General features: G+C 40.0%; 2 protein-coding genes across 2 annotated transcripts; both read left to right on the top strand.

Annotated features, from left to right (window-relative positions):
• The first annotated feature begins 4,345 nt into the window (after window positions 1-4,345).
• Window positions 4,346-19,388, top strand: LOC119786886 (cysteine protease ATG4D-like). Its single transcript, XM_038290451.1, has 11 exons — window positions 4,346-4,513; window positions 7,838-8,088; window positions 8,180-8,263; window positions 8,337-8,510; window positions 10,126-10,426; window positions 10,507-10,571; window positions 13,124-13,251; window positions 15,520-15,598; window positions 15,700-15,776; window positions 18,417-18,536; window positions 18,639-19,388. The coding sequence occupies exons 2-11, from the start codon at window positions 7,896-7,898 to the stop codon at window positions 18,807-18,809; spliced, it is 1,392 nt and encodes a 463-aa protein (XP_038146379.1). The 5' UTR covers window positions 4,346-4,513; window positions 7,838-7,895; the 3' UTR covers window positions 18,810-19,388.
• A 5,133-nt stretch (window positions 19,389-24,521) lies between these two features.
• Window positions 24,522-54,714, top strand: smarca4a (SWI/SNF related, matrix associated, actin dependent regulator of chromatin, subfamily a, member 4a). The gene is made up of 33 exons (XM_038290390.1): window positions 24,522-24,743; window positions 24,850-24,982; window positions 26,553-26,984; window positions 27,129-27,227; window positions 28,014-28,269; window positions 28,930-29,056; window positions 34,296-34,469; window positions 34,687-34,860; window positions 34,949-35,116; window positions 35,196-35,246; window positions 35,345-35,475; window positions 40,215-40,281; window positions 40,358-40,470; window positions 40,552-40,699; window positions 40,787-40,950; window positions 41,068-41,134; window positions 41,224-41,334; window positions 41,759-42,001; window positions 42,087-42,200; window positions 42,311-42,418; window positions 42,527-42,613; window positions 44,034-44,080; window positions 44,169-44,335; window positions 48,213-48,376; window positions 48,475-48,702; window positions 48,883-48,960; window positions 49,050-49,268; window positions 49,351-49,610; window positions 50,746-50,851; window positions 50,922-51,023; window positions 51,108-51,240; window positions 51,321-51,460; window positions 54,682-54,714. The coding sequence occupies exons 1-33, from the start codon at window positions 24,522-24,524 to the stop codon at window positions 54,712-54,714; spliced, it is 4,866 nt and encodes a 1,621-aa protein (XP_038146318.1).
• Window positions 54,715-57,623: the final 2,909 nt, after the last annotated feature.

Genomic DNA, 57,623 nt, shown 5'->3' with positions numbered 1-57,623 from the left:
AGTTTTGTAGAATAAATAATCCGCAGACGAGTTATTAATCCGGAAAAGCTGAATCTCCGCTGCAGCGGAGGAGAGATCGCTTGAGTTATATTTTCCCCCTAGTAAATAGAGCAGATAGACATTATTGTGTAAATATTCTTGCTTTCCCCTTCTACAGCAAAACTACAACTGATGCCAAGAAGACAAAAATGTAGGTAATAAAGAGGATTCCAGAAAATAAGGGTGCATTGCCTCCCTCTTGTGGTGACAATGAAGAACTACAACTGTGATTAGTAAGACTCAAGAATATTTAGTAATCATTAAACCAAAATCAAAACGTAAGGCTAACATATTTAAAGACATTGCTTCGTAAGCATTATTATCAAATATATCTATAATATAGCAAATACATTTGCAATGAAATATATATTTATTACCATTTACATTTACAAAATGAACTCAATTTAGTAAGAGAAAGAAAATAAACACAGTAAAAAAAGTTTTTACATTTGTTGATGCAGAGGAATATAATAAAGCTCACTTATATGCACCTTTAAATATTTATCTATATAAACCAAAATTTTGTAAAACAAAGGCTTTAATATACTCATTTTAAATGAACATATTCTACCAAGAATTTCCCTCATTGCCCTCTTGTGGTAAGAATGTGCAACTACAACTGTTTCCAAAGAAGACTAAGTTTAATTAATAGAGGATTTCAGAAAATAGCGACACATATTAAAAGCAAAATATGTTATATGAATTACAATATATTACAAATATTGAATTTGAGATAAATGTTTTATAAAATAAAACCTACAATTAACTTATTATAAACAAATACTACCAAGAACAGTGCATAGTCTCCCTCTTGTGGTGAAGTTGAAGAACTACAACTATGATTAGTAAGAATCAAAAATATCTAGTCATCATTAAACCAAAATCATAACATAAGCCTTATGTATTTAAGGAGAATGTTTCGTAAGCATTTTTTTAGCAAATATATCAATAGTTAATAAATAACTTATAGTCGCCCTCTTGTGGTATCATTGAGATATACAGCTGCTTGAGGAGACTACCAGGGTGACCCATTAATCTAAATATCCAATTCTAGTGTACATTTACATATTATAAAGCAATAGAAATGGGGGAAAATACAATTGTAGCCTAAACAATAAAGGCTTCAGGTAACTAATTTCAAATAATTCAATTCAGTTTATTTATATAGCGCAAATTCACAAAACATATAATCTCAATAAACTTTACAGAGACAATTCTACCAGATCATGCTGTCAAATTTATTCAGCATTTTCTATCTAAGGAAAACCAGCTGATTATTTCGACTCAGTGACTTGAAAACATTGAAAGCAATCCCTCAGCAGTAGCAATAGTCTAGCAATAGAATACAACATAATTTTATACTAGAATCTGTGCAGGTCATAATGAAATATAAAGACTATTAAGGGATTCTAGAGAGAAATGCGCCACCCAGTGTTAGAAAGCTTGGTCTCAGTCGCAGGTTATTGGCCTTCAACAGGACGATGACCCAAAAGACACAGTTAAAAACATCCGAGAATGGTAAAAAGGAAAACATTTCACTATACAGTGGCCTTCTATGAGCCCTGAGCAGTGGTGTCAAAAGTACACTCTTTTGTTACTTAAATAGAACTATAGATACTGTAGTTTTAGAAACTGACCTCTTTACTCCAGTAAAAGTGAAAAAGTATGTGCTCCAAAAACTACTTAAAGTATAAAAGTATAAAGTAACCTTTAAAAAAAAAGCCAGATCCCACTGCATGAATTGAAAGCTAAATTTTTTCGACTGTTTAAAAAAAGAAAATTGAGATAGGGCCAAGGATGAGGGAGGTCTTGTTGGTCTCCGTCTCCATCTCCTGATAAGCTCTCGCCTGTGTCTGACCTTTCAGACATTTCAACATCTTTTTCTGAATCCAACATTGTAGCATGGCATAGACAATTCACATTTGCAGTTTGAAGAACACCTGCTTGCTTCTGATGATTTCCTTTAGCTAACCAATGAGTGTTTGCGTTATATGACGCATCCAGTTACACTAGTTTTCACTAGATGCGTATGGTGCTAAGGATCTGCATTGGATGACGCACATAACATGAAATAAATATTTATAAACATTAAACCAAAGCCAAGAGTATTGAGTAACGTTTGTTTTAAAATGTAAGGAACAGAAAGTACAGATACATGTGTAAAAATGTAATGAGTAGAAGTCAGAAATAGAAAGAAACATAAGTAATGGAGTAAAGTATAGATACCTAAAAAGTGTACTTAAGTACAGTAACAAAGTATTTGTACTTCGTTGGTTGACACCTCTGGCCTTGAGCTAAATCCTATTGAGCATCTTTGAAGAAGCTGAAACATGCTGTCTAGAAAAGGCCCCCTACCAACCTGAGTCAACTGGAGCAGTTTGCTCATGAAGGATGGGCAACAATGTCTGCTGAAAGGTGTAGAAGTCTCATTGAGCAACAAGATATTAAGTTAAGAGTACCATCATTTTTGTCTAGACCCATTTATTATGTTATGTTGATTAAAAGCATTGTCTGACTTTTATTTGTTCATTTTTACAGAATTTTCAGTTATTACTTTTGTCAGATTCAAATTATTTCTGTGAACATTTTTATTTTATTAAAGTATTTTGTCAATTCAGTCCAATTACATGGACAGATGTACATTTTAAATATACATAATAAAGGATTTTTCCACTGAATTCAGTTTGTCTAGGTCACAACAATTAAAACTGTAAAGATATGGAAGTAAAATAAATTATAATATCTTATCCACATGAATCATGGTTGAGGAAACTGTGACAAAACAGCTTAGAGTGCAAAACTCATTTACAGTAACAAAAATGTCTTTTGTCACATTAAAGTCACATATTTTATTATATGTTGTAGTTGGATTATTTCAACCTGGATCACAGAGAAACGCAGCAATTATAAAAGTTTTATTCAGTTCTATTCATTTACACAGGTAACATAGTCAGATTGGTCCAAAATGTTTTATCTAAGGGAAACCAGCTGATTAAGTGGACTCATTGGTAGAATCCCAAACCCTTAAAAGCTTCCCCTAAGCACTAACCCTCTGTTTGCGTATTCAAAATATTTAAATAAACAATAATATTATTACATGAATTCCATTATCTGACATGCTTGTCGCAAGGGGTGCTGGTGCCTATCTGCAGCAGTCAATGGGCAAGAGGCAGGGTGCTGTTGACTGAATAAGCTATACACAATGATCAGGATAGTATGCTATGTGGAGTAATATTACTTCAGCCTCATCACTTGTTTGCATCTGTTGTAATGGCTTCCTGCTAACATGAGATGACCCACTGCTATCATATACCGACCTAAGCTATCAAAACCTGCTTTCAATTAGTGCTTTTCAAGTGCTTATTGTGTATAGCATATGTTTAGTTACATTTCTTTAACTTTATTGCTTGGGCTGCCTGCTAAAGTAACAAACAGCAGACAGGCTGGTTGAGGGTTGCGCCCTCTCTCACCCCTGGTCTGTGTGTAACTGGATCTGAATTTGAGCTGATGATTGGATTAATCTGAATTTAATTCATATTTCCATATCCATGGATGTAAACATTTGAGGTGAAGTAAATACCTCTAAATACTGAGAAAATTGTTTTATTAGGCAAGATAAGTTTATTTATAAAGCACATTTTAGTAGAAAGGCAATCCAAGGTTCTGTACATAACAGAAAAAGACACAAGGAAAATACTGGTCAAAAAGAAATAAAACAAAAGAAGAGTTGGACTACAAATTTAAACAAATAATGTTTACAGAGCACATTCAAAGGCCACTATAAACAGATACCTTTGATATTCCGATTTAAAGCAACTGAGAGTTTCAGCATTTTTACAGTATCAATGGAACATGAAAACTAAAAGCTGCTTCTCCATGTTTGGTTGGCAGAGAGTAGGCTAGAAACAGGGATCTGAGATTATTGATCCACTGATAATTCTGTATGGAGTGAATTTTCTGCCAAAACGTTGCATTTTAAAAAAGCATGTTGCACACACACATAAAGCATATTTTACACAAACAAATCTTATCAAATAAAAATGTTGCACTCAATTAAATCTCATTGTTCACAAATAAAACTTGTGGGACTTTGCGGAGAGTTTGTAACGCATGAAATACATTTGATATTTTATTTATTTGTTCGGTTGTTTTTAATTAATTTATAAATGTAATAGTGTCTGTCACAGTGCAGTCGGCGGTTCCAAACCTTTCTTGTTACATTGGCTCATCAGCGCGAGGCTCCCTCCCGCTGACCTGAGGCTGACCAATCAGAGACCAGCGAACACGTGACCGTCATAAACAGGAAGTGAGTGGAAACCAGTCAGTGGAGAGAGTCCGCTCCGCTTTGCCATTTCACCACTCGGGGGTCCCGAGTTTGGAGTCAAGCACCGTCCTAACAGCCCCGCCTGGTACTCCACCAATTTCTTCAGAAACTGTCGCTGTTTAACGGAAGAGAAATGGGATTAAACAGCAGGTAAATGCATTTTACTGACACTGTAGTTAAATGGAAATAGCTGAAAGTTATTGATAGTATCCCATTAGAATCCGTGTATCATTCGTTCTTTCTATTTTCAATTGCCAATCAAAAAACAAAAAATAAAAAATTGACTGGTTATTTTGTTTTTTGTTTTTTATGGTTAAACCAAAAACGAAAAAAGGATTTGTTTTTCATATATCAATTCTAAGCTCAGATCAAGAATACGAAATGGAAAAACGGACAGCAACGCATAATTTGATTTTAATATTTAATCGGTACAGTTTACGTGACCCGGAAATAGCTCTTTGCGCAGCAGTTGGGGTAATGAAGTGGTTACCATGGCGACGCTAGAACCATACACTATGTTGATCGAGAAGCTGTTTGTTGTTGCTAGTTAAAAGTACAGTGCACAGAAAAGTTTCAAGACAAAAGTTATACCTGGAAAATCCTGCTGATTTTCTCCGTTGTCATGTCCTCCTCCTTAAGAGTCACACGCTTGGATCCTCGAAATAACACGTAACTGTCCATGGCTGATAGGTCCGACTGCCTTATCTGGTGCAGCTTGATCGAACGTGGTGGGGGTAAGCCAATTGTTTTTTTAGCTAACGCTCCACCAAACTTCCGGGTCACGTAAACTGTACCGATTAAATATTAAAATCAAATTATGCGTTGCTGTCCGTTTTTCCATTTCGTATTCTTGATCTGAGCTTAAAATTGATATATGAAAAACAAATCCTTTTTTCGTTTTTGGTTTAACCATAAAGAACAAAAAACAAAATAACCAGTCAATTTTTTATTTTTTGTTTTTTGATTGACAATTGAAAATAGAAAGAACGAATGATACACCCCTTTATGTTTCGATCAGGCTTTAAACTATCTAATTAAAGTTTACGAAAAATAATCACATTTGAACAATATTTTATATAAAACTATAATTTTTAAATTTTATTTTATGTTTTATTGTATGTATGTATATATATATATATACATTTTTTAAGTAATAAAATAAATGCAAAATCAAATAAAAAGAAATCATTCTAAATGCCAAAATGTAAAATATTTGTATCAATAAATAACCAGATAATATATTATTCTAGTTTTACCTGCTTATTCTGATTTCTGATTTTTCTTTTAACCATAATGCACCAGTTCATGAGAAATCCCAAAAATGTGTTGTTTTGTTTGTTATTTATTTCTATACTGAAACTAACACAAACCAAGGATCTAACTTTTTTTTTTTTCTTTTTTCTTTTTTTTTTTTTTAAGGCTCCAAAAAAAATAAAAAATCGACTGCTTGTACTTTTATTGTTTTCGGGGGAGTTAAGAGACAGTTCTTTTCTTTGGTATCACCACTGCTATCACAGAGATCTATTGTCTGAACCAGAAGCTCCTAAAAATACTTAACTTATTAAAGACCAGGCATGCTATAAAACAATATTACTGAGAGTTTTTAGCATTGCATTTGATGAATGGCACAAAAAAAGCATATTGCCAGTTAGGGCTGATTATTGGCATGGGTTTTACAATACGATACTCTTCACAATACTTGGGTCATGATAAAATATTATCACTACATCACAATATCACCATATGTAACGATATTTTTCCTGCTATCAAAATTAAATGTATAGATAAAAAAGTATCCTCTGTATCTGTTCATCAGATGATATTGATCGTTCAGTTATTTTAGGCAAGGCAAGGCAAATTTATTTGTATAGTACAATTCAGTACAAAGACAATGCAAAGTGCTTTACATGATTGAAATATAGGACAATAAAACAGAATCAAAGCAAGTAGGAAAAATAAATAAAATAAAATAAAAAAGCAGAAGCAAAAAAGAATATTAAAAACAGTTGGACTAAAGAAAAATAAAAAAGGTTGAACTAATGATGTTTCAGTTGAACTGTTTAACTAGAACAGTCGAAGGCAATCCTAAACAAATGTGTTTTTAGTCTTGATTTAAAGGAACTCAGGCTTTCCGCACTTTTACAGTTTTCTGGAAGTTTGTTCCAGATAAGTGGAACATAGGAACTAAATGCTGCTTCTCCATGTTTAGTTCTGGTTCTAGGTATGCAGAGCAGGCTGGATCCAGAAGACCTGAGTGGTCTGGAGGGTTGATACACTGATAGCAAGTCTGTGATGTATTTAGGTGCTAAACCATTCAGAGATTTATAGAATAACAGAAGTATTTTAAAGTCTATTCTCTGAGATACAGGGAGCCAGTGTAAGGACTTTAGAACTGGGGTGATGTGCTCTACTTTCTTAGTCTTAGTGAGGACACAGGCAGCAGCGTTCTGGATCAGCTGCAGCTGTCTGATCCACTTTTTAGGCAGACCTGTGAAAACACTGTTGCAGTAACCAATTCGACTAAAAATAAACGCATGGATTAACTTTTCCAGATCATGCTGAGACATTAGTCCTTTAATCCTGGAAATGTTGTTCAGGTGAGAGAAAGCCGACCTTGTAATTGTCTTGTAGTATCCATATTGCTTGGGGTTTGAGTCAGTCCACTTCTTCCACTCTGACTGCCTCTGCTACAGATATTGCGCTGAGTTACACAGCATTATCTGCCAGAGTGGGGGTACAAAGGTAGCCCATTTTCCCTCACTTTTAGGTGAAAAAAACGTTGCTTTAAAAAATGATACTAGGAACGAAAAGATCGATATTATATCAGGCAGCCAAAAATCTTGATATATTGCCAAAACTATTTGTTTCCACACTCCTATTGTCAGTAAAAAGGAACATAGTAAATAGTTTTGTTCCTAAACGAGAAAAAAAACCTTGATTTTGTAAGATTTCTCCTTGCAGGGACTTATCTCATGAGCATTTTGAAAGTCCTGACCTTTAGGTTGAAAATCAGCAGACTGAGGTATACAGCTCAATATAAAGTATTTACAGTTCAGTAGTGCCTGCATTGTTTATTTCCACAATTTGTACAATTAATGCAATTCAAATCAACATTAAACCAAATTAAATCCGAATCTGCATCCGGCACCACAGCTGACCGACCCTCTGCATGTTCATTCCTTCATGCAGTAGAGAGCATGCAAAGTGATTCCCTTCAAGCAGACTAGAAAGTGACACAGCAGTTACAGTTAAATTGACATACCTGACATTCCATTAGTCACAGGGCGCAGTCACATGTCTGCCATTCTGTTTATTATCTCAGACAATAAGGTTAAAATTAGATTGCCGGTTACAGAGAAAGAAGGATGTTTTGTGTTTTTAATAAACTGTAAAGTTCCTTATGAAGTGCTTCTTGTGTCAAATGCTTACAAAAACAAGTGTTTTTTTGTTGTTTTTGTTGTTGTGCCCTGCTAGGCTGATGCGGAGAGATGGAGCAGTTCTTCTCATGCAGCCATGGTGATCTGCATTAGTCATGGACCCCACCACGTCCTCCACCTACATTTATGGCAGGTCTGTTGCTGACGACCAATTGGGTGACTGGGATCTGCTCCCCTCTGTGTCAGCTGGTGCGCTAAGGCAAGAGGTGTGCAGCAAGGATCAGGGGGCAGAGGAAAAAGGCAAATTCAAATCCCGCCTGGTCTCAGCATGGAACAGCATGAAATACGGTCGGTCCTGCTGTTCTCTGCACATATTCGTGATTTGTTGTTTTTGTTTGTGTTTTCCCTTCTTGTGTAACCCCTTTCTCTAATTGATCAGGCTGGCCCCTGAAGCAGAAATCTAAATTCAACAAGATCTCCCCTCTTATCATGCTGGGAAAGACCTACAATCTCAAAGATGATGGTGAGATTTCGACAAAGATTGACCTTAGGATAATATTTCTAAAGATCTGAATTCGTTCTCTTAACCCTTTCAGGGGACAAAGAGCGTTTCCGTCGCACCTTTGCATCCTTCCTGTGGCTGACATACAGACGGGGCTTCCCCCAGCTGCCTGGCTCCTCTCTGACCACTGATAGCGGTTGGGGGTGTGTTCTGCGTACAGGCCAGATGCTGCTGGCTCAAGGCCTGCTGATACACCTGATGCCACCAGGTGACAACGCAAACATGAAAATATCCTTTCAATGAGCTGATTAGATTAAATTGCTGCTGAGTCAGACACAGATTTTCTATTATTTCTATCATTTATGATCTGATGTTTTTTTTTTTTTTTAGCGCCAGGACTTTAACACATTACTTTACTTTAATAAAAAATAATGAACTAATTTTATTGCATGTTTATATATATACTAAAATCCCAACTGGGAACCATTTTACTCCCTGTTTCTTGTACACCCATGAATCTGAAGCACAAGCGATATCACAGAGTCGTGTGGAGGTCTTTAACAGGGGCTCCGTGACCCCCTAGGGGGTCCACAGAGGTATCGCATGGGGGTCACGAAAGTTTTGGTTGATTAGACTTTTTCTTTTAGATTCCCCCCACAATTTATTCTACTGATTGAAATGTCTTTAAATACACAGGAGTTCAACAAACTGTAGTAAACCGATAAAAAGAGGCAAAAGATGTCTTTCAGTCATCAATGCACACATTGCTGGGCACCATTTCATTCACAACACCTATCCTATCAACGATGAATCCGAATCAAAATTATAAATACTTCAATAAACCCAGGATTATTAAAATATTGGATGGAGTCATGCAACTTTCGTTACATGACACCATCTGTAATAGAATGACTGTAGGACCAGTTTGATATAACACAATTTCATATAAAATATATATAATTAAGCGGTCCCCGCTCCATCTCGCCATCAGTTTGGTGGTCCTTGGCCTTGAAAACGCTTAAGACCCCTGCTTTACGATATTCAAGCATATTGGCTCAATCCGAGTACCTCAAATCTGAATGGACACAAAAGCTACGGCAGAGGTGCCTCCACGGTCCCCATAATAAATGAGAATGAGAATAATAAATCAGAATAGAGCTGGCAGTTAGGAGGGGGTTACCAGGAACATGGATTATTTATGTCACTAACTGAATGACAAACAGAAGCCTCAGTGACAAATGTTACTAACTGCTGCACACTGAATAGCAATTATTAAGCAATACTTTATGCAGAGCTGAACAGTCTTAGTTCAGTCAGGTTTAAAGCAAATGTAGCACTCTCACAGGCAATATTGTAGGCCTTGTATATTGTATGCCTACATTTAGTTTTTACCATATTTAGTGGAAGGAATTGTGCTATCATACATTTTCATTGGATGTTTACACTTTTGTAGAAGTAGTTTTTCAAAGTATATATATTTTTATATATCCAAGCACTAATAAGTTTGGACATGTTAAGTTGGTGAATGTATAGAAAGGGGATTACTTTACTTAAATCATTATGATGTATAAAACTCTGCTGTAGTATATGTTCCTGGAGGTAAGGCTTTTCTTTTGGAGGGTACTATTACTAATCTCATAAGAGGACTTAGTTTATTTTATAGCTGTGATTAGATTGAGATCATGACATGACTATAATGGCATTATATGATGTAATCTGTGCCAGCTAGTTTGGCTCTATGAAATAAATTAACTGGTTTCTGATTGATTTGCAATGAAATCTTCACTACAAAAACTTAAGCTTTAAAGATTATAAAACTGGCAGAAGACTTTTCTCACCGACTGAAACTGATTGATGTCTTCATCCCTTTTATCTCTTTGGAGGTTGGACTTGGTCTGTGAGATACTGTGCCGTCAAAGACGACTTGGACCTGCTTCACCCCGCTGACGGCGCAGAGGGTGGGTGGATGGCAGAAGAAGGGGGAGGAAATAAGAGGGTGAGGAAGCTGAGCGTTGGTTCCCTCCTGGACAGACCCATGGAGGCCACCCACAGAAGGGTGGTGTCCTGGTTTGCAGACAACCCTGTGGCCCCGTTTGGCATTCACAAGCTGGTAGAGTTGGGTAAAAGCTCAGGGAAGAAAGCCGGCGACTGGTATGGTCCATCCATTGTGGCACACATCCTGAAGTGAGCTGTGAATTACTGACAATTTATGGAATCTAAAGAAGATTTCTCAAATTGTAACAATGAGTTTGATCCTATTACAGGAAAGCTGTAGCTGCATCACTGGACCTCCCCAATCTGGTTGTTTATGTGGCACAAGACTGTACTGGTAAGTGTTTTAGGGTTTTTTTCTGACAAATATAAACAAAAAAGAGGTTTATTGATTGAGATGGCATGAAACCATCAGGAAATTAAGCCACAATGTCCGGTTGGTTGACCGCACCCATTTTGTTTGTTTGTATCTGGAAGTCCGACAGGATTTTGGGAGGTGGCTCCCATTGTGACCTGGGGATCTCCGATTTGTTTTCTGCACAGATGTTTCAATTCACTATAACAGACACTTGGTTATTACGTTCAGTGTATTCCTTTCCTGTCGGTATCTTACACCCTGCTGTGAGTTGGTGGATTGTGTCTGGGGCCTCTTTACATAGCCTGTACCTGGGATCTTGCCTGGTATGGTAGATCTGGGCCTCTATTTCTCTGATGCTCGAGGCCTGCTCCTGTGCTGCTATGATCAGTGCTTCTGTACTTTCCTTTAGCCCAGCCGTCTTGAGATTGATAGGATTTTGTCATATTAACCACTTCAGCTTTCTGTCAGTGGTAGATCCTTTACACGGGCTTTTCCTCCCCATTATGGTACCTCTAGTTCCTTCATTTCCAGCTTCCAGTGTATGAGACATTCACTGAGCGCTTCATCCCTTTGGGCCATCTTCCTGATGTATTCTTGGACCTAGGATGTTTCTTCTTCAATGGTGGCTTTAATGCTCACCAGGCCTCTGCCTCCTTCCTTTAGCTTAGTGTGTAGTCTGTGGAGCTGGATTTGGGGTGAAATCCACCATGCATGGTGAGAAACATCAGTGGCCTGAATTTCCTCCTTAAGCCAACTTGTTATCCCAGCAGGGTATCTGATTACTGGCAAGGCATAGCTGTTGATGGCCTGGACCTTGTTCTTACCATTCACCTGACTTCTCAGAACTTGCCTTACCCATTGGAGGTATTTGGCTGTTTTCATTGCATTCCAAGGTACTTGTAGCTCTTTTCTTCATCTGCTCCCTTATGGAGTGTGATCCCCTCTGTGTGGATTACTTTCCCTGTTCTTCTCACCATCTGGCCACATTTCTCTACCTCGAATGACATTCCAATACCCCTACTGTAGATCCTGGTGATGTGCAAGTCAATGTGTTGTCACTCTTAGCATACAGCTTGTTGTCATTCATGATCAGGAGGTTGCTGATAGTGGCCTCATTTCTTTATTCAGGTCCCCATTTGATTATTTGGCTGAGGGAGTTCAGGCCTATGCAGGGGGGAACAATGCATTTGATGGAGATTTTTGCGAGGGCCTTGGAGTTGGCCTCAAGTTTGGTTTTCCACAGCCCCATGGAGTGTGCGATGGATATCCAACACTGATGACAAAGGACTCTGTTCCATTTCTGGTCAAATAGGCATTGGCTCGTAACCAAGCATCGAGATTCCACGGCACAGGCCCCGACCCAGTTCAAGAACAATGGTTCTTCAGGTGGAAAAGGGGCAATAGAGGGCTGTTGATCTCGTACAGCTTCAGGCATTCCAGAATCCCGTGTGTGGCATTGAGTCGTAGGCTTTCTTGTAATCAACCCAGGCTGTGCACAGGTTTGTTTGTCTGATTTTAGAGTCTCGGGCAACTGTTCTGTCAACCAGTAGTTGGTGTTTGGCTCCTCTTGTGTTTTTACCAGTGCCTTTCTGTTCCTCTGTCATGTCTTGATCCATGTGCCTGTTTATCTTTGCTTCTATGATGTCTGACAGGGGCTTCCATGTGGTGGAAGGACAGCTTATTGGCTGATAGTTGCCTCGGACTGTGCCCTTCTCGGGATCTTATACTATCAGGACTGTTCGGCCCTTTCAGGGTGTGTTTTGCTCTTCAATATCCAGGTCATTTGTGTAGCTAGGCATTTATGGAGAGAAGTCAGTTTGTTCAGTCAGGAGTTGTGGATCATGTCTGGTCCTGGCCCGGTCCAGTTCTTCATACCCGAGAGTCTTTGCTGGAGGTCTGACATTGTGATGCCAACAAGATCTTGTTCAGGGAGGTTTGTATATTCGGGTCTTAGTTGTTTTAGCCACTGTTCATCATTGTTATGTGATGTTTCTTTCTTCAAAATACGTTTCCTGTACTGTTTCCAGCCTTTTTCTGTCATATCTGCTTTTTGTACATGTGTGTTTTGGAGTTTGCATCCCACGTTTTTGTTGCTTCTTGCTCATTGTTTGCTGTGAATTTGCACCTGTCAGCCTCCATCAGGATTAAGATAAGTGTGCAAAGTTACGCAATGCTTTATCATTTGCTTTATGCTGTTTTAAAATATGTATTTTTTAGTCATTCTGAAGGGGTAACGGCTTCTGTTTTGCTGTGTGCGGAATGATCAACTACATTTGATGGAAACCCTTGATTGTGATGTCCTTTTTCAACAGTGAATCAAATGCATGATTGGTTGATATGATTACATTGCAAAAATTGATTGATTTTCTAGATATGATGCCTTTTAGTCGGATCAATGGATATTTTTCAGATTTCCACCTCTGGTCAATTGGTTGGCTTATTGCCGATGGTAACCATGGCTGGTCACTGAGTAACCCCTTTGAATGCAGCATGCTGTAGTATGAATTTATGTTTTTCTTTCATTTTTTTAGTATACCTCCAGGATGTAAGGGGGCTTTGTGAACGGCCCCTCCCTCACTGCTGGAAATCCGTCATCGTCCTGGTTCCTGTACGACTTGGAGGACAAGAGCTCAATCCCTCCTACATCTCCTGTGTCAAAGTATTGAAACGTTTGAAATGTTGTTGTTGATAAAACATGATGCACCAATATTTTGACTTGAGCTCAGAATCCTAAAATTTCGAATTGATAAGCTCTGCTTGGGTAACAGGTTGAAACAGGGGAGCTCTGGAAACTTGAACAATTCAAGTTCTTAAATTAGCTTTTGCTGAGTTGAATAGGAAAAGGGAAAAAGAGATGTGAATTAGTGCATTCACTGCGACAATCATGTACCGTATTTTCACGACTATAAGGCGCACTTAAACGTCTTTTTTTTTCCTCAAAATGTGCGGTGCGCCCTTTGGTGCGGTGCGCCTTATGTGTGTTGTAACTGCGACTTTTGAGACCACCTCATTCCTCATTGAGGAGATGATGAAAGAGTGGCTGAATGTAAGGAGACCAGGTGTTTTTTTTCCACTCATCACCATCGCTGTTAATATGTAACTCCATGCGTGCCCATCTCACAGCTGATGTGAAAAACATGGGGAAACAAATTAACGCTGTGCTCGCTGTTATTCAACCGCTCGACATCGGTGTGAACCGGACCCAGCAGGTGCAGCAGAAGCAGCGAGTTTACATGCAAAGTCAACGGTTGACGCGCGTATAGGTGCAGCAAAAGGTCCCGCAGCGCGTTTTGAGCAGCAGGCGCAGCGAGATGGAAAAATGGAAGTTTTGCTGCTGGACGTACCGCATCAACCAATCAGAGAAGCTGATCTGGGAGCTGACAGCGAGACAGACACAGCGCTCTGATGACATATGATATTAACGCAAATGAAAAAGGCTGGATGGATGAGGAGATGATGAAAGCATAGCTGAGGGAGGTGTAGCCTATGTGAGGAGACCAGGTGCTTTTTTCCACGCATCACCATCGCTGCGTGCCCATCTCACAGCCGATGTGAAAAAAAGGTGAATCAAATGAACGCTGTGCTCGCCGTTATCCTGGGGGTCTGACAAAGGAACTTCAACCGCTCGACATCGGTGTGAAGCGGCCGTTCAAAGTAAGGCTGCGAGCGGCGTGGAAGCGATGGATGACAGACGGAGACCACAGTTTCAGGATAAGTGGAAGGCAGCGCCGGGCAAGTTACGCCACCGTTTGCGGATGGATTGTAGATGCTTGGACTAACGTGTCTGCTGGCTCTGTTGTTCGAGCTTTCGCAAAAGCCGGCATTATTTCTGAGGAGCCGCGCTGCACGGAAAGTGACTCTGACAGCGAAGAAGGGGAAATTGGCATGTCTGATTTAGCGCAGCTGTTTAATTCAGAAACAGAGGATGATGACTTTGATGGGTTTGATTAATACTTTGTAATAAATACATGAATAAAGCACAATCATACTCAGTTTTGCTCCCGCTCTATTTTTCTACCTGAAAACTTAATTCAACAGCAGCCTCTGGGCGGGTCTCCTCCTCTTCACCGCGGTGGCTGGCAGGTGTTTTTTCATCTAAATAATCTAAATCTTGCAGCTATATTTGCTGTGATCAGTGGGAATAAAGTAGTTTTAATATGTTTTTAAGTGAGAAAGGCCACCTGAAAACTTAATAATTGCAGTCAGTTCATCCAGATTATCTATTTCTGTCGGAGGCGCTCAGACCCCCACATACCAGCAGTGCACCGACAGTAGAAATCCTTTCATCAGCAGCCTCTAGGCTGGGCAGCCTCAGGGTTCACGCGGTGGCTGGCAGATGTTTTTCATCTAAAAAATTTAAACTGCAGGCACCTGGATACCGGTAATAAAAGCGAACATATTCCGTCGGCAGGTTTCAGGATTTTAAGTTAATTTAGGAGTGATCACAGCGCTGTGTCATCTGCGATGTGTCTGTCTCATGGCCAGCTCCCAGGTTTGATTAATAGTTTGTAATAAATACATGAATAAAGCACAATCATACTCAGTTTTGGGCCCGCTGTATTTTTAAATACGCAGTAGAGGTATTTAAAGGTAGTAGAGGACATGTACCTGTATATAAAAAACGCGCCCTATAGTCCGGTGCGCCTTATGTGTGTGTTAAATACAGAAATGGGACACATAACTGAGACTGCGCCTTTTAGTACGGTGCGCCTTATGGTCGTTAAAATACAGTAATTATTTCCTTCTCCGCCCTGACACATTTTATGCTTCAGTTTTTAGTGCTTTGAAAAAAAACAAGGTTTTGAGATCCAGGCCTTTTAGAAAACTGATATCATCTATAAAAATCCTGTTGAGTCTCATGATGTCTTCACTTATCTTCTACGTGTTTATTTTTTTTTGTGTTTTTTTTGTGTTTTACTTTCTAAAGAAACTCTTGATGCTGCAGTGCTGCATTGGGATCATCGGTGGCAAACCAAAGCACTCTCTGTTCTTCGTCGGCTTCCAGGGTATGCTAGGTGACATTATGGCTAATCTTTCTGGTAGATTTTACCACAAAAAAAAAAACACTTTATTTTTTTCTCCTCCCTCCATCGCTGCTCTGATCAAGATGACCAGCTGCTGTACTTGGACCCTCACTACTGTCAGCCGACTGTGAACATAAGAAAGGACAACTTTGCTCTAGAGGTAGCATTTTACTTCCTTTCCTTTTTTCTCTGTCACATCTTCCTGTAAGACCTGCTGAGTTAATAACGTATTAAAATATAGTAAAAACAAATTATAACTGACATCGGTATGACAAAAATCAGTGCCACGTTTTTTTTTTGTTTTTTTTTCAATGTTTTACTGTTACATTTGATTTTCTGAGGTTCAGAGATAGAAAGAGATTAGTGGTTAGAATAGGTCAGGTTTATAGATTAAGCTTTAAAGCTCGCTTCCTCTGTTTCAGTGGAATTACAGCAGTCTGGTTGAGCTAAATTATTCACATAGTTTGAACTTTTTTCACAATTTATCTCCCCAAAAGCCCCATTTAACTGCTTTTTTAGAGGAACGTGATAGACCAACAGAAGGAATTGTGTAAATGTGCAAAAGTCTACAGCTCAAAAAACAGACTTTTATGAAAGAGCAGCAAAAATGAAAGCCTTAACAATTCATTTGTGTAACGGTTTGAAAAACAAGCCATGTGTATCCTTTAATAAATAAATAGAAATATGAAATGCATACATTTACCATGAAATAAGGAAATGTAAACTTCAGCAATAAATCCACCATTAAATGTCCCATTATATAATTAAATGTACCATTCATTATTTATTTAATACATCACTATACTATTGAATGAACCATTAAATTATGGTATAAAAGTAAATAATTAAATGTGCCATTAGATAATGAAGTATTAATTTCAAATCACATCATGAAATGATTTTTATCTTAAATAGTCATGCACTTAAACATTTTTTTTATTTCATGGAATCTCTGCAGCAGACTCATCTTTAAAAAATTTCAACTGTCATGTAAATGACTTTATTTGGAACGAAATTACTATTAATATTATTATTAACTGTCATAATTCAAAAGGTATATTCAATTATTTAATGAATTTAATTAATTGAATTTCTTGATTTAATGGTGGATTTTATATTTTTAATGTTGTATTAAATAGATAATGGTACATAAATATTTAATCGAACATTCAATAAAATGTATATTTCGTTTCATATCTAATTATTTTGTTATTCATTCAAAAAAGTAATTTTTTTAAGGGATATTTAATGGTGCATGTATTTATTTGATTTAAATTTGTGCATTTGATGAAACATTTATTTATTTTTGTCCCTTTTAACTAACTGCAATGTAACACGGGGGTGGAAGCATCATGCTGTGGGCTTTTTTTTTCTTCAAAAGGGACATGGAACTATTTGAGGTAAATGGGGAGGCAGATGGAATTAAATTTAAATATGTTTGTGGCAGAATACTTGGAGAAAATGAAGTTCAAAAGCAAAACAAACCAGTGTTATAATGGTTCAATCACAGTTCAGGCCTGATTTTAATAAGTACCTGTGGTAGGATTAAAAAATAGATTTTCAGACATTGCACATTTTCTCTATTTTGATCAAACTCAAACTGTTTTGCAAAGAATGGGGGAAAATTACCATAAAATATCTCTAAAGCTGCGAGGATAACCCCCAACGGGGACTTTAAGCTTTACTTCCACTGAATTGTTGCTCACCAAAATCCACATATATATTTTCTTCCTTTTGTTCAGAAATACTTTTGAAAGCCATGTGCTGCTTTTCTTTCACTTCACAATCATTCTCTGGCTACTTTGTTTCAGTCTGAAATAAACACAATGTTCTTGAATCTAACCAGAGGAAGTGGCAAAAGTTCAAGGAGCACAAACCATTTTGCACATCAGTGTTAAAGCTACAATGTGTAACGGTAACGGTCAAACTGCAGCTACATGAAACAGCAGCATAGCTGGCCGACTTATCCCAGTTATGGAGTTCTCTCTCCCGCTGCTCTCACACTGATTCCCTGCTGCTTCTGTCTGAGCTAAGGAGCTGGGTCTCACCTTACCTCTTTTATCCGGGTGATTTGCCCCTCGTTTTGGGCACTTTGACCAAAACAAACATGGACAGAAGAAAGATGCAAGTCCGCTCAGAATAAATCGGTCATCTTCATTATAATCAGGTGGTTTCGCGGCTGGTGTAAGTCTAGTTTACATGGATATATTTTAAAATAATATTTTATCAGTCCTTGCAGGATTGTATATAGGTCTATAACTTTCCACATTCCCGTTTGAGCTTAATGGTGATCTCTAAAGCCACTAGTTTGTCACCTCTGCACTTCCGTAGAGCAGAATATGTCTGCCTCCACCGATGCAAACCCACTCCTATGCAATTATAAATAGCAGTTTCTAAGGAGAGGCAAACATAAAAATTGAGACTTTCAGTTCTTAGTTAATAAATAACATATATTCTTGGTCAACAGGGAGAATACTTCCTTTTGTAGGGGATTGTAGCCTAGTGGTTAGGGCGTTGCGCTTAAAATCTAGAGGTTCTGATTTCGAGCCCCACTCCCACTGACTGACACTCTTATCCCCACACTGCTCCTTGGTGCCGCAGCTCACTGCTCGCCAAAGGTATGGGTTAAATTTAGAGAGTTCATTCTGTGGCTCTGTACTTGTGACAGTGTAATGAATTAAAAAAAAAAAAAAAATCTAATCTATTGCATCTATGTCAGTAAATCCCTGTAATGATTACACACTGCCTCTTTAATGCTAACCCTTTTTCATGATAACTTATCTGTCTTCCTTTTTTGCAGTCATTTCACTGTAAAAATCCCAGGAAAATGTCCTTTTCTCGCATGGACCCCAGCTGCACCATAGGTTTTTATGCTAAGGGCCCAAGTGAGTTTGAGTGCATGTGCGCAGCTGTCAATGAGGTATGACGTTCAGATCGTCTTGCTATTTTCTCAGAGCTAACATTTCTTTTAAACTGATTGAGCACCGATCGATCTGTTCAGAACCTTTCCTTTTCTTCACAGGCCGTCTCCACATCTGCAGAGACTTACCCCATGTTCATATTCTCTGAGGAGAAACAGCGGGATATGGAAGAGGAAATGATCCCGCACACACACAATCTCGCTTACATCCAGAGAGACAATGAACTGAATGATGAAGAAAACAACAGCATGGACGAGTTTGTTCTAATATGAGCAGTTAAAGGACAAGATCATGCTTTGTTCCCCGGATGTTTGTGTGGCAGCTGTGGAGCAGGAAGACGACTTGATTCACAACCTGCTTTACATCAGGCTGCAGGACTGGCTCAGAGGGTGACAGGAACATGAACTGGTTAGGTTTCAGTCTGCTGTATTTTAACTGTTTCGAATGTCTTAAAACTTGTATTTACTTCGAATAAAGAATATTTAAACAATCTCCTGTTCAGATGAAGAAGTTTAAGAACCAAAAAATAATAATAAAATATCCTGTAATTTCATTATGTTTCAGTATTTTAGTATTACCAAAGTAAAGAAGTACAGTTTCTGTGCAATAGATTTAGTTTTGAAGCTAGTCTGGATAAATAAGCTGCCCTTTATACGGACTGGAAATGTAGATTCCTGTTTTACAGCCTAGTTTGAATTAAAACGGGGTAATTAAACAAGTTGACGCATGATTAATTTTGCACCACCTACCTGTAAACAAAATGTATGTTATATATTTACATAAACCTTTGAACATCAGTTTATTTTTGCGTACCAAAGTGTTTTAATAAAAAACTTCACTAAATAATCACACTAAGGCCTAACTCAATCTATTGTGAGACTACTTTCAGAATTCAGCATATGTTTTGTTAACACAGGTTCCGGTCTATGTGCCACCAGGGTCTTACAAATATGACAGATTTACAACGTCTGAATAAACCATGATAACTATGAGATCCTGTATGTACGTTAGTTCAAATGGAGTCATGAAAATGTATTTCCTTACAGTAAAATATGAGTAAATTCCTTTATTTACCGGTAAATCAGTACATACTAACTAAGGCATATTGAGGACTAGAAATTCATTCCTTCCATCCATCCAGGACTGGAAATTGAATTGCAAACTCTGTACCTGAAACCTGTATAAAAAAGAAAACCCTACAAAGGGGTAAAATGCACAGGAAGAAAAACCATAACTAAGCCAATCTTTCTTGAAATGGGTGTTTTTTCCCTTTCAAGAAAGACTGTTTTCCAGTGGAATACAATGATTTACATTTAGATTCAAACAGAACATCTGTTATTTCAAGTGTAAAATATTGAATTATTTAAAAAATAGGAATTGCATCTACAGATCATCTTATTTACCTACATAGGTGGATAATTCAGATCCAAAAAGTAGAAAGTCTTTGTTTTACTTTCTGGAGTTGTCTACCTTTGCAATTTCACTAATTTTAAGAAATATTTGTTTTTAGATCAGATTTAGATCTTTTTTTGCAGTGTAAGACTAGTACTTGAGTTTCATTTAAACAGCGAAAACACAACTGAAGCTACTCATGGATGTTTTACCCACTGAACATATTCTGACCAGAAATGAATGGTAAATAAATAGCAGCAGGTTATGAAAATGTCTGTAGTCGTAGGGGTCTCTATACAATTTACTTATATCATGTAGTGCATTTATTTCATGATATGTGTATTTCATTTTGTCCATTTTAACTTTCCATATAGACCAAATGAACCAAAACGTGTGGCTGGTTTTGTAAAATCTTTCATCATTATATATACTTTGTATTTTTGGAAATGATTATAAAGATTGTTTTTCTTTAATAATCAGAACATTTGTATTTACTAAGGTTAGCTTTAACTACGGTAAATTTATGACCTAACCCTTTTTTGAAAGAAAAAAAAAAAAGAAAATGCTTTTTTTGTCTTTATAGTAGATATACTGCGCTGCCTTCTCACAGAAAAGCTGGTGAAAAAAAGGTCACAAAGCCAATGGAGTGAGAGTAATTCCCATAGCTGCAGCATCTCCAATGCCTCCTTTGTTGCCCGTAACCAAATAGATTGTTACTTTTATGAACACATAGGTCAGCTGAGGGGGTTCCTATGGGTCTTTCAGAATCATTTTTAGAAACTTTTAGCCCCCAGAATAAATGCAGAAGCACAGATAATGCTGTGATAGTGTTATATATACTCTAATTTCATTAAAGATGTAGGAAGAGACATTTTGTTAGAACATGAAAAACAGACAAGAAAGGTTTGGGTTGCAATGCAACAAAATCCAAAAGATAGCAACTGCTGCCAGTTCGTCTGTCTAGATGGATTTGTTAATAAAGTATGTCCTGAAGGACATGATACCTGGGAAACTTAAACAGAAACAGGAAGGAAAGGCGTGTCTACATGATGTAAAAAAAAAAATAGAGAAATCAATAGGGTAATAGACAATTTTAGGGGAAAATTTGGTGTAAATTACATAACCATAATGGTCCTAATTTTCTTGTTTATTTTTTCAAACATCAGCTGGATGTTACATTTCTATCTTAAATGGGATTATGTTTTACCTTTAGGCCTTTCACTTCTTCCTTTTTGGTCTAGGCAAAGCGCCTATGTCTTCACAGGGCCTTCACTGAGCTCTCGCTTCCACATTTGTGTAATCCCAGGTGCAAAAAAACGTTAATGTTTCTGTCTTTTTTTTCCTTACTAAATGAATTGTATTTGGCTTTCATGCACTGAAGCTGAGCAGATAGGGGGCTCTGTAGCTGTAAACTCCAGAAATCTGGCCTTGTTTGGGTTGTTTCTTGGGTTGCAACATAGCCTAATTGAAATCGAAGGGTGTTCCTACACAATAGACACTATAAACTTCAGACAGTGATGATTATAGACGTAATTTACTAGGGACTGTAAAGTCTAAATAATCGTTAAAGTTTACAGTAGAGACAAAATGGGTCCAATGGACGAATCAGTTATGACTTCTTTTGTCAGTTCTTATCGTCCTGAGAAAAAAATAAATAATAAAAAAATATATATATAAACTCTTCCTCACCCATCAGGGGTGGTCTTCCCCCCTTTTTTCCTCCAAGCTCCGGTCCTCAGAGGCCTGGGAGCTTGAGAGTTCTGCACAGTATCTTTGTGGTTCCTAGAACTGCATCCTTCTGGGCCGAGATGTCTGATGTATTTCCAGGGATCTGCTGTAACCACTCCTCAAGTTTGCCTGTCACTGCCCCAAGTGCCCCAATGACCACAGGCACCACTAATGCCTTGATCTTCCAGGTTTTCTCCAGCTCTTCTGGTATTTCTCTAGTTTTTCATGTTCTTTTTTCCTGATGTTGCAGTCACTTGGTATTGGCATGTCCACCACAACGGCTTTCCTCTGCTTTTTGTCCACCACCACAGTGTCCGGATGGTTTGCCATTACCATTTGGTCTGTCTGTATCTGGAAGTCCCAAAGGATCTTGGCTTCTCTACCACCTTTGGAGGTGTTTCCCACTTTGACCTTGGGGTTTCCAGCCCATACTCTGCACAGATGTTCCTGTACACTATTCCAGCCCCGTGGTTATGGCGCTCATGATGCCTCTGTGGTGTCCTTCAGTCCAGCTTTATATATATATATATATATATATATATATATATATATATATATATATATATATATATATATATATATATATATATATATATATATATATATATATATATATATATATATATATATATATATATATATATATTTAACTTTAATGTATATTGCTTTATTGGTAAAGCAATATAAATTAATAAATTATACTGATACATTCCTCTAAATAAAATAATCTCTTTTTGTGGCGTTAGTTTTTAACGGTTGGTAAAATGACACTACCAGCACTAAAAACAGGATTTAATTATTATTAATATAATCATAATTACTACTTTTAATAGTGGTAGTAGTACTAGTAATATGAATAAATCATGGTTAACTGTTGTTTTACGTCTTTAAAAATGTGCCTTTGTTTCATTCCATGCGCCAAAACGTCTTAGAGTTAGTTTAATCTACATTAAAGTAGTATTTTAAAGCAAAGTGTGATTGTAAATATTCCACTATGTTCTGTGTTCGTCCAGGTTCCCCTCCCCCACCACGCTGGCCTCTGGTTCCTTCCAGCCTGTAATACTCTGCAGGGGGCGCTGTAGAGCACCACAGGAGGGGGGGCGTGTAGGAAAAAAACCAACCGGGTAGGTCGCTCTTTGTTTCTGGCTAGGGGGAAATCCAAGAGACGCGTCCACCGGTCACAACCCAAACACAAACAATCCGCTCTTTTGTAAGTATTTTCAGTGTTTCTGTCTTTACTGGGACACTTTTATCAACGTTTTATTCGGGTTTTTTTTCGGTATGCATGAAGTTGAGTGGAATCTTTTCTCAGAGAGAAAAGCCTCACCGTCATTACAGAGACTCTGCTGTGGCGCGGCAGAGCGCAATGAATGAAAACGGCTTTAGGAGAAGAACGGAGCAGTGAGCGAAGTGTACGGGAGGCGCGATGGATCAATCAGCTCCCACTATGAGTGATGCTTCAATCTTTAGCACGTCGCAGCGTCGCATCGAAAATATATCACCTAAAAGCTCGTTTTTTCTCTCTAACTGGCCTCGGCAGAGCATGGCCGGGATGGCTACCTGGACTAGCTCGCTAGCATGTTAGCAATCTGATGGTTTCTTCAGGTTTTACTTTTGCAAACTGCTCTCAGCCAGCTGTGCTCTCTGTTATTCCCTCACACTATATGAACCATAATGAAGACCTAACTTAATGTTCAAGTAAACTGTTCATTTTGATCAATTCTAACGTTCAAAGGGTTTAAATAGTCTAATTGTAGCCTTATCCGATAAAGCCGGCTAGGCCTGGCTAACGTCTGAAAGTCCTACCAACGTCTGAACCGTTTAAATTGGTAAAAAACTGCTGCTAACATATTTAAACAGTGTCAAAAAAGGAAGGTTTTCTTATTTTATTGCTTTTTAGGGCGTCTCTTCACGTCAGCTTGAAGCTTATTTATAAATATACCCCCTCCCCCATTGTTTTGTTGCACAAAGGGACATTTAAACAACTTCTGTCACATTTGCAGATGATTTAACTTTGTACTTGCAGGTGCAGCTAGTTTTCATTTCAGGCTCCGATTTTGATTGTATGAAATAATATTTTCTTTAAAGAATTAGACTTTTTATGTTTCCGCATAAACAAAAGCTCAGTGTATAAAATGTATATATTTTTTTTTTGGTTATTTAGAAAAGTGTAAACTGAAACTCATTTATTTAACACCCTATAATGTTAAGTTAATGTTTTCAGCAAAACTTCACCAGCAAATGGGTAACTGGGCTTTCACAGTGTATTATAAATGTTCTTTAAATCAGATATTTCTCAATTCTGGAAAACTTATCTCTCCCTATATCCTTTTATTGGCTGATTTCTCCTTTTTTTTTCAAATTTAAACTCCTTTAATTGCATTAAAGTAGATTTGCAATGTTATCAAAGCTATTTCTGTTTTAGCAAATACAGTGGGAAATTTCACAATACAAATACAGTACAAAGGAAATAAAAATATATACCTATACAAAAAAAAACGTATTCAATAAAGTATATTAACTTGCTAACGATTTATTATTTATCTGTACACATATCTATCCATATAAGTACGCATATATCCGATTCCATCCCACCCATCAACCCTCTTGATTTTCATAATAAGCCCACTGCAGAAATATCACTTATAAATGTAAAATAACTTTCATTTTAATACTTGGAAAAGAGACTATAGGGGGTATAAAAGTTTGAATTAAAGGTACTCTATGATTGTTTCAATTTGTGCAAAAGTCTGTATCGAGAAAAACATAATTTTCTAATCTAATCTCTGTCTGGTTGTTTTATTTCCTACGTTTTTTTTAAGGGGTACAAACGGCTGCCACGCATTACCGGTTTCTCCTGAGAGATGTCAACTCCTGATCCCCCAATGGGAGGGACCCCCCGGCCCGGTCCCTCCCCAGGGCCAGGACCATCTCCAGGAGGCATGATGGGCCCAAGCCCTGGTCCCTCACCGGGCTCAGCCCACAGCATGATGGGACCAAGCCCAGGACCGCCCGGATCTGGACATCCCCATCCGCCACAAGGACCCTCAGGATATCCTCAGGACAGCATGCATCAGATGCACAAAGTAAACTTGTTTTCCCTAGTAGTATAGAATACACTTCTATGTAGCTCATACTGGTTTCCCACAAACCAAACGATTGCCTTATTTCAAACTTTTACATCTGAAACAGCAAATGGATCCCATGCACGATAAGGGAATGCCTGATGACCCTCGCTATGGTCAGATGAAGAGTATGGGCATGAGGCCCGGTGGACACAGCGGGATGGGCCCCCCACCGAGCCCAATGGATCAACATTCCCAGGGTAACTCTTTTCCTACTGTTTGCTTTGATATAGTTTACGGTATTAATTGGTAATTATTAAACCGAGAAATGGGAAAAGGGATGAAGCAACGTTTTTTTCTTTATAAGTTTCTAGTTCATCGGTGGGAAATATGAAATAAAATATCTCCTTTTATCCCACAAACCTCATTGGAGCAGACACAGACTCTTACAGTGTGTCTGTATGTGAGCCCATCCAACCGGTTTCTCTTCTTCTGCTGACTGGTGGTGAGAGCAGACAGCGGTAGGCAGAGCTACTGCATAGAGGGTGTGTTTTTATAGGCTGTACCTTGTAGATGACAACAAACCCAGATGAGCTGCCTGGTGTTGGGAGAAAGGCACCTGTGGATATGGTGATATTCACTACCTTGTGTTCCCTGGTTTCCTTGTTTTTTAAAGATATTTTCTCTGATAATTTTGGAGGCTTTTGTTTTTTGTTTTTTTTCTTCCTAAAGTTATTTTCAAATTGACAGATGTCAGGGCTGATTGAGGTCACACTCTCTTAAATTGGTTTATCTAAAACTGGAACCATGCTTTTATGCAAAACACAGTTCCAGCTTTTATAAATGTTCAACAGAACCCATTAAATAAAAGCTGAACCCTGCAATAGTGATAATGAAAATGATGCCAGAGTTATGTTGTGGTTATTCAGTGGGGGTAGAGAAGCTGGTCAGAGTTGATGAGATGGTGGAAACTAAAAGAAGTAGGAACTATCGCTGAAGATCATTTAAGATTCAAGGCTGGGATGAAGGTTTCCTTTCCTGTAGCAACCAAACATACAACCTGAGCTCCAATAGAACGGTTTAGATTGAAGGATGTTCGTGTTCTAATGACCGAGTCAAAGTCCAAACCTAAGGTGGCGAAGAATGTGAGAGAAAACTTTCTCCATCCTGTCTCATCTTAAGGAATCTTTTAGTATTAGTGAATTTAAAAGTAACACTTTTCTTTTTAGGAAATGCACTGATCCAATGCCCAGATATAACGGCTCTGATATTGACTAATGGATCAGATATTGGATGGATGATGCCTATTCAGCATTCTGATCAATTCATTTCCATTTGCCTTTATATTATAAACAGAAATAAAGATACAGCAGTCTGTGAATTTAATTTTATAATTGCAATGCTGATGATGTCATTGCACAGAGCACACACAGCAGCTAGTGATGATTTATCGGTGTTCATTTGTTACTTTTTTTAACATTGCTTGTTTCAAGCATGTTGCATTTATTCCTGTGGCAAAGTATATGATTAATTAATTTAACAGTAGCGTCAGCTCGGATAATGGCCAATATGTTTGAAAATGAAAAGAAACTAGTCTGTTGCATAATCTCAGCAAAACATACCAGTGGTTTTTGTAGTTCAATTAAATATGTTTAATTTGCTTGTTTTGAAATATGCTTTTTTTTATCAATCTGAGCCCAGTGTGTAAAGTCTGGACACTTTCTCAGAGTTAATTGTTTTTAATAATAAAAAATGACAGTCCTAGTTATTTTGTTTAGTTTTTGCTGCAAGATCTCATTCGGGTCTATCATCTCCTCTCCCTGTTGCTAGGTTACCCTTCTCCGTTGGGAGGTTCGGAGCACGCGCCCAGCCCCGTCCCAGCCAACGGCCCACCCTCGGGCCCCGGAGCCGGGCCAATGGAAGGCACCGTGGACCCTGCTCAGAGTATGGGCCAACCAAACAGGGGCGGACCCCAGGGTCCAGGTGGACCACCGGGTCCTGGAGTTGGACCAGGCGGTGCAGGTGGACCCACTCCCTTTAACCAGAACCAGTTACACCAACTCAGGGCCCAAATCATGGCCTACAAGATGCTGGCTCGCAATCATCCCATTCCAGAGCATCTGCAGCTGGCCGTGCAGGGAAAGAGACCCATGCCTGGGATGCAGCAGCAGCCCATGCCCAATATGCCGCCCTCCACTGGGCCTGGAGGGGGCCCAGGTGCAGGGGCGGGGCCAGCTCAGACCAACTACAACAGACCACATGGTGAGTTAAAGGCCCGCTGAGTGTGTTTTTAACTGCCGCTTGTCTTTATAGAATTACACAGAAACTCTACAATTACTCTTGCTATGATAGTGATGATTATCAATAAAAAAAAAATTAGGATGATTATAATATTTGTTGTTCTAGGTATGGTAGGTCCCAATATGGCGCCACCTGGACCTGCGGGAGTTCCTCCCGGTATGCAAGGCCAGCCAGCAAACGGACCTCCTAAATCATGGCCTGAAGGTACGCCTGTTCATTGCTTGAAAAATGTTTCCGTTTATTTGATTAATTTAAAGTTGTTCCTCTAAGATCTACAGCAGATAAGATCAAATATAAAAAAGAAAGAAGTTGTTTAAAAAAAAAAAAGACTAATATATCCACAACTAGAGATGTCCCGATCCAGGTTTTTGCACTTCCGATCCGATACCAATATTGTTTTTGGACTTCCGATCCGATACCGATACTGGCCGATACCAGCCTATCCGAGCATGTATTTAAGTTTAAGTTAAAGTATTTAGCCTTAGTTGTAAGACTCGTGTTGAAAAGGGTTTTAGTACTCTTGATAACATCTAGCCAGCTAAATTAGGTGAGATTGAATAAAACACAATGCTTGGTAACAACAAACTTACCTGTTTATTAAGAGATAAACACAAACTGGACAAAATTATGAATAGCAATCTGAAATTTCACAGTGAGCAGTAAAACCGTAAACAGTTAAAGGTGCAAGTATTACTGTAAGTTTTAATAAAAATGCAAAACAGGGGAACACTGGCGCAAAATAGTGGAATGGATCGTTTCAATCGGCAAAACTGGAAAATACGGACCGGAATAAAAAAAAAAAAAACTGGATCAGCATTTTACATGCTTTGCCGATACGCATTTTTTTTGCCAATATCGGCGTCCCGATCCGATACGTGGATCGGATCGGGAAAAGCCTATCCACAACTGAGTGTAACGCCCCCCTTCCGTTGACCTTGTGGTCTTGTCTCTTTTATAAGCTAAAGGAAATGATGAATTCTTCTTTTCCAGGACCAATGGTCAATGCTGCTGCTCCATCCAACCCTCCTCAGAAGCTGATTCCTCCTCAGCCTACAGGCAGACCCTCGCCTGCTCCACCGTCCGTGCCTCCGGCTGCTTCCCCAGTAATGCCTCCTCAGACGCAGTCCCCGGGGCAGCCGGCACAGCTCCCACCCATGATGCTGCACCAGAAGCAAAACCGCATAACGCCCATCCAGAAACCCCGCGGCCTGGACCCGGTTGAGATCCTCCAGGAGAGGGAGTATAGGTGAGGAAGGAAAGGGATCGATGTGGAGGAACCCAGCCGCTCATTTAATCGATGTAACAAATGCTCCTTTGAAAGTCGAGTAAATTACTGCTCTATGTGTGTTCCCCTATGCTCTTAAATATAAAAACACATAAGAACAGATGTGAAATGGTCTCGATCTTTGAGCTTTTCTAATGCTGCTAAATGCCGTACCGTTTATTGTTTATTTATTTGGATCCCCATTAGCTGTCAATAATTTGACAGCTACTCTCCCTGGGGTCCATTATCTACTGCCTTGTGCTTTCTCACCCTGAATGATTCGCATGCATTAGCCATCATTTGAAAATCAATCGTCCCTCCTCATCTTTACATGCCTTACTTATTGAAAACTACTATTAGTTTTTATTGAGCAGCAGCTTCCACATTAAATAATATTTCTTGGTATATTATATAATGTTTTCACTCATAAATTACCCTTTTTACCTGTCACTGATAAATAAGACTTAAAGGCCAATCTGAGTTTGACTACTTATTTTAAACACAATCTTTCAGCATTATTGTCCAAATCATATTTTAGGAATCTTTCAATTTCTAATAAGCAAACAAAATGTCTAGTTTGTGATTGGCTTTTAGTACCAAAAAAAAAAATTCTTCTAAAGTAAGATGTGTTTTTTGTTGTAGGCTACAAGCTCGTATCGTTCACCGCATCCAGGAGCTGGAGCACCTGCCTGGCTCACTGGCCGGCGATCTGAGGACCAAGGCCACCATCGAGCTCAAGGCTCTGAGGCTGCTTACATTCCAGAGACAGGTAAACAGAAAGTGATCAAATGTTAAATTCTGAGGCAAATTCTTTTTTTTTTTTTTTTTTCAAAGGCTGAATTAAAAAATCCAGGAAAAGAGATCAAACCAGACTAAACCTAGCATGGCATCCTGCCTTCAAGCCTTTTAGGTGCAGCTATTTTAAGTCAGGTGTAAATAATCAAGCTTATTAGAGCTCTGCAGCTTTTTTTTGCCAGGGATCATGATGTTGATTACAGATTAATTGATTCTAGAAACACCAATGGATCTACTAAAGAGCCTAAAGACATTTTATAACCACTTCTCTTTCGTGGATACACCAAAATTTTAAGAACTTGTCATTTTTTTACTTAGAAATTAACAGTGAAAGCCAATATTATAACGGCTGATAGACATGTATAACTTTTTTTGTTTTCTGGTGCTTAGTCTAGGACTTTGAACTGAATCTCAGTTGATTCATTAATTGCATCTGGTTAAAAAAAACTATCTGGCAGTGGAAATTATTTACCGTATTTTCACGACCATAAGGCGCACCGGACTAAAAGGCGCACTCTCAGTTATGTGTCCCATTTCTGTATTTAACACACACATAAGGCGCACCGGACTATAGGGCGCGTTTTTTATATACAGGTACATGTCCTCTACTACCTTTAAATAGCTCTACTGCGTATTTAAAAATACAGCGGGGGCAAAACTGAGTATGACTGTGCTTTATTCATGTATTTATTACAAAGTATTAATCAAACCTGGCAGCTGGCCGTGAGACAGACACATCGCAGATGACACAGCGCTGTGATCACTCCTAAATTAACTTAAAATCCTGAAACCTGCCGACAGAATATGTTCGCTTTTATTACCGGTATCCTGGTGCCTGCAGTTTCAATTATTTAGATGAAAAACACCTGCCAGCAGCCGCGGTGAGGCTGCTGTTGAAGAGATTTCTACTGTTGATGCACCGCTGGTATGTGGGGGTCTGAGCGCCTCCGACAGAAATAGATAATCTGGATGAACTGACTGCAATTAAGTTTTCAGGTGGACTTTCTCACTTAAAAACATATTAAAACTACTTTATTCCCACTGATCACAGCAAATATAGCTGCAAGATTTAGATTATTTAGATGAAAAAACACCTGCCAGCCACCGCGATGAAGAGGAGGAGACCCGCCCAGAGGCTGCTGTTGAATTAAGTTTTCAGGGAGAAAAATACAGCGGGAGCAAAACTGAGTATGATTGTGCTTTATTCATGTATTTATTACAAAGTATTAATCAAACCCATCAAAGTCATCATCCTCTGTTATCCTCAGCATTCCTCTGAATTAAACAGCTGCGCTAAATCAGACATGCCAGTTTCCCCTTCTGCGCTGTCAGTCACTTTCCGTGCAGCGCAGCTCCTCAGAAATAATGCCTGCTTTTGCAAAAGCTTGAACAACAGAGCCAGCAGACACAGTCCATCTACAATCCATCCGCAAACGGTGGCGTAACTTGCACGGCGCTGCCTTCCACTTATCCTGAAACTGTGGTCTCCGTCGGTCATCCATCGCTCCCACGCCGCTCGCAGCCTTACTTTGAACGGGCGCTTCACACCGATGTCGAGCGGTTGAAGTTCCTTTGTCAGACCCCCGGGATAGCGGCGAGCACAGCGTTCATTTGATTCATCTTTTTTTCACATCGGCTGTGAGATGGGCACACAGCGATGGTGATGCGTGGAAAAAAGCACCTGGTCTCCTCACATAGGCTACACCTCCCTCAGCCACGCTTTCATCATCTCCTCTTTCATCAGAGCGCTGTGTCTGTTTAGCTTTCAGCTCCCAGATCAGCTTCTCTGATCGGTTGATGCGGCGCGTCCAGCAGCAAAACTTAAAATTTTCCATCTCGAGCAGCACCAGCGCGTGTGCGGTGCGTCAGATGCTTAAACGATCCCGACGTGCTGCACCTGCGGCTCAAAACGCGCTGCAGGACCTTTTGCTGCACCTATACGCGCGTCAACCATTGACTTTGCATGTAAACTCGCTGCTTCTGCTGCGCCTGCTGGGTCCGGTTCACACCGATGTTGAGCAGTTGAACAGCGAGCACAGCGTTAATTTGTTTCCCCATGTTTTTCACATCAGCTGTGAGATGGGCACGCATGGAGTTACAGATTAATGGTGATGAGTGGAAAAAAAACAGCTGGTCTCCTTACATTCAGCCACTCTTTCATCATCTCCTCAATTAGGTGGTCTCAAAAGTCGCAGTTACAACACACATAGGGCGCACCGCACCATAGGGCGCACCGCACATTTTGAGGGGAAAAAAAGACGTTTAAGTGCGCCTTATAGTCGTGAAAATACGGTATCACTTTTTTTTTTCCGGTTACATGTTTAAACTTGACCTGGCAGCAGGTGGGTATAAAATGTTTTGGTGCAGAGGGCATTCAACTTTAACAAAAAAGAAGCTTAGTTTAGAAGGGATCCAGGGAAAGACAGGTTCAGATCTCATGGACTGAGACTGGCTTCTTTGCCTCCATGTTTCTGCAAATGCAGTCAGCTTCACGGATAATCTTAGAAAATAGAAAATTTCTAATATTACTTACAGTTTAGCCTATTATAATGTTAAAATAGTTAAAAGACTTCACCGTATGATGGTATTAATTGTTTTAGTTCAAACTGATTAAAAACTACCGTATTTTCACGACCATAAGGCGCACCGGACTAAAAGGCGCGTTGTTTATATACAGGTACATGTCCTCTACTACCTTTAAATACCTCTACTGCGTATTTAAAAATACAGCGGGGGCAAAACTGAGTATGATTGTGCTTTATTCATGTATTTATTACAAAGTATTAATCAAAGCTGGCAGCTGGCCGTGAGACAGACACATCGCAGATGACACAGCGCTGTGGTCACTCCTAAATTAACTTAAAATCCTGAAACCTGCTGACGGAATATGTTCGCTTTTATTGCCGGTATCCTGGTGCCTGCAGCTAAAATTATTTAGATGAAAAACACCTGCCAGCAGCCGCGGTGAACCCCAGGCTGCCCAGCCTGCAGGCTGCTGATGAAGAGATTTCTGCTGTCAGCGCACCGCTGGTATGTGGGGGTCTGAGCGCCTCCGACAGAAATAGATAATCTGGATGAACTGACTGCAATTATGAAGTTTTCAGGTGGACTTTCTCACTTAAAAACATATTAAAACTACTTTATTCCCACTGATCACAGCAAATATAGCTGCAAGATTTAGATTATTTAGATGAAAAACACCTGCAAGCAGCCGCGGTGAACGAAAGGATTTCTCCTGTCGGCGCACCGCTGGTATGTGGGGGTCTGAGCGCCTCCGACAGAAATAGATAATCTGGATGAACTGACTGCAATTATTAAGTTTTCAGGTGGACTTTCTCACTTAAAAACATATTAAAACTACTTTATTCCCACTGATCACAGCAAATATAGCTGCAAGATTTAGATTATTTAGATGAAAAAACACCTGCCAGCCACCGCGATGAAGAGGAGGAGACCCCGCCCAGAGGCTGCTGTTGAATTAAGTTTTCAGGGAGAAAAATACAGCGGGAGCAAAACTGAGTATGATTGTGCTTTATTCATGTATTTATTACAAAGTATTAATCAAACCCCTCAAAGTCCTCATCCTCTGTTTCTGAATTAAACAGCTGCGCTAAATCAGACATGCCAGTTTCCCCTTCTTCTTCGCTGTCAGAGTCACTTTCCGTGCCGTGCGGCTCCTTGGAAATAATGCCGGCTTTTGCGAAAGCTCGAACAACAGTCCCAGCAGAAACGTTAGTCCAAGCATCTACAATCCATCCGCAAACGGTGGCGTAACTTGCCCGGCGCTGCCTTCCACTTTTAGTGAAACTGTGGTCTCCGTCGGTCATCCATCGCTCCCACGCCGCTCGCAGCCTTACTTTGAACGGGCGGTTCACACCGATGTCGAGCGGTTGAAGTTCCTTTGTCAGACCTCCCGGAATAACAGCAAGCACAGCGTTCATTTCTTTGACCTTTTTTTTCACATCGGCTGTGAGATGGGCACGCATGGAGTCACAAATTAACAGAGATGGTGATGCGTGGAAAAAACCACCTGGTCTCTTTACATACACCTCCCTCAGCCAAGCTTTCATCATCTCCTCATCCATCCAGCCTTTTTCATTCGCCTTATTAACAACTCCAGCTGGAAAAGTCTCTTTAGGCAAAGTCTTTCTTTTAAAAATCACCATAGGCGGCAGTTTCTGTCCATTTGCGTGGCAGCCAAGCACAACAGTAAACGACGCCTTTTCATACCCCGTTGTGTGTATCGCTACAGTGCTGGTCCCCTTGTTCTCCACGGTGAGCGGCACCTCGTCCATGTTGGTGATGTGGCTTGGCTGGATGACTTTGTCAGCGATGTGTTTGCTGCAGAAGGAGTGGAAGCTCGCCAGCTTTTCATCATAATCCGCCGGACGTCGCTGAGCAACTGTAGTCCTGGTCCGGATGGAAAAATTGCACCGTTTCATAAAACGGAAGCACCACGATGGACCTCCTTGAAAATTTTCAATTTTCATTTCTTCCGTCAGCTTTACTGCTTTTAGTCGAACAGTGACCGTTGAAACGCTGGCCCCACTCATTCTTTGCTCCACGATCCACCGCTCCAGTCTTTCCTCCAACTCGGGCCACCTCGCCTTATGTCCGCGGAAACTCAGCTGCGTCTTCTTCACCAGTCGGAGTTCGTTTTCCAGCTTCCTCCACTTGCGAACCATCGATTCATTTATATTGAATTCTCTCGCAGCTGCTCGATTTCCATGTTCCTCTGCGTAGCTGATAGCCTGCAGTTTAAACTGGGCTTCATAGGCGTGTCTCTTTGCTATTTCCAGGGTTGTTAAGACAACAATGTTCTGCATAAAGCACATACCTGTTCTTTTATACACAAGCCACGCCCACACTTCCCCCTTTAAGGTTCTCACATACTCATGGTGGTCTCAACAACGTCCGCAGATAGGGCGCACCGCACCATAGGGCGCACCCCACATTTTGAGGAAAAAAAAGGCGTTTAGGTGCGCCTTATAGTCGTGAAAATACGGTAAGCCTGCTCTGGGGTAGGCTAGCTGCACAGACTAAATCACTATGCTATGACTGAGTCAAGGACTAATTAAGCCAGGATATCTAGAAAGTCTTGGCTTAATTCCTAATCTTAGTTTTGTGAAAACAGCACCTTGGTTTGTCAGCATTTGTTCTGCTCATCCAATCTCCAACAACTTATAAAATTTTATTTAATTTGTTTTCTCCAGCTACGTCAGGAGGTGGTGGCTTGCATGCGTCGGGATACGGCTTTGGAAACCGCCCTCAACGCTAAAGCCTACAAGCGCAGCAAACGGCAATCTCTGCGAGAGGCCCGGATCACAGAGAAGCTGGAGAAGCAGCAGAAAATCGAGCAAGAGCGCAAACGGCGCCAGAAACACCAGGTAGAGGAGCTATCATCAGCTCTGACGTGTCTGTTTTTATAAGAAGTTACTACGATATCTGTAGGAAGAAATGGAATTAGGAATCTCTACTAGGTCTGGATAAATATGGAGAATCACAGAATGGAATCAAATTTACATTTATAGTCCCTTTTCTTTCCTGTTTTTAAAAAAAATAATTCATCAACCCATCCATGCATTTTTGTCCCTCTTCCAACAGGAATACCTCAACAGCATCCTGCAGCATGCCAAGGACTTTAAGGAATACCACCGCTCCATCACAGCAAAGATCCAGAAGGCCACCAAAGCTGTTGCCACGTATCACGCCAACACTGAGCGCGAGCAGAAGAAGGAGAACGAGCGCATTGAAAAGGAGAGAATGCGGAGGCTGATGGTGAGAGGATCCGATTCTCTGACACCTCACCTGCTCCTTTGTTTGTGTCATTTGACACGAGTTGAGCTCACATGCACCACTTTTCCAGGCGGAAGATGAGGAAGGTTACCGTAAACTCATCGACCAGAAGAAGGACAAACGTCTGGCCTACCTGCTGCAGCAGACGGATGAATACGTTGCCAACCTCACAGAGTTGGTGCGCGCCCACAAAGCTGCTCAAGCTCTCAAGGAGAAGAAAAAGAAGAAGAAAAAGAAGGTGGATTTTGGCTCAGGAAATGTTTGCCCTTAATGATTTGACTGCGTTTCTTACTATGATTGTATATTGTTCTTTCAAGAAGCCTGACCCTGTAGAAGGCGGAGCTCCTGCTATGGGACCTGATGGAGAGGTGAGCTTAGAAGAAAACAATCTGTGGTGTACAGTCTGTGCTCCCAGTGTGCTCCTGTGTCTGTTAACGCCATCATCTGCTTTTCTCTTTCCTACCAGCCACTAGATGAAACCAGTCAGATGAGTGACCTGCCTGTAAAAGTCATCCACGTTGACAGCGGAAAGATCCTGACGGGCGGTGATGCACCCAAGGCAGGCCAGTTGGAGGCCTGGTTGGAAATGAACCCTGGGTAAATGTCCCTCACCCCTCCTTTTTTTCTAAGCCAATGGCTAACTAATTCAAAGTGGTATTTAAGTCCCTTTTGTATTTAGACGCACTAATCAACCTATTCCCTGCCAGGTCTTAAACTTCAGCTTTTGATTTTAATATGCCAAACTAATAAAGGTATAATGGGGGATTTTCGAACATTTTTGAAAAGACCTGCCCTTTCCACATTTGGCGGATTGGCGGTCTATTGGTTAGGGCTTTGAATCCTGAGGTTGTGAGTTCGATCTCCCACGGACTGTCACTCTGGCTCCCTGGGCAAGACCCTTAACCCCACACTGCTCCCTGGGCGCCGCACAATGGTAGCCCATGGCTCCCCAAAGGGAAGGGTTAAATGTAGAGAAGTAATTTCCCTCTGGGATTATTAGAGTATATATATATATATATATATATATATATATATATATATATATATATATATATATATATATATATATATATATATATATATATATATAAAAAATAATAATTAAAAAAGAAATTCTCCTTGTGCATGCTGTGTTTAAAAATTGCTGTTTTTTCGTCGCATCAAGCTTACTTTCCAATAGAAGATTTGCAATTTTTCCACTATGTCAGACTGACCACCACTAAGAGAAAATGGGGGCGAGAACGTAGGAAAGACAGAAATTAAACACCTTGTTCAAAAAATTATTTAAGATTAATTTTGCGGTTTCTTTTTTTTAGATACCGTATTTTCACGACCATAAGGCGCACCGTACTAAAAGGCGCAGTCTCAGTTCTGTGTCCCATTTCTGTATTTAACACACACATAAGGCGCACCGGACTATAGGGCGCGTTTTTTATATACAGGTACATGTCCTCTACTACCTTTAAATACCTCTACTGCGTATTTAAAAATACAGCGGGGGCAAAACTGAGTATGACTGTGCTTTATTCATGTATTTATTACAAAGTATTAATCAAACCTGGCAGCTGGCCGTGAGACAGACACATCGCAGATGACACAGCGCTGTGATCACTCCTAAATTAACTTAAAATCCTGAAACCTGCCGACGGAATATGTTCGCTTTTATGGGTGCCTGCAGTTTAAATTATTTAGATGAAAAACACCTGCCAGCCACCGCGTGAACCCGGAGGCTGCCCAGCCTAGAGGCTGCTGATGAAAGGATTTCTACTGTCGGTGCACCGCTGGTATGTGGGGGTCTGAGCGCCTCCGACAGAAATAGATAATCTGGATGAACTGACTGCAATTATTAAGTTTTCAGGTGGACTTTCTCACTTAAAAACATAATAAAACTACTTAATTCCCACTGATCACAGCAAATATAGCTGCAAGATTTAGATTATTTAGATGAAAAAACACCTGCCAGCCGCCGCGGTGAAACCAGAGGAGACCCGCCGAGAGGCTGCTGTTGAATTAAGCTTTCAGGTAGAAAAATAGAGCGGGAGCAAAACTGAGTATGATTGTGCTTTATTCATGTATTTATTACAAAGTATTAATCAAACCCATCAAAGTCATCATCCTCTGTTTCTGAATTAAACAGCTGCGCTAAATCAGACATGCCAATTTCCCCTTCTTCGCTGTCAGTCACTTTCCGTGCAGCGCGGCTCCTCAGAAATAATGCCGGCTTTTGCGAAAGCTTGAACAACAGAGCCAGCAGACACGTTAGTCCATCTACAATCCATCCGCAAACGGTAGCGTAACTTGCCCGGCGCTGCCTTCCACTTATCCTGAAACTGTGGTCTCAGTCTGTCATCCATCGCTCCCACGCCGCTCGCACCCTTACTTTGAACGGCCGCTTCACACCGATGTCGGGCGGTTGAAGTTCCTTTGTCAGACCCCCGGGATAACGGTGAGCACAGCGTTCATTTGATTCACCTTTTTTTTCACATCGGCTGTGAGATGGGCACACAGCGATGGTGATGCGTGGAAAAAAACACCTGGTCTCTTCACATAGGCTACACCTCCCTCAGCCACGCTTTCATCATCTCCTCATCAATCCAGCCTTTTTCATTTGCGTTCGTCATCAGAGCGCTGTGTCTGTCTCGCTGTCAGCTCCTAGATCAGCTTCTCTGATTGGTTGATGCGGCGCGTCCAGCAGCAAAACTTGAATTTTTCCATCAGGACCTTTTGCTGCACCTATACGCGCGTCAACCATTGACTTTGCATGTAAACTCGCTGCTTCTGCTGCACCTGCTGGGTCCGGTTCACACCGATGTCGAGTGGTTGAACAGTGAGCACAGGGTTAATTTGTTTCCCCATGTTTTTCACATCAGCTGTGAGATGGGCACGCATGGAGTCACATATTAACACAGCGATGGTGATGAGTGGAAAAAAACACCTGGTCTCCTTACATTCAGCCACTCTTTCATCATCTCCTAAATGAGGTGGTCTCAAAAGTCGCAGTTACAACACACATAGGGCGCACCGCACCAAAGGGCGCACCGCACATTTTGAGGGGAAAAAAAGATGTTTAAGTGCGCCTTATAGTCGTGAAAATACGGTAAAAAAAAAAGTATTTTTATTGTTTTTTTGACAAACTTTATTTTTACAATTTATTTTTGAGATTTTATATTTTCAATAATTTTTTTTCAAATTTCTCTTTTTTATTGCCTTTTCCGATTAGCTTTCTTTTTAAATTGCATTTTTGAAATCACATTCTCTTCCCATCGAGTCTGATAAAAAGGTTGTCGCTAACATCCGCGCAGACCAATAAAAACGCGTCTTTCCTCATCACAGAGGAAAGCCCATCCCAAGAGGTAAAAAGAATCATCTGTTAAATGCAATTTGAAAAGCATGTCAATTTTAAAATTCCACCTAAATTAAAGATATTTAAAAAAAATAAGATTTGAAAATATAAAATCTGGGAAAAAGTTAAATTAAATAAAAATGTAAAAAAAGAAACTTGCTCTCAAAGTTACTTATAAAATACCTTTATTTTATGGAGAAGTTTTTAAAAATTTTTGCAAAACATTTTCTTCCCTTGAAACAAATCACCCCGTACTTTTCCATTGTTTTTTGTTTTTGTTTTTTTTTGTCAAAGGAGTAAGACGGGATATTTACTTATCTAAAAGAGGACAGAAAAATAAAGAATTGAAAGATTGCAGTGAAGTTCAGAACTGGGAAATTAGAGTAAAAGAAACTATTGTTCTGTATTATGTTATAGCTGCCGTTGCAAAATTTAAAAAGACACAGTTCTATGCTATCAATATTGCATATAAACAGTGTTGAGAACTTAAATGTCTGACCTAAGCCCGGCGGGCCCATCTGACACTTGCTGGTGTTTATCTATTTATGGAGATGGCCAAAACACAGTCACATGGTGTTTCATCCACACGGCTTTCAAAATAGGGCTTTAAAATTTCTAAAACATGTTTCAAAATAATTTTTTCACAAATACTTTTTGTTTTATAGCTTTCTTAACAAACAGTCCTCCTAGTGCACTGCCCACTAAAATCTTTTGTGGAACAAACATGCTTCATTTGCGTGAGCTACAGTCAAGATGTGGATCTATAATATCCGAGGGTTCATCCAGGGTTTTAAATTGGGTTTCATGGTGTTTTGGAATAAATCAGACAGGGTATCATTTAAAATAGTGGTTCCACCTGAAAATTATTCCCCAACGCCTTTCTGTTATACAAATACAAACAATTGTATTTCCAATTTATAGTGTGGGAGCTGTACTTGCTTTAATTAATGTCATTTCAGGTGGAATTTGCCCCTAAGACCCTCTGAGATTAAGGGGTTAATATTACATTCATGTAGGGCAGAACAATTTGTAAAAACTTTTTGCAAACAAACTATTTAAACAAATTATTTAGCAATGTTTATAACACTCCTGCAACAAAACATTTTAGAAATATTTGCCTTATAAAACAAAAATGCAGAAAGCTTCCTATAACCTTCTGTATTATTTAACTTTAATGTATGTTGAAATATCAGAAATGTTAAACGCATTTCTGATATTTCAACATATATTAAAGGCTTATCACTGATATTAAATTATATTGCGATTTATATTGATATTGAAATATCATCCAGCCCTACATTCCTGGAAAAGAAGAGAATAGCAGCTTATTAATGGTTACTTTTGTTTTTGTCTCTAATGTTTAAACTAGAGATGTCCCGATCCAGGTTTTTGCACTTCCGATCCGATACCGATATTGTTTTTGGACTTCCGATCCGATACCGATACTGGCCGATACCAGCCTATCCGAGCATGTATTTAAGTTTAAGTTAAAGTATTTAGCCTTAGTTGTAAGACTCATGTTGAAAAGGGTTTTAGTACTCTTGATAACATCTAGCAAATCTAAAACACAATGCTTGGTAACAACAAACTTACCTGTTTATTAAGAGATAAACACAAACTGGACAAAATTATGAATAGCAATCTGAAATTGCACAGTGAACAGTAAAACCGTAAACAGTTAAAGGTGCAAGTATTACTGTAAGTTTTAATAAAAATGCAAAACAGGGGAACACTGGCGCAAAATAGTGGAATGGATCGTTTCAATCGGCAAAAGTGGAAAATACGGACCGGATTTTTTTTAAAAAACTTGATCGGCAGTCTGGATCGGCATTTTACATGCTTTGCCGATACGCATTTTTTTGCCAATATCGGCGTCCCGATCCGATACGTGGATCGGATCGGGACAAGCCTAGTTTAAACTGCTGTAATAGTAAAAGCCTGCATCCTGTCATGCATTCACTTTATCAACCAAGAAACCCATGTTTCTCTGCAGATATGAAGTCGCACCTCGTTCAGACAGTGAGGACAGTGGATCAGAAGAAGAAGAGGAGGAAGATGAGGTACATAAGTGCTGTTTTTAAATAAAAAGATGTGGCATTTGTTCCTGGAGCTCATTTTTTGTAATTGTATCGTCAGGAGGAAGTGGATGAGCAGCCGCAGCCTGCATCGGCTCCAACTGAGGAGAAGAAGAAGATTCCAGACCCTGATAGCGAAGACGTCTCAGAAGTGGATGTCCAGCACATCATCGAGTACGCTCTCCTGCTGGTATTAAGCTCTCTCTCATCTGTGTAGACGTATCGTTTGACACCGCCGTGCTTCCTGTCTCCCAGGAATGCCAAGCAGGACGTAGATGACGAGTACGGCAATGCAAATTTCAACCGAGGGCTACAGTCCTACTACGCCGTGGCTCACGCCGTCACCGAGAAAGTGGAGAAGCAATCCTCCCTGATGGTCAACGGGACGCTGAAACAGTACCAGGTAAGCAGCTCCTATCAGAACACGGTGGATTTGTTGTGCAGAGGAGCATTTAAAGCTTTGTGCAAACTGATTTGTGCCTGTGATCAGATTAAAGGTCTGGAGTGGCTGGTGTCGCTCTACAACAACAACTTGAACGGCATCCTTGCCGATGAAATGGGTCTGGGGAAAACTATCCAGACCATCGCACTTATTACATACCTCATGGAGTTAAAGCGCATCAACGGGCCCTTCCTCATCATCGTACCTCTTTCGTAAGTCCAAAACGTGGCATCAGCTGGTTAATTATGTGAACAGTTCAATGACAATAATTCTTAAGAAGATGATAGGAGCCATTTCAGAGAATAAAAGAACCATTTCTTCTGTTATAGGACTTTATCGAACTGGGTGTACGAGTTTGATAAATGGGCTCCATCTGTGGTGAAGGTCTCCTACAAGGTAAGTGCTGTGATAGAGAGTGGCATTACTCCTAATATTCACTCTGTAATTATTTAGTTCCATTCTTGAATGTAATGTGTCGCTTTCAGGGCTCTCCAGCCGCTCGCCGCTCGTTTGTTCCGATCTTGCGAAGCGGAAAGTTCAACGTGCTGCTCACCACGTACGAGTACATCATCAAAGACAAGCAGGTCTTGGCTAAGGTAACAAGAGACACTCCACACCCTCTACCAGACACCTAGTGTCCTTATGCTCTGCATTGTAAACAGATTCAAACACATTTTGAGCTTTTTCACATTTCATAAAATCACAACCACAAACCTCAGTGTATTTTTAAAATAGGATAACACAGTGATGCATCACGGTGAAAGGAAACGTATGGTTTCCATAATTGTAGGACTTAAACAATTAATCGGATTAATGATGGTTTATCGATTATTGAAATAATCTATAACTAATTTAGAAATCGATAAATCATTACATGGAGTATAGAGAGTATAAAACATGCCTTTAGCTAACAGAGCAACCCCCTTTTATAGTCTTCCAATCAAATGTGAATTCGGGGGGGGGAAAAAAGAGAAAGTAAAATGTTTGTTACTTATTTATATTTATATCTTTCCTCTATAGATCCGCTGGAAGTACATGATTGTGGACGAGGGTCACCGCATGAAGAACCACCACTGCAAGCTGACTCAGGTCCTGAATACGCACTACCTGGCCCCGCGGCGTCTGCTGCTGACCGGAACCCCACTGCAGAACAAGCTGCCAGAACTCTGGGCTCTGCTCAACTTCCTGCTGCCCACCATCTTCAAAAGCTGCAGCACCTTCGAGCAGTGGTTCAACGCTCCCTTCGCCATGACTGGAGAAAAGGTCGGTTAGAGAAAGACTAACATATTGAAATGTTTCTAAATGCCGGCAGGAAAGCAGATCATAATAAATGTCGTTTCGCCTGAAGGTGGACCTGAATGAAGAAGAGACCATCCTGATCATTCGACGTTTACACAAGGTACTCCGACCGTTCTTGTTGCGTAGACTCAAGAAAGAGGTGGAGGCCCAGCTGCCAGAAAAGGTAAATCAGTCCTTCAAAGCCTTTAAGTAAAATTTTAATTCTTTTAAAGACGCATAATGAACTAACTTTAGGATTCTAAATATTATATACATGTTTCCTCTTTGCTGCAGGTGGAGTACGTGATCAAGTGCGACATGTCGGCCCTGCAGAGGGTTCTGTACCGACACATGCAGGCTAAAGGAGTTCTACTAACAGATGGGTCAGAAAAAGACAAGAAGGTAATACAACCACGATGTTTGTAGATTAAATATAAAGAATAAAACTAAAAGGAGACATTTGAGACATGGAGGGTTTCATTTTGGTGGATTTGTCTTTTGCGTTTTTAGGGTAAAGGTGGAACGAAGACCCTGATGAACACTATCATGCAGCTGAGGAAGATCTGCAACCACCCCTACATGTTCCAGCACATTGAGGCATGAAACTCTATTCCTACGTAGAGAAGCGAGTTATCCATTAGAAGATAATGATAATTGATAAGTTCTGAGGTTTTTTTTTCTTTCTTTTGAGAATCTTTTCATAATATGAGGGGCTAAATATTATTTTAACAATACACATATTTAAAAAAAATAAAGTAGTGCATCGTCATGTTTTGAAATGTTTTTTGCTAGCTGTAAAAAACACTGGGTTAATAAACAAAATAGTTTCTTTTTTTGTTGTTTTACACGTAAATTCACTAGATTTATTTATATGATATAAACAACACAGCAACCTATTGAGTAACTGAATAAAAAAACAAAAAGTAAACTTGGAAAATATTTATAGTTCCCAATGTACAAAGAAATGCATTTATTATTAACAATGTGTGATGCTGTTGGACTATTTTCCTATTTTTCCCAATGATCTGGATTCTAACCGTGTTATAGGTCGCTGTTTTTAATCTAGTCAAGCACAGCAGAGATGTTGTGCTGCTTTACTATGCAGCATGGCTAAATGGCCATATTTAGGTGATAGCTTAAGGAGTTTATCAAGTCTTTATATTAACAAACCAGAGAAGAACCACATCAGTCCATTCTGCATCCTTTTCACCATCAAACATGGTCATTAATCCCAAACCGAACTCTTGATCCATTTGTGTTTTGCCCTAGCATGTCTCTGCTCTGGCATTGCTATTCTTGCAAACACCATTGAGGTTCCATTTAAGAATGAGCAGCTGCGCCCCCTAGTGTATGATAGTAACATTACAACACTGGGAAAAAATGTCTTCTTAAGGCTGATTTATACTCAGAAACCAGGTTGTCTGCATGTGTCACAGTGAATGCAAATGTTCCCCCGTCCCCTTACACAGACACTCTGCTGCATCTCTCCAAAATTGTAGGTACCGCAGGCAGGAGGCATCCGATTGGTCAAATTTACATCCGCTCTACACTACTGTTTGGTACCTTACCGGCTTGTTTTGTTTGTATGACCGCCATTGTGGAAAACAAGCGTGAAGATGGACCAGCTAGAAGAGCGAGGTGCGCGAGAACGCTGGGACCCTTTTTCCACCTGGATCCCCGCTCTTTTTCGCCCTCATGTCCCTCTGTTGTTGCACAAACTTGCCTCCACTTTCTCTCCGCCTTGGCCGTATTTAGACTCACAGCTAGTTCCTGATTGTCCGTCTTGCGTTGTGGCGAGGAATAACATAGCGCAGACCACGCTTCGATATTGGGCATAAATCAAAAATATCTGAGACAAGCTCACTGTGACACACTGTCAATCGGTTAAAACAAATTCTAATCTAGGAAATCATAAATAAAAAATTATAAGTTTTCTTTTTATTTATTTTTTTTTTTTTTTTTTACACTAAGATTAAAGAATAAATTACATTTTCCTTTTTTTTTTTTTTTTTTACAGGAGTCCTTTTCTGAGCATCTCGGGTTTTCTGGTGGAATCGTGACGGGGTATGCTCAGCTACACTTACGTTCCTTAAGTATGAAAGTAGCTTATATTTTGTAGCAAGTTAAATTATTATTTTTTTTTGTTCTTCAGTCCTGAGCTGTATCGTGCGTCCGGAAAGTTTGAGCTTCTGGATCGCATTCTGCCCAAGCTAAGAGCCACCAAACACAAAGTGCTGCTTTTCTGTCAGATGACCTCGCTAATGACCATCATGGAGGACTACTTTGCTTACCGCAACTTCAAGTACCTGCGTTTGGATGGTAACTTTTTGATTTATTTTTTCTTTCCCTTTTTATTTCTGATATGCAGAGAAGTCCCTGAATTAAAGACCAAAATTATGTTTTTTTCTTCTGGAACAACAATCTAAAAATCTCATCACGCAAAGATTTTTTTTTATACAAGTTGAGCCTTCATTTAAATTACCATGATTTACATTTCCTCTTTTGAAAACCAAAATTAGGTTACTGAAATACTTTTAACCCACTAGATTATTAATTAAAATGAGTGTTAAAAAACTGTTTAACTCCATGAATGTTATTTGTAACTGATACCAACAACAAATTAATTCTTTTGTGGCTCACCTAATCTTTTTAATCATTTGACTGACTGCAGGTTGAGTGGGTGGAAAAAATGTGATGAAATCAACCTGAGATTTCTTAAAAACCTAAAAGTGTTGGAGGCTTATCTCATCTCCTCCATTCAAGAAGTTATTCTTATAAAAGGAGCCCCAACCAAATATTGGGAGTATTTGCTGTCAAGGATTTGGATTTGCTTTTCACTGTGGCAATATTTCAGCATTAAAGATCTTAAAAATAAAATTAAAACTTACCGTATTTTCACGACTATAAGGCGCACTTAAACGTCTTTTTTTTTCCTCAAAATGTGCGGTGCGCCCTTTGGTGCGGTGCGCCCTATGTGTGTTGTAACTGCGACTTTTGAGACCACCTCATTGAGGAGATGATGAAAGAGTGGCTGAATGTAAGGAGACCAGGTGTTTTTTTCCACTCATCACCATCGCTGTTAATATGTAACTCCATGCGTGCCCGTCTCACAGCTGATGTGAAAAACATGGGGAAACAAATTAACGCTGTGCTCACTGTTCAACCGCTCGACATCGGTGTGAACCGGACCCAGCAGGTGCAGCAGAAGCAGTGAGTTTACATGCAAAGTCAATGGTTGACGCGCGTATAGGTGCAGCAAAAGGTCCCGCAGCGCATTTTGGTGCAGCACGTCGGGAGCGTTTAAGCATCTGACGCACCGCCAACGCGCTGCTGCAGCTCAGATGGAAAAATTGAAGTTTTGTTGCTGGACGCGCCGCATCAACCAATCAGAGAAGCTGATCTGGGAGCTGACAGCGAGACACAGCGCTCTGATGATATTAACGCAAATGAAAAGGCTGGATGAATGAGGAGATGATGAAAGGCAGGTGTATGTGAGGAGACCAGGTGCTTTTTTCCACGCATCACCATCGCTGCGTGCCCATTTCACAGCCGATGTGAAAAAAAGATGAATCAAATGAACGCTGTGCTCGCCGTTATCCCGGGGGTCTGACAAAGGAACTTCCACCGCTCGACATCGGTGTGACGCGCCCGTTCAAAGTAAGGCTGCGAGCGGCGTGGGAGCGATGGATGACAGACTGAGACCACAGTTTCAGGATAAATGGAAGGCAGCGCCGTGCAAGTTACGCCACCGTTTGCGGATGGATTGTAGATGGACTGTGTCTGCTGGCTCTGTTGTTCAAGCTTTCGCAAAAGCAGGCATCATTTCTGAGGAGCCGCGCTGCACGGAAAGTGACTGACAGCGCAGAAGGGGAAATTGGCATGTCTGATTTAGCGCAGCTGTTTTATTCAGAGGAATGCTGAGGATAACAGAGGATGATGACTTTGATGGGTTTAAGGCGAATGAAAAAGGCTGGATGGACGAGGGGATGATGAAAGCTTGGCTGAGGGAGGTGTATGTAAGGAGACCAGGTGGTTTTTTCCACGCATCTCCATCTCTGTTAGTTTGTGTTTCCATGCGTGCCCATCTCACAGCCGATGTGAAAAAAAAGGTCAAAGAAATGAACGCTGTGCTTGCTGTTATTCCGGGAGGTCTGACAAAGGAGCTTCAACCGCTCGACATCGGTGTGAACCGCCCGTTCAAAGTAAGGCTGCGAGCGGCGTGGGAGCGATGGATGACCGACGGAGACCACAGTTTCAGGAAAAGTGGAAGGCAGCGGCGGGCAAATTACGCCACCGTTTGCGGATGGATTGTAGATGCTTGGACTAACGTGTCTGCTGGCTCTGTTGTTATAGCTTTTGCAAAAGCCGGCATCATTTCCAAGGAGCCGCCCGGCACGGAAAGTGACTCTGACAGCGAAGAAGAAGGGGAAACTGGCATGTCGGATTTAGCGCAGCTGTTTAATTCCGAAACAGAGGATGAGGACTTTGATGGGTTTGATTAATACTCTGTAATAAATACATGAATAAAGCACAATCATACTCAGTTTTGCTCCCGCTCTATTTTTCTACCTAAAAAACTTAATTCAACAGCCGCCTCTGGGCCGCAGCGCATCCGGGCTCACATCAGCAGGTGTTTTTTCATCTAAATAATCTAAATCTTTTTAAGTGAGAAAGCCCACCGGAAAATGTAATCATTGCAGTCAGTTCATCCAGATTATTATCCTGCCTATGTTTTAAGTTAATTTATGCGTCAATAAACGAAGAAGAAGGGGAAACTGGCATGTCGGATTTAGCGCAGCTGTTTAATTCAGAAACAGAGGATGAGGACTTTGATGGGTTTGATTAATACTTTGTAATAAATACATGAATAAAACACAATCATACTCAGTTTTGCTCCAGCTCTATTTTTCTACCTAAAAAACTTAATTCAACAGCCGCCTCTGGGCCGCGGTGCATCCGGGCTCACCTCAGCAGGTGTTTTTTCATCTAAATAATTTAAATCTTTTTAAGTGAGAAAGTCCACCTGAAAATTTAATCATTGCAGTCAGTTCATCCAGATTATTATCCTGCCTATTTTTTAAGTTAATTTATGCGTCAATAAACTGTATCAGAGGAGTAATCACAGCCCTGTGTCATCAGCGATGTGTCTCTCACGGCAGGTTCCCAGGTTTTAATAATACTTTGTAATAAATACACCTTGCAGCTTTATTTGCTGTGATCAGTGGGAATAAAGTAGTTTTAATATGTTTTTAAGTGAGAAAATCCACCTGAGAGGACATGTACCTGTATATAAAAAACGCGCCCTATAGTCCGGTGCGCCTTATGTGTGTGTTAAATACAGAAATGGCACACATAACTGAGAGTGCGCCTTTTAGTCCGGTGCGCCTTATGGTCGTGAAAATACGGTAGTAGAAATACGGCATGTTCTGTAATGTATCCAGTTTGACCTTCATTGTTCCAGTAAATCAGGTTTATTGCGATTGTTTAGTATATTTATTGTGCTGTGAAGCTGCTTTTTAATGATTATTTTAACACATTAGTGTGAAAATATCCTCAGAACAAAAATTAATAAATAAAAATAACAAAGATAATTATGGAAATAAGCTGAAAATGCACAGATACTGTATCTTTATTTAAAATTGTCAGCCAAAAATATCAAGTTGAAGATTAAATTTGAATTCAGCTGAAATTGCAAAACCTACATTATGCTCAACACTGAGCTAAACATACAATATCTTTTATAAAAGCAGCAAAGTAATCAGATTTCTGTAGAAAATTAATCTGTAAAGAATTGCATATTAGAAACTTAAACTTAAAAGTCTTGTATTTTGCCCTTTTTAAAAGAAAACAAAGCTAAATTTGTGTTGGTAAATTGGATCCCTAGTAAAAGTCTGGATCTTTGTTTGCAACTAAATAACATAAAAGACATAAAAACGTGACAGATAAAAGGTGAAAACAATGTTCTGCATCTTTTTCTTTTTTTTAAATGCTTTGATCTCATAAAAGAAAATAAATCTAAATTATTCCCTGAACCGATAAACTTTTAAACCATTTATAATTGTGACTGAAAGCCACTTTGAATCCTTCAGAGGGCTGTGAGCGGCTCATGGGCCATGGTTTGGACCCCCCTGCTGAATGCTGACTGTTTTGCGGTACTTTAGTCTCTTAAAGAAGTTTTTCATATCCGCTTTTCAAGGAACGACCAAAGCAGAAGACCGCGGCATGTTGCTGAAAACATTCAACGACCCAGCCTGCGAGTACTTTGTGTTCCTGCTGAGCACCAGGGCTGGAGGTCTGGGCCTGAACCTGCAGTCTGCCGACACAGTCATCATCTTTGACAGCGACTGGAACCCTCACCAGGTGCAGGATCACAGGAGTATCTGAAAGCTTCTGCACCCTCTTTTCCCTTCAAAATGGGGAGATTTTTAATAGTTCTGTTTTTGCTTTTTTTCTCACAGGATCTGCAGGCCCAAGACAGAGCCCACCGTATCGGGCAGCAGAATGAGGTCCGAGTGCTCCGCCTCTGTACCGTCAACAGTGTGGAAGAAAAGATCCTAGCGGCGGCCAAATACAAGCTGAACGTGGACCAGAAGGTCATCCAGGCAGGCATGTTCGACCAGAAGTCCTCTGGATATGAGCGGCGGGCCTTCTTACAGGCCATCCTGGAGCACGAGGAGCAGGATGAGGTCAGCATTACCCCATCCCACCTCTAATTTTAGGAATTCCAAGGAATTCTGTCATTTTATTATTAATTTTAGCCTTGAAAGACATACTGTCAATATTTGATTCATAATCCTTAAAACATAAGATACTTTTCCAAGGTAGTAAGATATCCCAGAAATAAAAAATGTTGATTTTTCTTGTAGGAGGAGGATGAGGTACCGGATGATGAGACTGTCAATCAGATGATTGCAAGAAGTGAAGAAGAGTTTGAACTTTTTATGGCAAGTCAATACTTTTTTTTGGCAAATAAATAACATTTGATCATTTTGGAATGTTGATTTCTAATTTTTCATGTTTTTTTTTATACCAGCGAATGGACCTGGACAGACGCCGCGAAGACGCTCGCAACCCAAAGAGGAGACCACGTCTGATGGAAGAGGACGATATGCCCGGGTGGATCCTAAAAGACGACGCCGAGGTAGAGAGGCTGACCTGTGAAGAGGAGGAGGAGAAAATGTTTGGCCGGGGTTCTCGTCAGCGCAAAGAGGTGGACTACAGCGACTCGCTGACTGAGAAACAGTGGCTCAAGGTGACAAACAACCAATCCTCGGAGTAGAAACCTGTTTTTATTTTATAAGCAAGCTGTGGACTGATTGTTCTTCTCACCGCAGGCCATCGAAGAAGGTAACCTGGAGGATATAGAAGAGGAAGTGCGACACAAAAAGACCACGAGAAAACGCAAGAGAGACCGCGACCTCGATGGCGGCATGGCTACACCGAGCTCCAGCAGCCGAGGGCGGGACAAGGACGACGACGGGAAGAAGGCAAAGAAACGCGGCCGCCCGCCTGCAGAGAAGCTCTCCCCCAACCCGCCGTCTCTCACTAAGAAGATGAAGAAGATTGTAGATGCTGTCGTCAAATACAAGGACGGGTACGAAGCACTGCGTACTTTTCTGATCTGCCATCTTCTAATCGCTGTGGCAGAGCTGTAATTTGGAGCATTTTATTTATTTTTCCTACTTTCAGGATTGATTTAATATTTATTTAACTATTTTATTTATATAAACAATATTTCTCTTTTAAGGAAAGTGTTTCAGAACCTGCATCACTAAAAACAAGAGAAAAAAATAACCATTTCTCCTTGGTTCCTTTATTCAATATATTATTATTTGCTTATTTATTTGTTCTCTAAACATAGATGTGCAGCAAATTAGGAGGAAGTGAGAAATTACTGCATTACATGAAGAAATGGCTCCTTTTTTGTTCTTTTTTATTTTGATCATTCAAAGAAAAGAAGATGGAAGCATCCAAAGGGCTTATAAATAAAGAAATAACAAATGTAGAATATGTAAAAGTTTGACACAATCTACTACAGATAGAACAGTCAGTCGCTAAAGGCTGAAAATTTCTTCAAATCCAGCATGATTTTAGGGAGGTTAAGATAAAACAGTAACTCTTTTAAGGGTTAGAAATTCTCATCAACAGAAGAAACTGTTTAATTTCTCATTAATTCTCACATCCATGGTGCTTCAAGTCCGAAACCTGCTTATTTTTGAGGTTTTGGTGCCTTTACTGACAGAAAAACTGTAACTTGTTTTTTACAATCTTTTTTATTGGTTTTCATTTGGATTTGGAAGAATTATTCAGTCCATCTCCCCTTCTTTATCCAATGCCTTTTCCTATTTAATTTTTTCTCGCCATTAAAGTTAGTCCACAAAGTATCACCATTGCTTCTGTCTCATTGGCCATCTTTATTTACTCTGACATCTGAATTTTCCAGAGTGTAATCAGTGTGTTGTTTTTCCTGTGGCTCTGCAGCCAAAGCTGTTATATCTAGCATTTATTTTCTCATCATGTGTCAGATTTCTTTTACCGAATGATTCACATTACGCGCAACTCGCATAACTATTGTAATATTTTCTTTAAGAAGGAAACGCATCATTGTTCAAATACATCAGAGGTTTTTTTCATTTCTGCCGACTGGTGAACTTTCCTTGGACCACTTTGTTTTGGTCCTGACCAATGCCGGCCATTTTTTCCTCGGCTGATATGTTCTCTTCCTGCAGTAATGGCCGACAGCTGAGCGAAGTCTTCATCCAGCTGCCGTCTCGCAAGGAGCTGCCGGAGTACTACGAGCTCATCCGCAAGCCGGTGGACTTCAAGAAGATCAAGGTGAGGAATAAAAAGACTAAATCTGCTGCTCCGGGTGTTTTCCCCGTGTTCACACCTTGCCTGCTTTTAGGAGAGGATCCGCAGCCACAAATACCGCAACCTGAACGATCTGGAGAAGGACGTAATGCTGCTGTGTCAGAACGCACAGACCTTCAACCTGGAGGGCTCTCTGGTAAGATCCTTCTACAGCTGATTCAGCTCCTTTTACTCCTCCGTTCAGTCCAGTTGGACGTAATGAGTTGCGTGAATCTTGCAGATCTACGAGGACTCCATCGTGCTCCAGTCCGTCTTTACGAGTGTGCGGCAGAAAATCGAGAAGGAGGACGAAAGCGAGGGAGAGGAGAGTGAGGAAGAGGAGGAGGAGATAGACGAAGGCTCTGAGTCTGAATGTGAGGATCAGCGGGTGGGTGTGGGTGTCCCAGCATAAGTCGGCGCTTTGTTCTGACCTTTTGCCATTTTCCCTCATCAGCTCGTTCGGTGAAGGTGAAGATCAAACTCAGCCGGAAAGAAAAGGGGGAGCGAGGGGGGAAGGGCCAGAGGAGGAGGGGCCGAGGCTCCCGGGCCAAACCTGTGGTCAGTGACGATGACAGCGAGGAAGAGCAGGAGGAGGTGAGAGACTGAGGGGGACACAGAAAGATGGGTTCCTGCACACATAGGAAATATGTTTTCATCCTTTATTTTTTTCCAAATGTATTCAGGCCCAAAGCGATCCATGAAAACGCCCATTAAAACACTTATTTTATTCCTCAGCTCATCGTCCTTTCCTACCTGTGACTTTGCTTCCTTTGTTTAATTTATTCCTTATTCTGGCTGAATACCGTATTTTCACGACCATAAGACGCACCGTACTAAAAGGCGCACTCTCAGTTATGTGTCCCATTTCTGTATTTAACACACACATAAGGCGCACCGGACTATAGGGCGCGTTTTTTATATACCGGTACATGTCCTCTACTACCTTTAAATACCTCTACTGCGTATTTAAAAATACAGCGGGGGCAAAACTCAGTATGATTGTGCTTTATTCATGTATTTATTACAAAGTATTAATCAAACCTGGCAGCTGGCCGTGAGACAGACACATCGCAGATGACACAGCGCTGTGATCACTCCTAAATTAACTTAAAATCCTGAAACCTGCCGACGGAATATGTTCGCTTTAATTACCGGTATCCTGGTGCCTGCAGTTTAAATTATTTAGATGAAAAACACCTGCCAGCCACCGCGGTGAACCCGGAGGCTGCCCAGCCTAGAGGCTGCTGATGAAGGGATTTCTACTGTCGGTGCACCGCTGGTATGTGGGGGTCTGAGCGCCTCCGACAGAAATAGATAATCTGGATGAACTGACTGCAATTATTAAGTTTTCAGGTGGACTTTCTCACTTAAAAACATATTAAAACTACTTTATTCCCACTGATCACAGCAAATATAGCTGCAAGATTTAGATTATTTAGATGAAAAAACACCTGCCAGCCGCCGCGGTGAAGAGGAGGAGACCCGCCCAGAGGCTGCTGTTGAATTAAGTTTTCAGGTAGAAAAATAGAGCGGGAGCAAAACTGAGTATGATTGTGCTTTATTCAAGTATTTATTACAAAGTATTAATCGAACCCATCAAAGTCATCATCCTCTGTTTCTGAATTAAACAGCTGCGCTAAATCAGACATGCCAATTTCCCCTTCTTCGCTGTCAGAGTCACTTTCCGTGCAGCGCGGCTCCTCAGAAATAATGCCGGCTTTTGCGAAAGCTTGAACAACAGAGCCAGCAGACACGTTAGTCCAAGCATCTACAATCCATCCGCAAACGGTGGCGTAACTTGCCCGGCGCTGCCTTCCACTTATCCTGAAACTGTGGTCTCAGTCTGTCATCCATCGCTCCCACGCCGCTCGCAGCCTTACTTTGAACGGCCGCTTCACACCGATGTCGAGCGGTTGAAGTTCCTTTGTCAGACCCCCAGGATAACGGCGAGCACAGCGTTCATTTGTTTCACCTTTTTTTTCACATCGGCTGTGAGATGGGCACGCAGCGATGGTGATGCGTGGAAAAAACCACCTGGTCTCCTCACATACACCTGCCTCAGCCACGCTTTCATCATCTCCTCATCCATCCAGCCTTTTTCATTTGCGTTAATATCATATGTCATCAGAGCGCTGTGTCTGTCTCGCTGTCAGCTCCCAGATCAGCTTCTCTGATTGGTTGATGCGGCGCGTCCAGCAGCAAAACTTCAATTTTTCCATCTGAGCAGCAGCAGCGCGTTGGCAGATGCTTAAACGCTCCCGACGTGCTGCACCTGCGGCTCAAAACGCGCTGCGGGACCTTTTGCTGCACCTATACGCGCGTCAACCATTGACTTTGCATGTAAACTCGCTGCTTCTGCTGCACCTGCTGGGTCCGGTTCACACCGATGTCGAGCGGTTGAACAGCGAGCACAGCGTTAATTTGTTTCCCCATGTTTTTCACATCAGCTGTGAGATGGGCACGCATGGAGTTACAGATTAACAGCGATGGTGATGAGTGGAAAAAAACACCTGGTCTCCTTACATTCAGCCACTCTTTCATCATCTCTTCAATGAGGTGGTCTCAAAAGTCGCAGTTACAACACACATAGGGCGCACCGCACATTTTGAGGGGAAAAAAAGACGTTTAAGTGCGCCTTATAGTCGTGAAAATACGGTATTTTGGTCTTCCTTTCTTCTTTCATTGCTTCCAGTGGTTTTCCTTCAGCTCTTCCTTGTCTTCATTTTGCTTTTTTCTTCCTTCAATTTTTAGTTTTCCTTTACTCTTTTCCTTTCTGTTTTTGTGCCTTTTCTGTTCCATCCTTGGTTTTCCTTTTTTTTTTGTCCGTCCTTTTTTATAATTTTCCTCTTTATCCTGCTTTCTTCAGCCTTTCCTCCTCTTACTCATTTGTTTCCTTTGCCTTTCCTCCATTCTCATATTTTTCCTATATATTTTTCCATTCTTGTGTCATTTCTTCATCTCTCCTGTCCTTGAACTGCCTGATGTACAAATATCTCCCAAAAATTCACTTAAAATAGTATTTATTTATCTCTTAGGTCAGAACTCAAGATCAGAGGTTCCCAAAACGGAGAGTGGGTGATCATGGCTGGATGGAGGGCCAAATATATATAAAACATATAATTTGAATGTTACATAATTTTTTATGCAACATTAAATTGTTTTTTTTTTTCATCCAAAACATGATTGACATATTAAATATATCATTAAATTGTAGAATACACAATAAAATATTATAATGTCCCATTTATAACAGGGTTTCCGCGGGTCATTAAAAAATCATTAAGTCATTAAATTATTATTTTTTAAATTAAAGTCTTGATTGGCATTAAAATTCATTAAATGTGATTATCGTGGCATTAAAATGATTCGGAAAAGAAGCTTGAGGCGGAGAAAAGGCTGGAGAAAGGGGAAAATGCAAATGCACCAAAGTGGCGGGAAAACGAGGAACTCTGGACATAGCTGCAGCCTGATGGATTTAAGATTATTTCTAAGAGCATTAAAATGCATGAAATAACAGTTACTCATTCATGTATAAACCCTGTATAACTACAAATATATTTAAAATGTTGAATTAATCAAATGCAATCTCAAGAATTTTCTTTTTTAATGGATGTAAATACTTCGCTATATGTGTAAATAAAAGCAAATGTATGTATACTAGTGGCTCCTCAGTCGGTTGTAGTGAAATGTTTGGGAACTCCTGCTATAGATCTTTATCAAATGTGCAGGGAACCTGAAAGTCTCGTTTCCAACATAAATTTCTGCTGTTTGATGTTAAATGAGAAAGATTAACTGAGGTTTTTGTTTTCCTGCAGGATCGATCAGCCAGTGGCAGCGAGGACGATTGAAGCTGAGCCTCTGCGCTCCACTTGACTTTATATTTTACAAAACACAGCAGGGAAGCTAGCCAGTGGAAAGGCCTAGTTTTGCCGAGGCAAGCTGAATTTTATTTGACGGTTGTCCATTTAAGTAAACCATTAATTAAAAAACATGAAATGTGAAGCTATGACACTTCATATTTAAACCATATCCCATTATTAATGGTAGCGTCTCTTTGATTGTTTTGCTTTTTTCCTGTAAGTGGAACCTTGACGGAAAATGAATTATCATGGATCAACTTCAGTTAAACAAAGCAGCTGTTTTTTTTGTTCTTGTTACTTTGTGTTTTATTTTAAGTGACAAATCGATTTTGTCTTATACCTTGAGACAAAGCATTACTGCATTCCCTGAAGTCCCTTTTTTGGATGCATGCTTTGCGTGTCTGTGGAAATTCACCTGGATGTGTCTTCACTGTTCTGTTTTAATTTAATGACTACAGCAGGATCACGGTACATCCCACCCTGCACCTCCTCCCTCTCAGGTCAAGTGTGTAAAAGGGGAGGGGGAGGGATGGGACTTTTTCCTCTGTCACTGTCACTGGATTCCATTAAGTACAATAAAGACGTCTCAATTTATTTGCTGTTATTCTTTATCCTGTGTCTCTGGTGACCCTGAAAGAAAGAGTCAAGGCTTCAAGAGTCTTCTGAGTAATGTTTATAGTTTAGTTTATTTTGTTTTAACTAATATAATAAACGCCAAAGCAGCCGTTTAGTCTTCAAAAGCAGTTTTTAGGGATCCCATGTTTTCTGTCTTTTATTCACATTATACAAACAAGTTTGTATTTAATGCATGACAACAGTTTTTGAAAACAGAGCTGTTCAAATAGTTTATAACAAAATATCAAAAGAAAGGACTCATAAACTTTGAAGACTAACTTAGATCTGCATCAACCTATCTGCATCAAGGCGCCTGTAGTGACAGCAAAGGTTAAGAGGAGTTCATGATAAGTCTGGGGGAGCTGTAGAGATCAACATCTCAGTTGGAAAAGACTTATGAAGAAATCCATATGAAGCCTCGTTTAGGGGACGCAGCAATCCTACTAAGCGGCTCATCATGAAAGCAAGTTATGTGAAAACTGGTTAAATTCTCTTAATCCAGGGACCTCTGGGATCTAAAAATCTGCTTAGTACATTCATTTTCTGCTCTATCATGGAGTTAAGGTATGCATCAGGTCAACATATAGCAATTTATTAGGTTTTGGTAACTTTTTTTTTTTTTACTTCAATTAAAATAAGCAATTCAACACACTGATCCTTGTAGTGACATAATCTGTCCACTAGGTGGCCTAATGTGAGCAGGTTACTCCTTTTTCTCAGCCATTCTATCCTTAACCTGGTCCCCAGTTACATTTTCTGAAGAACCAAACGAGAACTCTAATATTTTAACACATGAGAGCTTCTAAATGTTTAACTATAAAAGTAAAAGTTACAGAATTGTTTTTAATTCTGCCATGATTGGGTTTTTATTTATTATCTTTATATGCTGGTGAAGATTCTCAGTCATCCAGGTAATAGTCATTCCAAAAAAGTAAAAACAGAACACTCCACTGGACTTTCCAAGTTTCCAAGTTTGAAGACATTTTGCCTCCCATCCAGGAAGCCTTTTGAATAAAAAAAAAAAAAAAGACCAATCTATTCAGCCAAAGGAATAATCCCCTTTAACGATGAGAGACATAGACAAGTATGGGTCATTGCAGGCTAACAAAAGAAGCCAAACAACCTTCATTCCAAGGGGTGGACCCGTTCGTACGTTCCAATTTGCATGTTTTCTAAACAAAAACAAGATGTTGATGGGCTCCTGTATAAAACCTCAAACCCAATACTATTCCTGACGTTTTGAATTGAAAAATCGTCAAACTTGGAAACAAAGTCCACTGGATTGTTTTTTGGAATCTCTATAGTTAACTGATGACAGGTTAGTCTTACAGCTTTGAAGACCATATGCTGTTACCACCTATTTTTCAACTGTTCTCCATTGTGTGCCTGGGTTCTCCCCAGGTACTCCTTCCATAGTCACATGACCTCATCTCTAAGTTGCCCTTAGGTCTGAGAAGATCCCTTAAAGGACAAGATGAATATGAGTCTGGCTTTTGTCAGGGTGTGAGGTTAAGTTTCCACATGGAGACCGTCCTTCAAACATTGCTGTGGCAGCATCATGCTATGGTGTCATTTTGTTTCCTGGGTTGCTCCTAAATTAGAAGAAAGATAGGAGGAACCCTCACATAAATATCCAACATCTATTGAAATCAGCCAGTTAGAAACTAATAGATTATTCACCTGGTCAACGATCCAAAAATCACAATGGAACTCAACTATACAGCCTCAACTAAACAAATCACAGAGCTTGTCCCCTAATCAAGTGATTATTTTGTAGTTTTGTGCATCTTCCTTCAGTTTAGGAGTAATGTTTGATTCACTAGCCTTTAGCAGGATTTATAACTTCCTTCACAGTGAAAAGAAAAAAAGCACACGTAAATTATGATGCAGCCACTGCCATATTTAATTATGTGGGAGGTGTTGTTTTATGAAAATGTGTTAAATGGTGTAAATTGGAATATCCAAGACAAATTCACATTTTCAAGTTTTTAAACCTCTTCCTCTGTAAGGTATGGATTGTTAGATGAAATAATTAAAAGCCCTAAATATCTGACAGCTACTGTATTTAGCGAACTCCTAAAACAGTATAACAGTATATACTTTAATCAAACTTTTAAGTGCTTTTAATTTAATTTTAATGTAACAATTGATCAAATTTATGGAATTAAGACAAGTTAAATGACCAGAAAAACACAATAAGTCAATACTAACATTTATTCAAGTTCATACTAGTAGTGAAAATGGCTTTAAAATAACGAGAATAAATTGACGTTCTCCATATT

This window comes from Cyprinodon tularosa, unplaced genomic scaffold, assembly GCF_016077235.1.
Source record: "Cyprinodon tularosa strain WSP-4 unplaced genomic scaffold, ASM1607723v1 ctg280, whole genome shotgun sequence".
NCBI lineage: Eukaryota > Metazoa > Chordata > Actinopteri > Cyprinodontiformes > Cyprinodontidae > Cyprinodon > Cyprinodon tularosa.
This window is presented reverse-complemented; position numbering and strand designations above follow the sequence as displayed.

Excerpts from the sequence above, each read along its gene's own strand:
- LOC119786886 (XM_038290451.1), top strand. The coding sequence starts at position 7,896 with ATGGACCCCACCACGTCCTCCACCTACATTTATGGCAGGTCTGTTGCT. Across the intron at positions 8,264-8,336 it reads CTACAATCTCAAAGATGATG|GGGACAAAGAGCGTTTCCGT; the intron begins GTGAGATTTCGA and ends TAACCCTTTCAG. Across the intron at positions 13,252-15,519 it reads CCTACATCTCCTGTGTCAAA|AAACTCTTGATGCTGCAGTG; the intron begins GTATTGAAACGT and ends TACTTTCTAAAG.
- smarca4a (XM_038290390.1), top strand. The coding sequence starts at position 24,522 with ATGTCAACTCCTGATCCCCCAATGGGAGGGACCCCCCGGCCCGGTCCC. Across the intron at positions 40,951-41,067 it reads CTCATCATCGTACCTCTTTC|GACTTTATCGAACTGGGTGT; the intron begins GTAAGTCCAAAA and ends CTTCTGTTATAG. Across the intron at positions 48,703-48,882 it reads AGCACGAGGAGCAGGATGAG|GAGGAGGATGAGGTACCGGA; the intron begins GTCAGCATTACC and ends TTTTTCTTGTAG.